Source organism: Staurois parvus, unplaced genomic scaffold, assembly GCF_062004578.1.
Source record: "Staurois parvus isolate SC_StPar_1 unplaced genomic scaffold, SC_StPar_1.0 ptg000879l, whole genome shotgun sequence".
In the NCBI taxonomy this organism is placed as follows: domain Eukaryota; kingdom Metazoa; phylum Chordata; class Amphibia; order Anura; family Ranidae; genus Staurois; species Staurois parvus.
This window is the reverse complement of record NW_028318675.1, coordinates 2341338-2409124: the sequence shown is the minus strand read 5'-3', so window position 1 is coordinate 2409124 and position 67787 is coordinate 2341338. Positions and strand designations below refer to the sequence as shown.

The 67787-nt window shown below is 43.2% G+C and overlaps 2 protein-coding genes across 2 annotated transcripts in view; one reads left to right on the top strand and one right to left on the bottom strand.

Moving 5' to 3' along the window:
* Positions 1-9364: 9364 nt before the first annotated feature.
* Positions 9365-27530, top strand: LOC149443050 (uncharacterized). The gene is made up of 2 exons (XM_089655977.1): positions 9365-9802; positions 26426-27530. The coding sequence occupies exons 1-2, from the start codon at positions 9365-9367 to the stop codon at positions 27488-27490; spliced, it is 1503 nt and encodes a 500-aa protein (XP_089512103.1). The 3' UTR covers positions 27491-27530.
* Positions 27531-65556: 38026 nt separating this feature from the next.
* The window catches only part of LOC149443049 (uncharacterized), a 4387-nt gene continuing 2156 nt past the window's right edge, over positions 65557-67787 (bottom strand). Inside the window, exon 3 of the mRNA XM_089655991.1 lies at positions 65557-67787. This exon is cut by the window's right edge and continues 1219 nt beyond it. The gene's annotated coding sequence lies outside the window, so the exon portion shown is untranslated.

The following is a 67787-nucleotide window of genomic DNA, read 5'->3' as shown; positions in this document are numbered from 1 at the left end:
AGAATGTCACCGATACAAAGAGACTACAGGAAAGAATGTCACCGATACAAAGAGACTACAGGAAAGAATGTCACCGATACAGAGAGACTACAGGAAAGAATGTCAACGATACAGAGAGACTACAGGAAAGAATGTCACCGATACAGAGAGACTACAGGAAAGAATGTCACCGATACAAAGAGACTACAGGAAGGAATGTCACCGATACAAAGAGACTACAGGAAAGAATGTCACTGATACAAAGAGACTACAGGAAAGAATGTCACCGATACAAAGAGACTACAGGAAAGAGTGTCACCGATACAAAGAGAGACTACAGGAAAGAATGTCACCGATACAGAGAGACTACAGGAAAGAATGTCACCGATACAAAGAGACTACAGGAAAGAATGTCACCGATACAAAGAGACTACAGGAAGGAATGTCACCGATACAAAGAGACTACAGGAAGGAATGTCACCGATACAAAGAGACTACAGAAAAGAGTGTCACCGATACAAAGAGACTACAGGAAAGAATGTCACCGATACAAAGAGAGACTACAGGAAAGAGTGTCACCGTTACAAAGAGACTACAGGAAAGAATGTCACCGATACAAAGAGAATACAGGAAAGAATGTCACCGATACAAAGAGACTACAGGAAAGAATGTCACCGATACAGAGAGACTACAGGAAAGAATGTCACCGATACAAAGAGATGACTACAGGAAAGAATGTCACCGATACAAAGAGACTACAGGAAGGAATGTCACCGATACAAAGAGACTACAGGAAAGAATGTCACCGATACAGAGAGACTAGAGGAAGGAATGTCACCGATACAGAGAGACTACAGGAAAGAATGTCACCGATACAGAGAGACTACAGGAAAGAATGTCACCGATACAAAGAGAGACTAAAGGAAAGAGTGTCACCGATACAAAGAGACTACAGGAAAGAATGTCACCGATACAGAGAGACGACAGGAAAGAATGTCACCGATACAAAGAGACTACAGGAAAGAATGTCACCGATACCAAGAGACTACAGGAAAGAATGTCACAGATACAAAGAGACTACAGGAAAGAATGTCACCGATACAAATAGACTACAGGAAAGAATGTCACAGATACAAAGAGACTACAGGAAGGAATGCCACCGATACAAAGAGACTACAGGAAAGAATGTCACCGATACAAAGAGACTACAGGAAAGAATGTGACCGATACAAAGAGACTACAGGAAAGAATGTCACCGATACAAAGAGACTACAGGAAAGAATGTCACCGATACAAAGAGAGACTACAGGAAGGAATGTCACCGATACAAAGAGACTACAGGAAGGAATGTCACCGATACAAAGAGACTACAGGAAGGAATGTCACCGATACAAAGAGACTACAGGAAAGAATGTCACCGATACAAAGAGACTACAGGAAAGAATGTCACCGATACAAAGAGAGACTACAGGAAGGAATGTCACCGATACAGAGAGACTACAGGAAGGAATGTCACCGATACAAAGAGACTACAGGAAAGAATGTCACCGATACAGAGAGACTACAGGAAAGAATGTCACCGATACAAAGAGACTACAGGAAAGAATGTCACCGATACAGAGAGACTACAGGAAAGAATGTCACAGATACAAAGAGACTACAGGAAAGAATGTCACCGATACAAAGAGACTACAGGAAAGAATGTCACAGATACAGAGAGACTACAGGACGGAATGTCACCGATACAAAGAGACTACAGGAAAGAATGTCACCGATACAAAGAGACTACAGGAAAGAATGTCACCGATACAAAGAGACTACAGGAAAGAATGTCACCGATACAGAGAGACTACAGGAAGGAATGTCACCGATACAAAGAGACTACAGGAAGGAATGTCACCGATACAGAGAGACTACAGGAAAGAATGTCACCGATACAAAGAGACTACAGGAAAGAATGTCACCGATACAAGAGACTACAGGAAGGAATGTCACCGATACAAAGAGACTACAGGAAAGAGTGTCACCGATACAAAGAGACTACAGGAAGGAATGTCACCGATACAAAGAGACTACAGGAAGGAATGTCACCGATACAAAGAGACTACAGAAAAGAGTGTCACCGATACAAAGAGACTACAGGAAAGAGTGTCACCGATACAAACAGACTACAGGAAATAATGTTACCGTTACAAAGAGAGACTACAGGAAAGAGTGTCACCGATACAAAGAGACTACAGGAAAGAATGTCACCGATACAAAGAGACTACAGGAAAGAATGTCACCGATACAGAGAGACTACAGGAAAGAATGTCACCGATACAAAGAGACTACAGGAAAGAATGTCACCGATACAGAGAGACTACAGGAAAGAATGTCATCGATACAGAGAAACTACACGGGGCACGACGAAGAAGAAGAAGAAGAAGAAGAATGAGAAGAAGAAGAAGAAGAATGAAAAGAAGAAGAAGAAGAATGAAAAGAAGAAGAAGAATGAAAAGAAGAATGAAAAGAAGAAGAAGAAGAATGAAAAGAAGAAGAATGAAAAGAAGAATGAAAAGAAGAAGAAGAATGAAAAGAAGAAGAAGAAGAATGAAAAGAAGAAGAAGAATGAAAAGAAGAAGAAGAAGAATGAAAAGAAGAATGAAAAGAAGAATGAGAAGAATGAAAAGAAGAAGAAGAAGAATGAAAAGAAGAATGAAAAGAAGAAGAATGAAAAGAAGAATGAAAAGAAGAAGAAGAAGAATGAAAAGAAGAATGAGAAGAAGAATGAAAAGAAGAATGAAAAGAAGAAGAAGAAGAATGAAAAGAAGAATGAGAAGAAGAATGAAAAGAAGAATGAGAAGAATGAAAAGAAGAATGAAAAGAAGAAGAATGAAAAGAAGAATGAAAAGAAGAAGAAGAATGAAAAGAAGAAGAAAAAGAATGAAAAGAAGAAGAAAAAGAAGAAGAAGAAGAATGAAAAGAAGAAGAAGAATGAAAAGAAGAATGAGAAGAAGAATGAAAAGAAGAATGAAAAGAAGAAGAATGAAAAGAAGAAGAAGAAGAATGAAAAGAAGAATGAAAAGAAGAAGAAGAAGAATGAACAGAAGAAGAAGAAGAATGAAAAGAAGAATGAGAAGAAGAATGAAAAGAAGAATGACAAGAAGAATGAGAAGAATGAAAAGAAGAAGAAAAAGAATGAAAAGAAGAATGAAAAGAAGAAGAAGAAGAAGAAGAAGAATGAAAAGAAGAATGAGAAGAAGAATGAAAAGAAGAATGAAAAGAAGAATGAGAAGAATGAAAAGAAGAATGAAAAGAAGAATGACAAGAAGAATGAAAAGAAGAAGAATGAAAAGAAGAAGAAGAATGAAAAGAAGAATGAAAAGAAGAAGAAGAATGAAAAGAAGAAGAAGAAGAATGAAAAGAAGAAGAATGAAAAGAAGAATGAGAAGAAGAATGAAAAGAAGAATGAAAAGAAGAAGAAGAAGAATGAAATGAAGAAGAAGAAGAATGAAAAGAAGAATGAAAAGAAGAAGAAGAATGAAAAGAAGAAGAATGAAAAGAAGAAGAAGAATGAAAAGAAGAATGAAAAGAATGAAAAGAAGAAGAAGAATGAAAAGAAGAAGAAGAAGAAGAAGAATGAAAAGAAGAAGAAGAATGAAAAGAAGAAGTATTCCAGTACAGCAAAAAGTGTATCTGCGGAGAGCTCCGCTATTTCTGACAGTTCTCTGACAGTTCCTTCACATGTACAGCGGTTGAAACATTGTATCTATTTGTTTCCGAATAAAAACATCTGTATCCTAAATGGAAACAAATAGATACAATGTTTCAACCGCTGTACATGTGAAGGAACTGTCAGAGAACTGTCAGAAATAGCGGAGCTCTCTGCAGGGACACTTTTTGCCGGCTGATCGGGGAAAATTCAATTTGCGCATCCGAAGTATGCTAATATTCGGATTCGCCACGAATCAAATTTTTCCTGATATTCGAAACGAATTCCACTTCGCCAAGTTCGATTCGCTCATCTCTAACTGTCACCGATACAAATAGACTACAGGAAAGAATGTCACCGATACAAAGAGACTACAAGAAAGAATGTCAACGATACAAAGAGACTACAGGAAAGAATGTCACCGATACAAAGACTACAGGAAAGACTGTCACCGATACAGAGAGACTACAGGAAGGAATGTCACCGATGCAAAGAGACTACAGGAAAGAATGTCACCGATAAAAAGAGACTACAGGAAAGAATGTCTCCGATACAAAGAGACAACAGGAAAGAATGTCACCGATACAAAGAGAGACTACAGGAAAGAATGTCACCGATACAAAGAGAGACTACAGGAAAGAGTGTCACCGATACAAAGAGACTACAGGAAAGAATGTCACCGATACAAAGAGACTACAGGAAAGAATGTCAACGATACAGAGAGACGACAGGAAAGACTGTCACGGATACAAAGAGACTACAGGAAAGAATATCACCGATACAAAGAGACTACAGGAAAGAGTGTCACCGATACAAAGAGACTACAGGAAAGACTGTCACCGATACAGAGAGACTACAGGAAGGAATGTCACCGATGCAAAGAGACTACAGGAAAGAATGTCACCGATAAAAAGAGACTACAGGAAAGCATGTCTCCAATACAAAGAGACTACAGGAAAGAATGTCACCGATACAAAGAGAGACTACAGGAAAGAATGTCACCGATACAAAGAGAGACTACAGGAAAGAGTGTCACCGATACAAAGAGACTACAGGAAAGAATGTCACCGATACAAAGAGACTACAGGAAAGAATGTCACCGATACAGAGAGACGACAGGAAAGAATGTCACCGATACAAAGAGACTACAGGAAAGAATGTCACCGATACAAAGAGACTACAGGAAAGACTGTCACCGATACAAAGAGACTACAGGAAAGAATGTCACCGATACAAAGAGACTACAGGAAAGACTGTCACCGATACAGAGAGACTACAGGAAGGAATGTCACCGATACAAAGAGACTACAGGAAAGAATGTCACCGATAAAAAGAGACTACAGGAAAGCATGTCTCCAATACAAAGAGACTACAGGAAAGAATGTCACCGATACAAAGAGAGACTACAGGAAAGAATGTCACCGATACAAAGAGAGACTACAGGAAAGAGTGTCACCGATACAAAGAGACTACAGGAAAGAATGTCACCGATACAAAGAGACTACAGGAAAGAATGTCACCGATACAGAGAGACGACAGGAAAGAATGTCACCGATACAAAGAGACTACAGGAAAGAATGTCACCGATACAAAGAGACTACAGGAAAGACTGTCACCGATACAAAGAGACTACAGGAAAGAATGTCACCGATACAAAGAGACTACAGGAAAGACTGTCACCGATACAGAGAGACTACAGGAAGGAATGTCACCGATACAAAGAGACTACAGGAAAGAATGTCACCGATACAAAGAGACTACAGGAAAGAATGTCACCGATACAAAGAGACTACAGGAAAGAATGTCACCGATACAAAGAGACTACAGGAAGGAATGTCACCGATACAGAGAGACTACAGGAAAGAATGTCACAGATACAAAGAGAGACTACAGGAAAGAATGTCACCGATACAAAGAGAGACTACAGGAAAGAGTGTCACCGATACAAAGAGACTACAGGAAAGAATGTCACCGATACAAAGAGAACTGGAAAAAAAGGCGCTGTGGAAAATGCTCTCAGACAAGCACCTTAGTGAAGGTGCATCTTTATTGGGTGAGATAAAGTAGCAAGTATAATAAAATTAACCAGCCTGAAGTGGACAGTGTGATTCCAATGGACGGCCCGTCCGCTCTGAGGGGAGCTGAGATCAAAGAATGCTCCTGTCGACTTCAAATCACGTGGTGTCAGCGTACCAGCGTCCTGGGTGGTGTCACCATGGCAAACGAAGGCAGTGTCCGGCGTTGGCTTCAGCTGGGAGCATATGTGGGGTTACCAAGACGACATGTTTCGCGCAGTTGCGCTTTGTCAAGTCACTGGTAACCATGGCCGGCGGCCATTATATAGAAGACCATTAAAGGGAAGGCTGGCTGAGTGTAATTAGCAGGGGATGGGGTGTCAATCAGAGCGGACGGCTCGTCCTGAAGCAATGCTGAATACAAATTTAAAGGTACAGATTGAAAGTTATAAAAAATGATATGTATAAAAACAATAGCATTGGAAAGCATGATATACTTTCATCTTTAGTGAAATAAAGGTAATACAATAACAAAAAAAAAAAAAAAAAACAAAAAAAAAAAAAAAAAAAAAAACAAAAAAAAAAACACACACAAGTTAAAAATGACATCGCTGGTTCATGGAAGCTATGTCAAAAATTGCGTTTACAGTGAGGTAATTATGGGTATATGGGCAAAGAAGGGAGTAGGGAGAAGTGAATGCTAGGCATATGAAAATGACTGTATCAAAGGTATATGAAAATGACTGTATAAAAAGGTATGACTAAAAGGAATATAATAAAATCAATCCTGGTATCAAATTAGGTAGCTCATATGTTCATAATTAAATAAATATAATAGATGCGTAATAACATGTATTCGTAATTGAGTGCACAGAATATATACATGGTGACAGTGCAGATTAAAAAACAAGGATTAAAAGAAGACAATACTGTATGTAATAAAAAAAAAAAAAAAAAAAAAAAAAAAAAAAAAAACACACTGGAGGATCCTAGTTCCGGGGACTAGAAGTCAAACTTGTTAAATAATGCTATGGATTTCAAGATCCTCATTGAGACCATTGGGGGTCATAGAACCTAATTTGTAGATCCAGAACGTCTCTCTCTTACACAAACGGGCTAGTCTTTCATTGTCAGTAAATGTACCCTTTGGAATATGTTCGATTGCTAAGACCTCAAGAAGACTGAAATTATTTTGATGGGATTGCAAAAAGTGCCTAGGGACACTATGCTTATCGCATCCATCTCTTATAAGTCTTCTGTGCTCCCCTATGCGTTTGCGTAGAGGGCGTGTGGTTCGGCCTACATATAGGAGCTTACACGGGCATGTGAGAACGTATATGACGTGGTCAGTTGCACACGTTATAAACTGACGAATGTGGTAGCTGTTGCCCTGGGAGTCCAAAAACTGTGATCTACCATGGGTGATGGACTGACAGGTGAGACAACCTCTTTTGTTGCATCTGTAGATACCAATTCTGTCGTCAAATGTAGGAAGGGGGCCGTTGTCTATGTAGGTGGACAGTGACATTTTGCTTGGGGCTAGAATGTTTTTCAAACAACGGGCTCTCTTGAAAGTTACTTGTGGGGCGCGTGGGAGATTAGGCGCTAATCTAGGATCTAATTGTAAAATGTGCCAGTGTTTGCGAATGATGTTTGTAATATCACGATGTGATGTGTTGAAACCAGTGATGAACCTAACCGAGTTAGACTGGTCACGGGCCTGAGTGTATGTTCGGTCTATCAATACGCTATGTTTGGTATATGCGTTTTTTATAAGGGAAGGGGGATAGCCTTTCTCAGAAAACTTTTTTGAAAGGAGAGAACCTTGTTCTTGGTAATCACATAATTTTGAACAGTTCTTCCTTAGTCTTTGGAATTGGCCACTGGGAATATTATTTTTCCAGGCTGGATGGTGACAGCTAGAATAGTGTAGATATGGGTTCCCACTAGTGGGTTTGGTGTAATTTGTACTACAAATTTCATTATCTGTGACTGACAAAACCAAGTCTAAAAAGATTATATCTTGAGAGTTAAAAACATGAGTAAAAGAAAGTCCAAGGTAGTTTGAATTGCAATATGCGACGAAAGATAAAAATTCGTTCAAATCACCATCCCAGATTAATAAAATGTCATCAATATAGCGCCCAAAAAAAATGATATATTTGGCAAAGGGGTTGTTTATTTGTATATATTGTTTCTCCCAAAAGCCCATTGTGAGATTGGCGTAACAAGGGGCGAAATTCGCTCCCATCGCAGTCCCTTTAGTTTGCAAGTAAAATTGGTCAAGGAATGTAAAATAATTATGGGTAAGGCAAAATTCTGTACATTCAATAATAAATTTGGCTTGGGTGGAGTTGATAGAACTTTCAGAAGATAAGAAATATTGAAGAGCCTGTAGGCCTATGTGGTGGGGGATTGATGTGTATAAGGAAGTTACATCAAGTGATGCCCAATGATACCCATGTTTCCACTGATAATGGCTGAGGATTTCTATCACATGACTGGAGTCTCTGATGTATGACGGCAATTGTACAACTAATGGTTGGAGAAAATGGTCGATGTATTTAGAAAGGCCATTAGTGAAACTATTGGTGCTTGCAATAATAGGACGGCCAGGGGGATGTGTAGTAGATTTGTGTATTTTTGGCAAATGATAAAAATATGGGGTACTACAAATAGGGGGAAGGAGAAAAGACTTTTCTCTCTTATTAATTACGCTATCATTATAGGCTTTGTCAATGAGTAATTTGAGGGCTATTTGATATTCTGGTAAGGGATCTGCCTTTAGTAACTGATATGTATCGATATCGGAAAGGAGACGAATGGACTCATTGATGTAATCACTGGTGTGTTGTACAACAAGACTTCCTCCTTTATCAGCTTGCTTGATGACAATGTTTTTATTGTTCTCTAAGTCTTTTAGGGCTTGTGCTTCGGAATTGCTCATGTTATAACTGATAGGTGGCTTATTGCACAAGCTGAGAAGATCTTTATAAGCTGCCTGGTAGAAGGTCTCAATGTATGGTCCCTTGGACTGTACTGGAAAGAAACTGGATTTGGATTTAAAACTGGTGTGAATGATATCTGGGTCTAAGGAAATCTTAGGTGTTTGCATGTTAGAAGGATGGCTTTCCATCCATAGATCCTCTAGCATCTGGACTAATATTCTATCATCTTCTTGAAGAGAAGTGTCTGTATTGATAGTATGAGAATCAATACTAATAGTTTGGGGATCAGTGTCAGATGGGGAGATATTAGAAAAATGTCTTTTGATAGTTAAAGACCGAACAAAACGATTTAGGTCTTGAAATAGGTAAAATTTGTTAGGGCCAGATGCAGGGGAGAAACTGAGCCCTTTCCGGAGTAAAGATAGCTCATCATTAGATAGTATGTGTGAGGAGAGATTAAAAATCTTTACTGTACTATTGTGCTCGGTGAGTCTAGTTTCTCTTTCTTTTTTAGCCTGGAATCTCTTTCCACCACGTCTGCCTCTTCTAGTTTTCTTTTTTCTTTTACTGTCCCCATTGGGAGGGTCTCTATAATATAATTTTTTTGCACCACAACGCACTTTTCTAATATCTCCCCATCTGACACTGATCCCCAAACTATTAGTATTGATTCTCATACTATCAATACAGACACTTCTCTTCAAGAAGATGATAGAATATTAGTCCAGATGCTAGAGGATCTATGGATGGAAAGCCATCCTTCTAACATGCAAACACCTAAGATTTCCTTAGACCCAGATATCATTCACACCAGTTTTAAATCCAAATCCAGTTTCTTTCCAGTACAGTCCAAGGGACCATACATTGAGACCTTCTACCAGGCAGCTTATAAAGATCTTCTCAGCTTGTGCAATAAGCCACCTATCAGTTATAACATGAGCAATTCCGAAGCACAAGCCCTAAAAGACTTAGAGAACAATAAAAACATTGTCATCAAGCAAGCTGATAAAGGAGGAAGTCTTGTTGTACAACACACCAGTGATTACATCAATGAGTCCATTCGTCTCCTTTCCGATATCGATACATATCAGTTACTAAAGGCAGATCCCTTACCAGAATATCAAATAGCCCTCAAATTACTCATTGACAAAGCCTATAATGATAGCGTAATTAATAAGAGAGAAAAGTCTTTTCTCCTTCCCCCTATTTGTAGTACCCCATATTTTTATCATTTGCCAAAAATACACAAATCTACTACACATCCCCCTGGCCGTCCTATTATTGCAAGCACCAATAGTTTCACTAATGGCCTTTCTAAATACATCGACCATTTTCTCCAACCATTAGTTGTACAATTGCCGTCATACATCAGAGACTCCAGTCATGTGATAGAAATCCTCAGCCATTATCAGTGGAAACATGGGTATCATTGGGCATCACTTGATGTAACTTCCTTATACACATCAATCCCCCACCACATAGGCCTACAGGCTCTTCAATATTTCTTATCTTCTGAAAGTTCTATCAACTCCACCCAAGCCAAATTTATTATTGAATGTACAGAATTTTGCCTTACCCATAATTATTTTACATTCCTTGACCAATTTTACTTGCAAACTAAAGGGACTGCGATGGGAGCGAATTTCGCCCCTTGTTACGCCAATCTCACAATGGGCTTTTGGGAGAAACAATATATACAAATAAACAACCCCTTTGCCAAATATATCATTTTTTTTGGGCGCTATATTGATGACATTTTATTAATCTGGGATGGTGATTTGAACGAATTTTTATCTTTCGTCGCATATTGCAATTCAAACTACCTTGGACTTTCTTTTACTCATGTTTTTAACTCTCAAGATATAATCTTTTTAGACTTGGTTTTGTCAGTCACAGATAATGAAATTTGTAGTACAAATTACACCAAACCCACTAGTGGGAACCCATATCTACACTATTCTAGCTGTCACCATCCAGCCTGGAAAAATAATATTCCCAGTGGCCAATTCCAAAGACTAAGGAAGAACTGTTCAAAATTATGTGATTACCAAGAACAAGGTTCTCTCCTTTCAAAAAAGTTTTCTGAGAAAGGCTATCCCCCTTCCCTTATAAAAAACGCATATACCAAACATAGCGTATTGATAGACCGAACATACACTCAGGCCCGTGACCAGTCTAACTCGGTTAGGTTCATCACTGGTTTCAACACATCACATCGTGATATTACAAACATCATTCGCAAACACTGGCACATTTTACAATTAGATCCTAGATTAGCGCCTAATCTCCCACGCGCCCCACAAGTAACTTTCAAGAGAGCCCGTTGTTTGAAAAACATTCTAGCCCCAAGCAAAATGTCACTGTCCACCTACATAGACAACGGCCCCCTTCCTACATTTGACGACAGAATTGGTATCTACAGATGCAACAAAAGAGGTTGTCTCACCTGTCAGTCCATCACCCATGGTAGATCACAGTTTTTGGACTCCCAGGGCAACAGCTACCACATTCGTCAGTTTATAACGTGTGCAACTGACCACGTCATATACGTTCTCACATGCCCGTGTAAGCTCCTATATGTAGGCCGAACCACACGCCCTCTACGCAAACGCATAGGGGAGCACAGAAGACTTATAAGAGATGGATGCGATAAGCATAGTGTCCCTAGGCACTTTTTGCAATCCCATCAAAATAATTTCAGTCTTCTTGAGGTCTTAGCAATCGAACATATTCCAAAGGGTACATTTACTGACAATGAAAGACTAGCCCGTTTGTGTAAGAGAGAGACGTTCTGGATCTACAAATTAGGTTCTATGACCCCCAATGGTCTCAATGAGGATCTTGAAATCCATAGCATTATTTAACAAGTTTGACTTCTAGTCCCCGGAACTAGGATCCTCCAGTGTGTTTTTTTTTTTTTTTTTTTTTTTTTTTTTTTTTTTTTTTTTTTTTTTTATTACATACAGTATTGTCTTCTTTTAATCCTTGTTTTTTAATCTGCACTGTCACCATGTATATATTCTGTGCACTCAATTACGAATACATGTTATTACGCATCTATTATATTTATTTAATTATGAACATATGAGCTACCTAATTTGATACCAGGATTGATTTTATTATATTCCTTTTAGTCATACCTTTTTATACAGTCATTTTCATATACCTTTGATACAGTCATTTTCATATGCCTAGCATTCACTTCTCCCTACTCCCTTCTTTGCCCATATACCCATAATTACCTCACTGTAAACGCAATTTTTGACATAGCTTCCATGAACCAGCGATGTCATTTTTAACTTGTGTGTGTTTTTTTTTTTTTTTTTTTTTTTTTTTTGTTTTTTTTTTTTTGTTTTTTTTTTTTTTTTTTTTTTTTGTTATTGTATTACCTTTATTTCACTAAAGATGAAAGTATATCATGCTTTCCAATGCTATTGTTTTTATACATATCATTTTTTATAACTTTCAATCTGTACCTTTAAATTTGTATTCAGCATTGCTTCAGGACGAGCCGTCCGCTCTGATTGACACCCCATCCCCTGCTAATTACACTCAGCCAGCCTTCCCTTTAATGGTCTTCTATATAATGGCCGCCGGCCATGGTTACCAGTGACTTGACAAAGCGCAACTGCGCGAAACATGTCGTCTTGGTAACCCCACATATGCTCCCAGCTGAAGCCAACGCCGGACACTGCCTTCGTTTGCCATGGTGACACCACCCAGGACGCTGGTACGCTGACACCACGTGATTTGAAGTCGACAGGAGCATTCTTTGATCTCAGCTCCCCTCAGAGCGGACGGGCCGTCCATTGGAATCACACTGTCCACTTCAGGCTGGTTAATTTTATTATACTTGCTACTTTATCTCACCCAATAAAGATGCACCTTCACTAAGGTGCTTGTCTGAGAGCATTTTCCACAGCGCCTTTTTTTCCAGTTCTCTTTATCATGCATATGATTAACAAGGCAGCAGTGGTGAGCTCATGATTAACTGTTCACATGTTTCCACCTGGAGTGGCCTCTCTGCGCTCATTTGTATGAGTTTTCCACCGATACAAAGAGAGACTACAGGAAAGAATGTCACCGATACAAAGAGAGACTACAGGAAAGAGTGTCACCGATACAAAGAGACTACAGGAAAGAATGTCACCGATACAAAGAGACTACAGGAAAGAATGTCAACGATACAGAGAGACGACAGGAAAGACTGTCACCGATACAAAGAGACTACAGGAAAGAATGTCACCGATAAAAAGAGACTACAGGAAAGAATGTCTCCGATACAAAGAGACTACAGGAAAGAATGTCACCGATACAAAGAGAGACTACAGGAAAGAATGTCACCGATACAAAGAGAGACTACAGGAAAGAGTGTCACCGATACAAAGAGACTACAGGAAAGAATGTCACCGATACAAAGAGACTACAGGAAAGAATGTCACTGATACAGAGAGACGACAGGAAAGAATGTCACCGATACAAAGAGACTACAGGAAAGAATGTCACCGATACAAAGAGACTACAGGAATGACTGTCACCGATACAAAGAGACTACAGGAAAGAATGTCACCGATACAAAGAGACTACAGGAAAGACTGTCACCGATACAGAGAGACTACAGGAAGGAATGTCACCGATACAAAGAGACTACAGGAAAGAATGTCACCGATACAAAGAGACTACAGGAAAGAATGTCACCGATACAAAGAGACTACAGGAAGGAATGTCACCGATACAGAGAGACTACAGGAAAGAATGTCACCGATACAGAGAGACTACAGGAAAGAATGTCACCGATACAGAGAGACTACAGGAAAGAATGTCACCGATACAAAGAGACTACAGGAAAGAATGTCACCAATACAAAGAGACGACAGGAAGGAATGTCACCGATACAAAGAGACTACAGGAAAGAGTGTCACCGATACAAAGAGACTACAGGAAATAATGTCACCGATACAAAGAGACTACAGGAAAGAGTGTCACCGATACAGAGAGACTACAGGAAAGAGTGTCACCGATACAAAGAGAGACTACAGGAAAGAATGTCACCGATACAAAGAGACTACAGGAAAGAATGTCACCGATGCAAAGAGACTACAGGAAAGAATGTCACCGATACAAAGAGACTACAAGAAAGAATGTCACCGATACAGAGAGACTACAGGAAAGAGTGTCACCGATACAAAGAGATGAACACAGGAAAGAATGTCACCGATACAAAGAGACTACAGGAAAGAATGTCACTGATACAAAGAGACTACAGGAAGGAATGTCACCGATACAGAGAGACTACAGGAAAGAGTGTCACCGATACAGAGAGACTACAGGAAAGAATGTCACCGATACAGAGAGACTACAGGAAGGAATGTCACCGATACAAAGAGACTACAGGAAGGAATGTCACCGATACAAAGAGACTACAGGAAAGAATGTCACTGATACAAAGAGACTACAGGAAAGAATGTCACCGATACAGAGAGACTACAGGAAAGAATGTCACTGATACAAAGAGACTACAGGAAAGAATGTCACCGATACAGAGAGACTACAGGAAAGAGTGTCACCGTTACAAAGAGACTACAGAAAAGAATGTCACTGATACAAAGAGACTACAGGAAAGAATGTCACCGATACAAAGAGACTACAGGAAAGAACGTCACTGATACAGAGAGACTACAGGAAAGAATGTCACCGATACAAAGAGACTACAGGAAAGAATGTCACCGATACAAAGAGACTACAGGAAAGACTGTCACCGATACAAAGAGAATACAGGAAAGAATGTCACCGATAAAGAGAGACTACAGGAAAGAATGTCACCGATACAAAGAGAGACTACAGGAAAGAGTGTCACCGATACAAAGAGACTACAGGAAAGAATGTGACCGATACAAAGAGACGACAGGAAAGAATGTCACCGATACAGAGAGACTACAGGAAAGAATGTCACCGATACAGAGAGACTACAGGAAATAATGTCACCGATACAGAGAGAGACTACAGGAAAGAGTGTCACCGATACAAAGAGACCACAGGAAAGAATGTCACCGATATAAAGACTACAGGAAAGAATGTCACCGATACAAAGAGACTACAGGAAAGAATGTCACCGATACAAAGAGACTACAGGAAAGTATGTCACCGACACAAAGAGACTACAGGAAAGAATGTCACCGATACAAAGAGACTACAGGAAAGAATGTCACCGATACAGAGAGACTACAGGAAAGAATGTCACCGACACAAAGAGACTACAGGAAAGAATGTCACCGATACAAAGAGACTACAGGAAAGAATGTCACCGATACAAAGAGAGACTACAGGAAAGAATGTCACCGATACAAAGAGACTACAGGAAAGAATGTCACCGATACAGAGAGACTACATGAAAGAATATCACCGATACAAAGAGATTACAGGAAAGATTGTCACCGATACAAAGAGACTACAGGAAAGAATGTCACCAATACAAAGAGACTACAGGAAAGAATGTCACCGATACAGAGAGACAACAGGAAAGAATGTCACCGATACAAAGAGACTACAGGAAAGAATGTCACCGAAATAAAGACTACAGGAAAGAATGTCAACGATACAGAGAGACTACAGGAAAGAATGTCACCGATACAAAGAGACTACAGGAAAGAATGTCACCGATACAGAGAGACTACAGGAAAGAGTGTCACCGATACAAAGAGACTACAGGAAAGAATGTCACCGATACAAAGAGACTACAGGATAGAATGTCACCGATACAAAGAGAGACTACAGGAAAGAATGTCACCGATACAAAGAGACTACAGGAAAGAATGTTACCGATGCAAAGAGACTACAGGAAAGAATGTCACCGATACAAAGAGACTACAGGAAAGAATGTCACCGATACAGAGAGACTACAGGAAAGAGTGTCACCGATACAAAGAGATGACTACAGAAAAGAATGTCACCGATACAAAGAGACTACAGGAAAGAATGTCACCGATACAAAGAGACTACAGGAAAGAATGTCACCGATACAGAGAGACTACAGGAAGGAATGTCACCGATACAGAGAGACTGCAGGAAAGAGTGTCACCGATACAGAGAGACTACAGGAAGGAATGTCACCGATACAGAGAGACTACAGGAAAGAATGTCACCGATACAGAGAGACTACAGGAAAGAGTGTCACTGATACAAAGAGACCACAGGAAAGAATGTCACCGATATAAAGACTACAAGAAAGAATGTCACCGATACAGAGAGACTACAGGAAAGAATGTCACCGATACAAAGAGACTTCAGGAAAGAATGTCACCGACACAAAGAGACTACAGGAAAGAATGTCACCGATACAGAGAGACTACAGGAAAGAATGTCACCGACACAAAGAGACTACAGGAAAGAATGTCACCGACACAAAGAGACTACAGGAAAGAATGTCACCGATACAAAGAGACTACAGGAAAGAATGTCACCAATACAAAGAGACTACAGGAAGGAATGTCACCGATACAAAGAGAGACTACAGGAAAGAATGTCACCGATACAAAGAGACTACAGGAAGGAATGTCACCGATACAAAGAGACTACAGGAAGGAATGTCACCGATACAAAGAGACTACAGGAAAGAATGTCACCGATACAAAGAGACTACAGGAAAGAATGTCACCGATACAGAGAGACTACAGGAAAGAATGTCACCGACACAAAGAGACTACAGGAAAGAATGTCACCGATACAAAGAGACTACAGGAAAGAATGTCACCAATACAAAGAGACTACAGGAAAGAATGTCACCGATACAAAGAGAGACTACAGGAAAGAATGTCACCGATACAAAGAGACTACAGGAAGGAATGTCACCGATACAGAGAGACTACAGGAAAGAATGTCACCGATACAAAGAGACTACAGGAAAGAATGTCACCGATACAAAGAGACTACAGGAAAGACTGTCACCGATACAAAGAGACCACAGGAAAGAATGTCACAAAAATAAAGACTACAGGAAAGAATGTCAACGATACAGAGAGACTACAGGAAAGAATGTCACCGATACAAAGAGACTACAGGAAAGAATGTCACCAATACAAAGAGACTACAGGAAAGAATGTCACCGATACAAAGAGAGACTACAAGAAAGAATGTCACCGATACAAAGAGACCACAGGAAAGAATGTCACAAAAATAAAGACTACAGGAAAGAATGTCAACGATACAGAGAGACTACAGGAAAGAATGTCACCGATACAAAGAGACTACAGGAAAGAATGTCACCAATACAAAGAGACTACAGGAAAGAATGTCACCGATACAAAGAGAGACTACAGGAAAGAATATCACCGATACAAAGAGACTACAGGAAGGAATGTCACCGATACAGAGAGACTACAGGAAAGAATGTCACCGATACAAAGAGACTACAGGAAAGAATGTCACCGATACAAAGAGACTACAGGAAAGAATGTCACCGATACAAAGAGACTACAGGAAAGAATGTCACCGATACAAAGAGACTACAGGAAAGAATGTCACCGATACAAAGAGACTACAGGAAGGAATGTCACCGATACAAAGAGACTACAGGAAAGAGTGTCACCGATACAAAGAGACTACAGGAAGGAATGTCACCGATACAAAGAGACTACAGGAAAGAGTGTCACCGATACAAAGAGACTACAACAGAATGTTACAGGAAAGACAGAGCAATGCTGATACATTACACACACCCTGATGTTCTGAGTTCTGGGCTCCAGGAGGCACACAAGGACAAAGAGGACCTGTCTCTCTTGTTTTTGCTGTTTTATACATTTTCCTAAAACCCATCCCTAGACCCCCCACCCAAGTACATTCACACCTAGACCCCCCACCCAAGGACATTCAAACCTAGACCCCCCACCCAAGGACATTCACACCTAGACCCCCCACCCAACGACATTCACACCTAGACCCCCCACCCAAGTACATTCACACCTAGACCCCCCCACCCAAGGACATTCACACCTAGACCCCCCACCCAAGGACATTCATCCTAGACCCCCCACCCAAGGACATTCACACCTAGACCCCCCACCCAAGTACATTCACACCTAGACCCCCCACCCAAGTACATTCACACCTAGACCCCCCCACCCAAGGACATTCACACCTAGACCCTCCACCCAAGGACATTCATCCTAGACCCCCCACCCAAGGACATTCACACCTAGACCCTCCCACCCAAGGACATTCAAACCTAGACCCCCCCACCCAAGGACATTCACACCTAGACCCTCCCACCCAAGTACATTCACACCTAGACCCCCCCACCCAAGTACATTCACACCTAGACCCCCCCACCCAAGTACATTCACACCTAGACCCCACCCAAGTACATTCACACCTATACCCCCCACCCAAGTACATTCACACCTAGACCCCCCACCCAAGGACATTCAAGCCTAGACCCCCCCACCCAAGGACATTCACACCTAGACCCTCCACCCAAGGACATTCACACCTAAACCCCCCACCCAAGGACATTCACACCTAGACCCCCCACCCAAGTACATTCACACCTAGACCCCCCACTCAAGTACATTCACACCTAGACCCCCCCACCCAAGTACATTCACACTTAGAACCCCCCACCAAAGTACATTCACACCTAGACCCCCCCACCCAAGTACATTCACACCTAGATCTCCCACCCAAGTACATTCACACCTAGACCCCCCACCCCAGTACATTCACACCTAGACTCACCCCACCCAAGTACATTCACACCTAGACCCCCCACCGAAGTACATTCACACATAGACCCCTCACCGAAGTACATTCACACGTAGACCCCCCCACCCAAGGACATTCACACCTAGACCCCCCACCCAAGTACATTCATACCTAGACCCCCCACCCAAGTACATTCACACCTAGACCCTCCCCTCCCAAGTACATTCACACCTAGACCCTCCACCCAAGTACATTCACACCTAGACCTCCCACCCAAGTACATTCACACCTAGACCCCCCCACCCAAGTACATTCACACCTAAACCCCCCACCCAAGTACATTCACACCTAGACCCCCCCCACCCAAGTACATTCACACCTAGACCCTCCCACCCAAGTACATTCATACCTAGACCCCCCCACCCAAGTACATTCACACCTAGACCCCCCACCCAAGTACATTCACACCTAGACCCCCCTCCCAAGTACATTCACACCTAGACCCCCCACCCAAGGACATTTAAACCAAGACCCCCCCAACCACGGACATTCACACCTAGACCCTCCACCCAAGGACATTCACACCTAGACCCCCCACCCAAGGACATTCAAACCTAGACCCCCCACCCAAGGACATTCACACCTAGACCCTCCACCCAAGTACATTCACACCTAGACCCCCCACCCAAGTACATTCACACCTAGACCCCCCCACTCAAGGACTTTCACACCTAGACTCCCCCACCCAAGTACATTCACACTTAGAACCCCCCACCAAAGTACATTCACACCTAGACCCCCCCACCCAAGTACATTCACACCTAGATCCCCCACCCAAGTACATTCACACGTAGACCCCCCACTCAAGTACATTCACACCTAGACTCCCCCCACCCAAGTACATTCACACCTAGACCCCCCACCCAAGTACATTCACACCTAGACCCCCCACCCAAGTACATTCACACGTAGACCCCTCACCCAAGTACATTCACACGTAGACCCCCCAACCAAGTACATTCACACCTAGACCCTCCACCCAAGTACATTTACACCTAGACCCCCCACCCAAGTACATTCACACCTAGACCCCCCCACCCAAGGACATTCACATCTAGACCCCCCCACCCAAGTACATTCATACCTAGACCCCCCACCCAAGTACATTCACACCTAGACCCCCCTTCCCAAGTACTTTCACACCTAGACCCTCCACCCAAGTACATTCACACCTAGACCTTCCACCCAAGTACATTCACACCTAGACCCCCCCACCTAAGTACATTCACACCTAGACCCCCCACCCAAGTACATTCACACCTAGACCCCCCCACCCAAGTACATTCACACCTAGACCCCCACCCAAGTACATTCACACCTAGACCCCCCCACCCAAGTACATTCACACCTAGACCCTCCACCCAAGTACATTCACTCCTAGACCCCCCACCCAAGTACATTCACACCTAGACCCCCCACCCAAGTACATTCACACCTAGACCCCCCCACCCAAAGACATTCACACCTTTATCTTTCCCTCCAATGGGTGGGCAATGGTCAGTTTAGATAAAAGAAAGAACAGGAGATTCCAGTGCCCCCCCATCCCCCTCACCTCCATTGAATCTGTTGCATTGTGACCCCCCCGCAGTCACAATAACCTCCATGAAGGTGAAGATTACTATAGGCCCAACATTGCCATTACAGAGGGAATTGTCACCTTCTCCTCAGCTGGACTGACATCGGGGAAGATGGACCTTCTGGGGGAAGGTTGGGGCTTCAGCCCTAAAGGTATCATGAAGACGTTGTTGTTGGCTCAGGACTTGTATAGATGTCTCAGGAATATTAGATTGAAGGGACATTATTCCTGGAGAGGTGATATTGAGGGATCATCTGTAGTCAAACCACTGCTGAGACATAGAGGGAAATGGGTGCTAATAGGATGCAGGAGATCCTCTGAGACATAGAGAGGGAAATGGGAGCTAATAGGCTGCAGGAGATCCGCTGAGACATAGAGATGGAAATGGGAGCTAATAGGCTGCAGGAGATCTGCTGAGACATAGGGAAATGGGAGCTAATAGGCTGCAGGAGATCCGCTGAGACATAGAAAGGGAAATGGGTGCTAATAGGCTGCGGGAGATCCACTGAGACATAGAGAGGGAAATGGGAGCTAATAGGCTGCGGGAGATCCGCTGAGACATAGAGAGGGAAATGGGAGCTAATAGGCTGCAGGAGATCCGCTGAGACATAGAGAGGGAAATGGGTGCTAATAGGCTGCGGGAGATCTGCTGAGACATAGAGAGGGAAATGGGTGCTAATAGGCTGCGGGAGATCTGCTGAGACATAGAGAGGGAAATGAGTGCTAATAGGCTGCAGGAGATCTGCTGAGACAATGAAATGTGTATGAAATGGATGGATGTGCAGACACTCCCAGAAGATGATGTCATTATGAGTGGATTGATATATATTTTTGCATTGTCCCCCCCAGAAGGATCAGGTTTGGCGGGATCGCTCTCATTAGCTATACATTTGTATTTTGTGTTCTGTGTTTGTAAGACTTTTCTATATGTAATAAGAGATGTTTGTTGAACAGTTGGTTACATAAGAGTTACATTTATTTCTTCTTCCTTTATTCAGTAATGTTTCATCTCCCGTAGTATCCCTGTAAGGTACATATTATACAGGAAGGGGGATTATGGGATGGATCTCGGGGCTGCAGTTCCTCTGAGCTCCACAAGGTGGGGATCTCACCTATACTCACACAGGAAGTCTCTATGGAATGCAGACAGGAAGTGATGTCAGGTGCAGACAGGAAGTGATGTCAGGGACAGACAGGAAGTGATGTCAGATACAGACAGGAAGTTCCAGATGAGAAGTGAGGCGGGAAGAAGTATAGAGGAGACGTTGCTGGAAGTGGCAGCAGAGGAGGTAATAAGATGTAATTTCCTATTTACAACAAATGTATATAAATCTGAGGCTCTTTTAGGAATATCCGGGGCTTTAAACAATGAAAGGGGCTTTATAGCAACTCAAATGTGTAACATTGTTCTGTTTATCTCCTCCTCCCCTCCCCCGCCTGTCTCCAGCACTGCATTCCAGGACTAGCAGGGAGGGGAGAGACCTGACAGTGTAATGAGAACTGATTGGCTGCTCCTCAGGAAAGGGGAGTGTCTGGCTTATCCTTTCTCCCTTTCACTCCCAGAGCCGTTTTTGCATTTTTTGCACATTTAAAAAAATCACTTTATCCTGAAGATGACACAAAACCCCCAAAATATCGATTTTCTGAAAGTAGAGACTTTAGAGAATAAAATAGCGGCAGTTCTATTTTTTTATGTCACAAAATATTATCACAAAGTCTAGGAAATGCCAAATTTCAGTAAAAAATACACTTAAGCTGATTTCAGGGCACAAAAAGCAATAAATGACCCATTTATGTGTAAAAATATAAAAGCCGAGGTTGCAGCGAGTAAATAGATATCCAACATGTCAAACCTTAAGTTGTGTGTGCTGAAATGGTGACAACCTTTAGTCCCCGGTATTATCTATAGGGGACACATTTATAGCCCCTTCTAGGTCATCAGTATGGAGTACGGAGGAGGTCTGCTCCTAGAATTATCCTCTCATTCTGGAGTGACCGGCGATATGTAACGTGTATCACAATCAATGTTATCACGTGTAGGCGCTCCAGCGTGTGCTCTTATGTTTGGGTGTGCATATATGTGGGGGAGGGGGAGCCTCAAAATGTTTTAAAGGGAGGAGTTATGTACTTGGGTGTAACTTTAATTGTTTACAATTAAAAAAAACATTTTTACTTAAGGGGACAAAGTCCTCTATGAGATGACTTTTGATGAGAGGTTCTCTTTATTGAGACATCCAGGGTCTAAAAGACCCCCAATGTCTCCCCTGTACTCCATTGGATGTAATGTAGTGCACATCGCACCGCATTACATTCTTTGCCGGCCTCGATGGTCGGGAAATCTGTCATAACGTCACTTCTGGGTCAGGACAAGAAGGGAGTGAACATGTCCGCTCTCCTCCGTCCCCTCTACCCTCCGACACCCGCTGACCCGGGCCCACAGATGGGCAAGCAGAGCCGGGGAAGCATAGTAGGTACAGGAGAGGTTCACACACACGGGGTGGCAGAGGCTGGCACCTGAAAGGAGAGCCCCGCGGCTTGCCCTCAGCAGGGATAAAGATTAAAAACAATACTTGCCCGGCCCCCAGAACTACATGTCCCGGGCGTCGGGTGATGTAAAGTGACCATCCCTGCATGATGAGCCGACATTGACCTCACAGCACTGCCTCAGAGCAAACTAGTCATAGGAAGGATCAGATTTATCATTCCTTGTCTGCAGATCTAATACTCATCAAAACCAGTTCAGAGACCAAACAAACCCAACAGAGAAAAGGGGCCCCGGACCTCAAAATTGTAGTAAACACTAAACAGTCCAAACAAAATGTCTTCCCATGGGGGGAGTAGTCCTTACATGTCCAGCAACCCTCCTATTCCCCCCTCACATCCACATCCTATTATTGTGTGACCAATACCATCCAAATCATTCTTACTTTCATTTCCCAAAGTTATCCGTCTACAAGGAGACCTGTATAGATCACATGATGGCACCAATGAGGATGGAGGAGGACCGGAGTCACATGACTGAGAAGATACTAAACCTCACCCTGGAGATCATCTACCTGCTGACCGGAGAGGTGAGGAGGATTCTGGGAGGTCACATGACATCACTCATCTCTATTAATAACTCACAGACCTGACCGGAGAGGTGAGGAGGATTCTGGGAGGTCACATGACATCACTCTCATCTCTATTAATAAAACACAGACCTGACCGGAGAGGTGAGGAGGATTCTGGGAGTCTAACATGATATTCTTATTGGTTCCTCAATACAGAGATTTCCTCTTCTGAAGTCAGGTGATCATATGACCATCACAGTGCCTCCATGTGACTCCCTAAACCCTGAGAGACACAACATGCAGAAGATTCTAGAAGTCACCAGAGAGATCACTGAGCTGCTGACAGGAGAGGTGAGCGGTGCCGGGAATTCTGGGACATTCTCCAGTAACAGACAAGGGATGTGTCTGGATGGTGACTGTATCATTGTGTGTGTCAGGTTCCTATAAGGTGTCAGGGTGTCACTGTCTATTTCTCCATGGAGGAGTGGGAGTATTTAGAAGGACACAAGGATCTCTACAAGGACGTCATGATGGACAATCAGCCGCCCCTCACATCACCGGGTAAGAGGAGACTTTATTGTAAAGGAGAGAGCAGTACGGAGGATCCACCTAGATCCCCCATCATCTGATAAACACATAGAAACAATGGATTCAGTCAGTGTGTGTGTTTCCTACAGATGGATCCAGTCATGGGAACCCACCAGAGAGATGTCCCCGTCCTCTGTATTCCCGGGATTCCACACAGGAAGGTCACACCATCCCTCACCATCATCAGGTAGATGATGACAATTATTGGTAGTTGTGATTTATACACAGCATGTTTGTTACAATGAATGTTTTATTATATCTTTCAGAGTGGAATCCTCGGGGATGATAATATTGATGTTAAAGAAGAGTATAAAGAGGAGGATGAGGAGTATGGAGTGATGGAGGAGTTTTCAGAAGGACACAAGGATATGATGGAGCCACCTAATACCAGGAACCCACCAGAGAGATGTCCCCGTCCTCTGTATTCCTGGGATTCCACACAGGAAGGTCACACCATACCTCACTATTACAAGGTTGGTGGGATGGAGCATCTAGAACATGGATTCATAGAGACGATGTGTGGATATTTTATGTGACCTTACATTTTACAGATGATATTTTCTCTCATTTCCTTGATTTAGAGTGGAGATCCAATCGATATAGAATTTGAGGTGAAAGCAGAAGAAGAAGAGGCGTATGTGAGGGATGATCAGCAGTCTATGGAGGAGGATGGAATAACGGGGACATTTATAGAGGAGGACACTCCTACAGAGATCAGCACAGGTGGGTCATGAACACTAAATCCATTCCTCCACCCATACTGCTCACTGATTGGTCCAGAGTAGGGCGGGGACTGGGTGATATCAGCCTGTAATCCCCTGGTCACTTTCCTGAGCTGTGTTCCCCGTCCTGTATTCCTGGATTTCTCTCGGATAATCTTCCTTCTCTGTGCTGCAGACACAATTTATGTATCTAGACTGGATTTATGGAGGTTCTGGGGTTCAGCTGGCAGAAAAATGTTCATTTCTCCTATAAGCATTGCATAATGTAGGCACCCAGGACATGTGACTGGGGTCTCCTGCCTTGTGCCTGACTCTTCCAGGGGACCTTCTCTGTTATCTGCTGGCTGTGCCGGGTGGAGGGATATGTCTGTAGTGTCTCAGACCCAAGTCACTGAGTGCAGTCTCAGGAGATAAGAGACAAGCAACCCTTTAAGGACCTTTGATTAATGAATAACAATATTATGAGTCCTGACCCCTGCACTATATACTCTATGGTGTACAATATATACTCCTGACCCCTGCACTATATACTCTGTTGCAAATTACATACTCCTGACCCCTGCACTATATACTCTGTTGCACATTACATACTCCTGACCCCTGCACTATATACTCTATGTTGTACATTACATACTCCTGACCCCTGCACTATATACTCTATGTTGTGCATTACATCCTCCTGACCCCTGCACTATATACTCTATGTTGTACATTACATCCTCCTGACCCCTGCACTATATACTCTGTTGTACATTACATACTCCTGACCCCTGCACTATATACGCTATGTTGTACATTACATACTCCTGACCCCTGCACTATATACTCTATGTTGTACATTACATACTCCTGACCCCTGCACTATATACTCTATGTTGTACATTACATACTCCTGACCCCTGCACTATATACTCTGTTGTACATTACATCCTCCTGTCCCCTGCACTATATACTCTATGTTGTACATTACATCCTCCTGACCCCTGCACTATATACTCTGTTGTACATTACATACTCCTGTCCCCTGCACTATATACTCTATGTTGTACATTACATACTCCTGACCCCCGCACTATATACTCTATGTTGTACATTACATACTCCTGACTCCTGCACTATATTCTCTATGTTGTACATTACATACTCCTGACCCCTGCACTATATACTCTATGATGTACATTACATACTCCTGACCCCTGCATTATATACTCTATGTTGTACATTACATACTCCTGACCCCTGCACTATATACTCTATGTTGTACATTCCATAGTCCTGACTTCTGCTCCCCCCCTCCCCCACTGCTATATATATACATAATATGGATTCTCTTTTGTTACACCCATTTCCTCCCAGCTGGACATTTTATATCGGATGATGTGATTGGAGCACAGACTTTTACATGGTGATAATAATGTGATAACATCCTCCAACTTTGGACCCTTAAACAGAAAGTGATAATGAGGGAGGAGTCAATACCCCAATGATGGTGGTCTTCAGGATCAGTCCAGTCTTCATCTTGGTTGTTCTCCCCCATCCTCACTCTCTGACCTCTGGTGGGGCTCAGCCCCGCTGTTTTTCATGACTAAATCATGGAGTAAATAAGGAAGTGCAGTACTTCTTGTGTTGGGAAGATGGCGATGAGTGATAGAGGGGGTGGCGACCCTCGTCCTATAATCCCCTCATCACTGTCCCTCCTATAAAAGACAGTTCTGGTTGTTTCCTCACTCTCTGACTAAGGTCCATGAATAAAGAAATGACCTGGTAGGAGATCAGAGGAGCCATTTCCTAGTTCCCTTGAGGGTGGAATTGTAAGCTCCTCAGAGACCAAGCTGCCTGATGTGGGCGGAGTCCTGGTTTGGGGGAACCAATCAGCTCCTGTCTAGTAATCCTCTTTGTCTTTGTATTTTAGTCCATGGCCGGGAGATGAGGAAAACCTCCGAGGATTGTCTCACTTTGTCTCCAGACTGGAAAGTAGAAGATGAGGACATCACACAGTATAGTCCAGGAGAAAACCCGGCTCCCTCCAATGTCCATCCGGCACCACCCAGTGTAGATGGACCATCGGATTCCTCGTATCCTGAGGAACCTCAGACTGTGCGGGACCGGGCCGGCCTTCCAACAGAGGAGAGATTCTCCTGTGCTGAGTGCGGGAAATGTTTCTGTTCTAAATCCAAACTTAATAGGCATAAAAGATCTCACACAGGGGAAAAGCCATATTCCTGTCCTGAGTGCGGGAAATGTTTTTCAGTGAAGTCCAAACTTCATCAACATCAGAGATCTCACATGGGGGAGAAGCCATATTCTTGTCCTGAGTGTGGGAAATGTTTTTCCCTGAAGTCCAATCTTCATAAACATCAGAGATCTCACACGGGGGACAAGCCGTATTCCTGTCCTGAGTGTGGGAAATGTTTTTCACAGAAGTCCAAACTTCATCAACATCAGAGATCTCACACGGGGGAGAAGCCATATTCTTGTCCTGAGTGTGGGAAATGTTTTTCACAGAAGTCCAATCTTCATAAACATCAGAGATCTCACACGAGGGACAAGCCGTATTCCTGTCCTGAGTGTGGGAAATGTTTTTCACAGAAGTCCAAACTTCATCAACATCAGAGATCTCACACGGGGGAGAAGCCATATTCCTGTCCTGAGTGTGGGAAATGTTTTTCACAGCAGTTCAGTCTTCATCGACATCAGAGATCTCACACAGGGGAGAAGCCATATTCTTGTCCTGAGTGTGGGAAATGTTTTTCCCTGAAGTCCAATTTTCATGATCATCAGAGATCTCACACGGGGGAGAAGCCATATTCTTGTCCTGAGTGTGGGAAATGTTTTTCACGGAAATCCTATCTTCACACACATCAAAGATCTCACACGGGGGAGAAGCCGTATTCTTGTCTTGAGTGTGGGAAATGTTTTTCACAGAAGTCCAATCTTCACACACATCAGAGATCTCACACAGGAGAAAAGCCATATTCCTGTCCTGAGTGTGGGAAATGTTTTTCACGGAAATCCTATCTTCACACACATCAAAGATCTCACACGGGGGAGAAGCCGTATTCTTGTTCTGAGTGTGGAAAAGGTTTTTTAGAGATGTCCTGTCTTCATACACATCAGAGATCTCATGCAGGGGAGAAATCACTTTCCTGTCCTGAGTGAGGGAAATGTTCCTCACTGAAGTCCTGTCTTCCTGTACATCAGGGGTCCCACACAACCCTGGAGGTATATTAGTGCCTTGAGTGCGGGAAATGTCTTCTAGATGAATGTTGCTGGACATCCCAACTCTCATGTGGGGAAGAAGCACACCCTGATATACACCTCAGATATACTCCATGGCTGATCTTCATCATGGAAGAAACAGTTCATAAGGAGATCAGAGGCCCCCAAAGACATGGATGAAGTGTGGGACCGGGTTGGCCATTGATGGCAGGAGAAGAATAAAAATGGAGTCCTGACCTAGAGCACTGGGCTGACTTTTCATTGGGGTGCAGCCTACAGTGAAGGAAATGCGTAATTGCTCCCCTGCTGATGTTGAATGTTCGCCCTTCACACAGAAATGATCGGTCTAACAATGGAATGTTCGCCCCTCACACAGAAATGATCGGTCTAACAATGGAATGTTCGGTGTAACACTGAGAGGCAGAATACAACAACAAATTCAGCAGAAATGCGTCTAACAAATGATGACTGATCTGCATGTTCATGAGGGAAAGAAGGATTTGATCCCCTATCATTCAGCAGGATTTCTGGCTACCAGGTGTCTTTCATACAGGTAACAAGCTGAGATTAGAAGCAGTCTCTTAAAGGGAGTGCTTCTAATCTCATTGTGTTACCTGTATAAAAGACTCCTGTCCACAGGAGCCATCAAACCATCAGATTCCAAACTCTCCACCATGGCAAAGACCAAAGAGCTGTCCAAGGATGTCAGGGACAAGATGGTAGACCTACACAAGGCTGGACTGGGCTACCAAACTATGGCCAAGCAGCTTGGTGAGAAGGTGACAACAGTTGGTGCAATCATTCACAAATGGAAGAAACACAAAACAAGTGTCAGTCTCCCTAGGTCTGGTGCACCATGCAAGATCTCACCTCGTGGAGTGTCAATGATCATGAGAACAGTGAGGAATCATCCCAGAACTACACGTGAGGATCTTGTCAATGATCTCCAGGCAGCTGGGACCACAGTCACCAAGAAAACAATTGGTAACACACTACGCCGACAAGGACTGAAATCCTGCAGTTCTCGCAAGGTCCCTCTGCTCAAGAAAGCACATGTCCAGGCCTGTCTGAAGTCTGCCACTGAACATCTGAATGATGCAGAGGAGGACTGGTGGAAAGTGTTGTGGTCAGAGGAGACCAAAATCCAGCTCTTTGGCATCAACTCAACTCGCCATGTTTGGAGGAGGAGGAATGCTGCCTATGACCCCAAGAACACCATCCCAACTGTGAAACATGGTGGTGGAAACATTTGGGGGTGTTTTTCTGCTAAGGGGACAGGGCAATGTGCTGTCTAATCTTGGGTGAGAACCATCTTCCTTCAGCCAGGGTATTGAAAATGGGAGTTCCAGCATGACAATGACCCGAAACACACGGCCAAGGCAACAAAGGAGCGGCTCAAGAAGAAGCACATTAAGGTTCTGGAGTGGCCTAGCCAGTCTCCACACCTTCATCTGATTGAAAATCTGTGGAGGGAGCTGAAAGTTTGAATTGCCAAACGTCAGCCACTAAACCTTAATGACTTGGAGAGGATCTGTCAAGAGGAGTGGGCCAAAATCCCTCCTGAGATGTGTGTGAACTTGGGGGCCAACTCCAGGAAACGTCTTACCTCTGTGATTGCCAACAAGGGATTTGACACTAAATACTAAGTCATGTTTTGTGAAGGGGATCAAATCCTTATTTCCCTCATGAACATGCAGATCAGTCATTTGTTAGACATGCGTTTCTGCTGAATTTGTTGTTGCTATTCAGTCTCTCCGTGTTACAATACACCAAACATTTGATTTTTAGACCGATCATTTCTGTGTGAGGGGCAAACATTCAACATCAGCCGGGGAGCAAATACGCATTTCCTTCACTGTATGTCTACATATGGGGTCTGGGTAGAGGGGGATCACCGGAAAATATTTTTACTTTTTGATTTTGTGCAAATTGTTTCTGTTTTCACTTTGAAGGGCGATATTATGTGTGGTTTGTAAAAGGGATTGGCCCAATAGATACCACCCCACTTAGAGAATAGATGAACTAATATGTCCAGCATTCATTCAGCCATGTCACATTTTTGTCTTTTCATACAGGGATTTCCTATGATCATTGGCTCCATCTAGTGGCCATAATGTATTGAACTGTTTTTGCTGATTGAGGCATTTTGGAGCCTCACTATGGCCACTAGATGGAGCTGACGATTATAGGAAATCAGTGTTTATTAAAATATGGCCAGAATTTGTCACGGCTGGACACATGCTTGTCTCTCTCCCCCAACGTATTTTTAGTTTACTATGTTAGGGGTGGTGTCATACAAATGCTGGAGATCACACTCATACTTTTATGAGCACAGTAGTTATTAATGAACATACATTGAATAAAACCTCAGGATTAAACCAACCATTGATTTTAAACAAAAAACCCCTATTTGTCCTTTAGATGACGCTAAGAATCAGTAATTAGCTCCACCTACTATATGAAAGGGTTAATAGTTCACTCACTTTTGCTTTGTGCCTACTAACTGGTTTGTTGTACATACAAGATGTTCCTGTGGGATGTGAATGCTGGTATCTATGCACACATTTCTTGTTTATAGAAATCACAGAAGTCACTATCCTGTTGTATTTTTGTTATGACGCGCCGTGGAGTAGTTTACTGAAATCTCTATTCTGTATTCTGATTGGTGCTTTATGGAAACTGCCTGAAATATGCCGCATTCTCATTTATTATTAAAGCTTGATGAATAATAAAGAAGTCACATTTTGCATCACACATCTAGATGTCTGACTTGCATTATTCCCAAAGTACTTTGAACTGGATGTTTGTATGGAGGAGGAGGCCGGCATAAATTGATGTTCCTGACAGAAGTGGTGTCAGAAGTGGGATAGGATCGGCCATCGGAGGTAAGTGAGCATTTGTTGTCTTCCTTTGCCCTGATTGCCCCCTATCTCCACCAAGCCTCTGTACTGCGGTAGCATGAGCAATTGTCCGCTGGAGCTTTGGGAGCTCGCGGGGTTAAACAGAACCTAGGTTGATGTATAAGAAATGTGTGTATGTCCTCCATACAATCATACAGAGTAGTGTGTTCAGTGATTATGTACGCTTGTAACTAGAGAAACTGTTCAGTAGATGGATTCTAAGTCTCTGTAGGACTGTGAGACGTCCCATCTACTCAGCGAGGAGATTTCTCCATTGGCCTGGGATAGGTGAAAGCATGGTGACAGTCTGAAGGAGTCACAATAGGGGTGTACCTGTCCAGGGGATTTTCAGCCTTGAAGCACTTGTGCAGTTGAGGAGAATTTTGTCGGAGCTCTATGTGAGTTCAGTCCAGCCTCACCCGGCACAAAGAGTCATCACTGGGAGAGAAACACATAGGCCAGCTCACATAATATTGCTTCTTTGCTTTGCAGTGATGATGGGAAACTCCCAAGGTAAGGGGAAGTACCCAGACCCTCCGGAGCCACCGTGTAAAGTATTCAGAGGAAGAAAACTGTTAAAGAAATGTACTAAGGAAGACGGATCAGCTCTAGAAAAATCCCAACTACCAGCTAATGAGACATGTAAAGAATATGTTGCCAGAGTGTCACCTTGGGATTGTTGTCTTGTCCCATGAGTGGACAGCCTGGCGGGGTGGAGTTCAACCATGGGGAGTGCCAGTCCTTTTCCCAGAGATGGGGACAATGATGATTTTCACATGGATATGATAAAGGGGATATGTTTAGGGGACAAAACTTCCTTTCCCTATTTTGGTCCAGATCCTGAGTGGGATATGAAATATATGAGAGGGGGAGCATTGAATTGGTTGAAGTATGCCCCAGGATATAAGTACCTGACACCAATCCCTTCTGCCCCAGTAGCTAAACAGACTCATAATCCTTTTTTTGCCACTGCGCTACCTGATAATATTCAGCTGTATACTCAGCTCCCTAAGGATGAGGATTATTTCTTGTCTCGGAGGAGAAACTTATTACATTCTGCCCCAGCCCAAGAGCCCCCACCGTCTCACACCGATGAAAGAGGCCATTTGGCAGTGATCAGTGGTGATGTGGAAGACTCTTAGGCCCTGATTTACTATTGTGCCTGGGCGCATATTCGTGGGCGAACGCCCAATTTTTATGAGCGACCGTCTACTTTTACCCCGCAATGTGATTTACTATTGAGCAGCGTCCATAAGTAGACGCCAAATCGAATTTACTAACGAGACACACGCCCGGAATCAGACTCACAAAGCAGATTTGCTAAGAAGCACGTCTAACACCATGAAAAATCACTGCAGAGACGTTCACTTTGAAATTTGCTTTGCCAAATATCAGGACTTCACTTTAAACAATATCTGCCATTTCAAAAAAAAATTAAAATGTGTTAAAAGTAGTTTTTTTCAAGCAAATCAACACAGTAAAAAACTAGACGCCTGTGCAGTGTCTTTGGCTAATATAAATGCACATGTGCAGAACACATTTTAGACGTCCTCTGTGTGGAGTAAATCTCTGTGTGGAGTCCTCTGACAGTCGGCACTCGGTGGCGTCTCCTGTGTGTGGATTCCTCTGACAGCCGGCACTCGGTCACGTCTCCTGTGTGTGGAGTCCTCTGACAGCCGGAACTCGGTGGCGTCTCCTGTGTGTGGAGTCCTCTGACAGTCGGCACTCGGTGGCGTCTCCTGTGTGTGGAGTCCTCTGACAGCCGACACTCGGTCACGTCTCCTGTGTGTGGAGTCCTCTGACAGCCGGCACTCGGTCGCGTCTCCTGTGTGTGGAGTCCTCTGACAGCCGGCACTCGGTCGCGTCTCCTGTGTGTGGAGTCCTCTGACAGCCGGCACTCGGTCGCGTCTCCTGTGTGTGGAGTCCTCTGACAGCCGGCACTCGGTCGCGTCTCCTGTGTGTGGAGTCCTCTGACAGCCGGCACTCGGTCGCGTCTCCTGTGTGTGGAGTCTTCTGACAGCCGGCACTCGGTCGCGTCTCCTGTGTGTGGAGTCCTCTGACAGCCGGCACTCGGTCACGTCTGGTATGGATATTAAGGGGGAACTCCATGCTGAAATTTAAAAAAAAAAAAACAGAGTGGGTCCCCCTCAATATCCATACCAGACCCTTATCCGAGCATGCAGCCCGGCAGGTCTGGAAAGGGGGGGGATGAGCGAGCGCCCCCCCCTCCTGAACCATACCAGGCCACATGCCCTCAACATAGGGGGGTTGCTTTGGGGCAGGGGGGCTCCCCCCCAAAGCACCTTGTCCCCATGTCGATGAGGAAAAGGGCCTCTTCCCCACAACCCTGGCCGGTGGTTGTGGGGGTCTGCGGGTGGGGGGCTTATCAGAATCTGGAAGCCCCCTTTAACAAGGGGGCCCCCAGATCCCGGCCCCCCCTATGTGAATGAGTCTGCGGTATATGGTCCCCCGACTCATTCACAAAAAAACTAAGTGTGGTGTAAAAAAACACAGTACAGGGTCTTTGACAAGTCCTTTATTTAAACAATGTCCCCCGAAGTAGATCCAACGTCAATCGCGGCGGCGGTGGCAGGGACCCGAATAAAGAAAGAAAAAAGTTCCGCTCCCGTTGGAGGCTTCCAGCCTTGTGAAGAAGAGGCTAGCTGACAGTTCTTAAATAGGTATGGGGCGGGGCCAGCCGGGGACATCATCCCCGCCCCTTACCTTTTTGAGAACTGTCACCCTGTCTCTCCACTGAGGCTAACTAGCTGAATGCAGGAGACAGTCTGACATTTCTTATATATAGGTATGGGGCGGGGCCAGCCGGGGACATCATCCGAGTGACCCGCCCCATGTCACATGCTTGCTGTTCCCGGCTGGCCCCGCCCCAAACCTATATAAGAACTGTCAGACTGTCTCCTGCATTCAGCTAGTTAGCCTCAGTGGAGAGACAGGGTGACAGTTCCCAAATAGGTGAGGGGCGGGGATGATGTCCATGGCTGGCCCCGCCCCTAACCTGTTTAAGAACTGTCAGCCTTTTTTTCACAAGGCTGGAAGCTTCCGACGGGAGCAGAACTTTTTTTCTTTTTTGGGTAGCCGCCATGATTGACGTTGGATCTACTTCGGGGGACATTGTTTTAATAAAGGACTTGTCAAAGACCCTGTACTGTGTTTTTTTTACACCACACTTTGTTTTTTTGTGAATGAGTCGCGGGACCATGTACCGCAGACTCATTCACGTAGGGGGGGGCGGGATCTGGGGGCCCCCCTGTTAAAGGGGGCTTCCAGATTCTGATAAGCCCCCCGCCCGCAGACCCCCACAACCACCGGCCAGGGTTGTGGGGAAGAGGCCCTTGTCCTCATCGACATGGGGACAAGGTGCTTCGGGAGGCCCCCCCTGCCCCAAAGCACCCCCATGTTGAGGGCATGTGGCCTGGTATTGGTTCAAGAGGGGGGGGCGCTCGCTCGACCCCCCCCCCCTTTCCTGACCTGCTGGGCTGCATGCTCGGATAAGGGTCTGGTATGGATATTGAGGGGGTCCCCACGCTGTTTTTTTTTTACAATTTTGGCATTGAGTTCCCCCTTAATATCCATACCAGACCTGAAGGGCTTGGTATGGATGGGAGGGGGGACCCCACGCTGTTTTTTTTATTATTTATTTAATTCACAGAAACAATTTAAAATTCAGCTGTCAGTGGGAAACCCCGATGACAGCTGAAACATTCCTTCTGTCCCTGCAGAGAGCTCCGCTATTATATTTGACATTAAAAAGTATAGAGACTGCAACATTGTATCCATTTGTATCCATTCCGGATATAGATGTTTTTATTCGGATACATATAGATTCAATGATGCAACCTTTATACTTTTTAATGTCAAATATAATAGCGCAGCTCTCTGCCGGCCATAGACGGGGCGAAAATCGAACAATTTTTTTTACCATTGGTGGTAACGTCGGCCCATTGAACAACCGATTTTTATTCTTTTTTTTAAAAAACGGTCAGTTTTCGCCCCATCTATGGCCTGCATTTTTCTTTTTCTTCTTTTTTTTTTTTTATTCTTTTTCATTTTCTTCTTTTTTCTTGCAGGTCATGGCTCATGTGCAGATTTTTTATCTGTTAAAAGATCAGCCAATTTGCCAATCATTGCAGCTAAAAATCGGCAGATCTGTAAAATTGGCAGATTTTTATCCAAATTTACCAATTAAAAAAGTGGCAAAATCCCCAAAAATGGCTGACCAATTTACCCCAGTAACGGCCCGAAAATCACCCGATTTTTTTTTTGGACGATTTTAGACCCATCTAAAGCAGGCCATAGATGGGTCTAAAATTGGCAGATTTTTCTGCCGAAAAAAAAAACTAACGATTTTTGGGCTGTTAGTGGGATAATTGGTCAGCCATTTTTTGGGATTTTGGCACATTTTTTTTATCAGTAAATTTGGAAAAATTTTTTCCAACTTTACTGATAAACAAAATATGCTAAAATCCCGAAAAATGGCTGACCAATTATCCCACTAACGGAAGAGGCCCTTGTCACCATTAACATGGGGACAAGGTGTTATGGATTTGGTAAAATGCCTATTTTGTTTCCTATTGAATATATATATATACGCTATTTCTATAAGTTTTATAAATATTTACTTTTATACTTTAATACTATTTCTTTCCACATATTTATAAATGTTTAGCATGAATACATATGTTGTGTGAATATTTTCTGCCTGCTGGGCTTTGTGGTACTTTAAGAAATCCTTGCTTAAGAAATATTTGCTCACAGGAACAGACCCCCTCCCATCGTGTGATTTGGAAGACAAAAGAATGTTTTTCTCTTTTTAAGATAAGACTGAAGAAGATCACACCTATACCATGACGGAGATTGTTTTCGTGTAAAGTGACCAATCAAAGACTAATATAATGCTTATGCTGTTATCACGTGATGTTCGCATCATTTTTCATATATAAACTCACGGTTTTATTTCAATAAATTAGAGAAAAGTTTTCACAGACCAAACGTGTCAGTGTGAGTTTCTTCATGTGCGCACATTCCAAAAGCTGGCCAGCATCATAAATTAGGACAGGAACAGATAAGCACTGGACAATTTAAGTCCAATACTAAATCATCTGGTGCCGAGAAACCCGGGAATTCTGGGTAATGAACCTGCAGCCAGCCGACATCAAAAGGCATTAAGTGTCAGTCAAACTGGACAGGCCGGAGATTGATCACCTCTCGGAGCATGGTAAGATATATTTTGCTATCTTACCATTGCTTATCCTGTCTTTGTTGTTGATTCATACCTGTGCCTAGTACGTTAGCTAAAGGTCACTAAAGGCAGGTAACCTTGTATGCCCGGAGTTTATTTAAATATACCTGCATGTGCTTATCTGTTACCTGGGTCTCTGTTGTGTGTTTTTATGTATCAGTCTTGAGGTGGGAGAGGAGTGGACCTACTGAGGGTTTTGACACATAATTTCTCTGGGTGTGTGGTAACCTTGTGTGTTGACCACAAGAGAGGAGGTGTCGGGTACGCGTCACGGTAGTGTGGCAGTGGGTGCCGTAACCGTGTGTGTGTGGGTTACAAAGAGTTACTCAGTGATCTGTACTCTAGCCCACCAAGATAGACTGATATGTCATGTCCTAAATGTGTGTCTGGTTTAATGTTTGCCATTCATGAAGACGGTTGGGGTTTGTTAAGGGTTAAAGAGAAAGGATATAGTCAGGAATTGTTAGGACGTCATCCTCTGTTTTCTGATTTGCCTGAAGTGTTAGTTTTCCGCCTTAATGTGCATTACCCTGTAAGGGGGGGTATTGGGAAATCAATTCAGCAGATAGAAGCAGAGGCGAGAGAGGGGGGGCACATTACAGAAAGGTGCCCCTGCCAATTAGAACAGCTGGAAGATTGTGAACAGAGTGAGCAGCAGCGCGTGAAGAGTCCTGGGTTTCTGTTAGGAAGGACCAGAGACAGGAGGAGATGGGTCAGAAGCTAATAAGACCCCTAGAAAGGAATGTTAGCACATGACCTGGTTGCACAGAGGGAGGGGGAGCAGTATGTTAAGGGACTAGTTAAGTTAGAAAGTATGTGGAATCAAAGATAAAGAATGGCGAAGAAAAAAAAAAAGAAAAGAAAAGAGGAGAAAGATGTCTTAATTGACAAATATTTGCTGAAAACAGCAAGAAGCTTGTTATAATGTAGCCAAAGTTATCCACAAAGAGTAGTGGACAGAACAGGTATTGCTACAGGAAAAAAAACAAAAAAAAAACAAAAACTGTTTATGTGTACCATTAATGTGTTAAATATTGAAAAGGATTACTGGCATGTCATATTGTAAAGAAGGGAGAAGGAAGTGAAGCAGTTAAAAAGTTATCTAAAGTAGCAAAAGTTTGTAAGCTGAAGGTCAGGACTGGCATACATCATTGTAGGAACAGAGAGGAATGTTATGTGAAAAAGGTTTGCTGAACGTGACAGAAGCTTGGTAAAAAAAAAAAAAAAACTGTAAAAGCGTTGAATAAAGGATAGTTGGAAGAAATTCAATAAAATGTATAATGTATCATAAAAGTGAAAATGGAAGCCCTATGATGATAGAATTCAGGACAAAGGAGGGCAGGGACAGCCCTGCCCTTTTGTCTAACGCCTACTTTATTCCCATAACCCCAGCCCTGCCCAGTACACTTCCTGCTAGCAGCCATCTTGCTACACCTGTGTTGTCATTTCCTGCCCTGCCCAGTACACTTCCTGATGGCAGCCATCTTGCTACACCTGCTTTGTCCCTTCCTGCCCAGCCCAGTACACTTCCTGAAGGCAGCCATCTTGCTGCTCCTGCTTTGTCCCTTCCTGCCCAGCCCAGTACACTTCCTGGAGGCGGCCATATTGGTACACCAAATTAGACAAATGGAAGGCCAACGCCTTGAGTGAGCCGCCTCTACCCAATGTGTCCGGTCTTACAAGTCAATGGTACATTCTACGTAGCACCGGATGTGCTGAGCAGAATCCCAAGTTGTCTATGGTCCACAGGACCCGAAGATATTGGACATTTAAAAAGGTACCCCAAATTATGGTGGAACTGAAGCCTGGAGCTCCCCTACCCAGGAAACCACAGTACCCACTGAAACCAGCGCAATCCAAGGCCATTTCGAAGTAGGTCAAGTCCCTTGTGGCAAATGGTGCACTCATACCTTGTACCTCTCCATGTAATACACTTTTGTTCCCGATAAAAAAAGAAGACACCCAAAGGAGAACCAGGGAAATACAGGATGGTACAGGACCTCCGAGCAGTGAATGAAGCCACTGTCTTAGAGACACCTATCGTTCCAAATCCCCACACTTTACTTACAGGGGTATCTCCAACAGCAAAGTATTTCACCGTGGTGGACCTGGCAAATGCATCCTCCAGCGTTCCCTTGTATCCTCCCTGCAGATACTTCTTCGCTTTTATCCATGAGGGGCAGCAATACACCTGGGCAGTTATGCCACAAGGGGGTGAAAAATTCCCTGAGCCAGTTTGCCAAGGCCATGACCACCATACTGGACACGTGGCAAAAGGAACATTTGGCAGTGGTCCTTCTTCAATATGTGGATGACTTTTCCTCTGTGCTGATGACCTGCCCACGGCTGAAGAAGCCTCAGAGAGTTTACTATGTTACTTGGCACACCAAGGCTGTAAGGCCTCTAAACCGAAGTTGCAACGGTGCTCTACAACAGTCGTATTCTTGGGCCACTGCCTCTCACATGGAACCAGGCATCTTACGGAGGAAAGAGTTAAGGCCATCCAGAACTTGCCACTCCCTTTAGGCCAGAAGCCACTCCATGCCTTTCTTGGCCTCATATCCTACTGTAGGTCATGGATTCCTGATGTTTCTTGGTTTATGCAACCACTCTACGATGCTCTCAAGTCTGAGCCCTTCCATCTGTCCGAAGAGGCCGACTCCAACTTTTTTTGGCTCTACAACGCTTACTTTCTTCAGCCCCAGCCCTGGTTCTACCAGACTACGAGAAACCTTTCAAACTGTTCATGTCTGAACGCCAAGGCCATGGCACAGGAGTATTGGCCCAGTCCCACGGAGACTGCCTACGATCCGTAGGCTACTACTCATACCGTTTAGACCCAGTGGCTAGAGGAGCACCCTCGTGTCTGCGTGCAGTTTTTGCTGCTCCAGCTCTGCTGGATAAGACCTCTGATATCGTACTGGGACATGAACTTGTTCTTCTGGCACCGTATGCCATTGCTGCCATTTTAAACTAAGTTCAACCTAAACATTTGTCCACAGCGAGGCATCTTAGACTACAGTGTTCCCTCCAATTTCCTGATAACGTCACTCTCCTACGTTGCCAAACCCTGAATCCGGCCACTCTCCTCCCAATTGCTGAGGGGGGTAATGAAGGTAATGAAGAAAGTGGAGAGGATCATGGAGCCACTGAGCCTCATAATTGTTTTGAAGTGAGGAAAATGGAAACCTTCCATCTCCCCCACAGTGAGTGAAACACCACTGCAGGATCCAGACTTCACTTTCTTTGTTGATGGTTCCAGATATGCAGAAGATGGAGGCAAATATTATACAGGATTTGCGGTCACTACTGCAGACACAGTCCTACAGGCAAGAGCCCTATCGCCAGCAATATCTGCACAGGGAGCTGAACTTCAAGCATTTACAACAGCATTCCAGATGGCGGAAGGAAAAAAGGCCAATATCTACACAGACTCCAGATACGCCTTTGGGATGGCCCATGACTTTGGACCCACATGGAAGGCAAGAGGATTTATGACTGCGGAAGGTACGTCCATAAGATATGGAGCAGCCATTGGACGACTGCTGGAAGCACTCCTTCTACCCATTCAAGTGGCTATTCTGAAGGTAAAAGCTCATGGGAAATTAAACTCTTCAAAAGCCAAAGGCAATAAGCTGGCAGATTTGGCGGCAAAACGAGCGGCCATGGGACCACCAGAAATGGAAGGAGAGGTGACCGGAGAGTGGGAACCAATATTCACCTTACAGACCTTACCTGTGGACAGAAGCTACCTCAAGGAACTCCAAGAAGCAGCAAGTCCAGAAGAAAAAGAAAGCTGGAGACGGAGAGAAGCTATTTTCAAAGACGGTCTGTTTGAGTCCAACAAGAGGCTTTGTTTACCCAGGAACATGTTCCCAGCTGTAGTCCAGTGGGCACACGGAGCAGCCCATTTGTCAAAGAGCCTCATGAACTCTTTTATCAACAAGTACTATATAGCGCCTGGAATCACCACATTGACAAATAATTTTTGCAAAACATGTGCCATGTGTGCAAAATGCAATCCGGGACGCACAGAGAAGACACCACAGAAACACTTGGCCAAACCCCTATACCCCTTTCAAAGGAAACAAATTGACCATATCCAGATGCCAAAGAGTGGGCGGTTCAAGTAGACCCTAGTGGTGGTGGACATGTTTTCCAGTTGGCCAGAGGCCTTTTCTGTAACTAACATGACTGCTAAAACAACTGCAAAGAAACTCCTCACTGAGGTTGTATGCAAATATGGGTTTTCCAGAGGTGATAGAGAGTGACCAAGGCCCCACTTTCACAGCTTCAGTAACCAAAGAAATATGGGCGGCATTAGGAGTCACTCTGGTGTTCCATTCCAAAGTAGTGGAAAGTAGAAAGAATAAATGGCACTCTGAAAGCCAGAATGCTACAAATGGCCCAAGAGACTGGCATGAGTTGGCCAGACAGTCTGCCTATTGCCCTATTTAGTGTCAGATACACACTAAGGGGAGAACACTCCCTATCCCCTTATGAGATTTTGTTTGGCTCAGCCCCCAGACTCGGTTGTTATTTTCCACAAAAGTTGCAATTACAATCTGATGTGTTAACTGATTATGTGACTGCATTATCACGTGAATTAACCTGTATCTATGTCCAAGTGTTTTCTCCATTCCAGATCCTGAGTCAGATATTACCTGGAGATTGGGTATTATTAAAGAAATTTATGAGGAAACATTCCATTGAGCCAAGATATGATGGTCCATTACAAGTTCTGCTGTGCACAGCCACTTCTGTCAAGGTGGCCGGGAAGAACACTTGGATACATGCCTCCCACTGCAAGAAAGTCCCAACCCCTGAGGAAAAGGCGTCATCTACACCATGATGATTGTGTTGTATATCCTTTTTCTAATAAGTTTGATAAAAGCTCAGCAGGTGGATATCACCAAAACAGGTGCTCAACAGGTGGCCATCACTAAGGTAAATTGCACCACCACATTTTGGTACAACTCATCCAACGCTCATGTATCCACCTTCACCTTCGATTTTTGTAGTGTACTACCTGCTTGGTGCTGAGGCATTCCAGATCCTAACTGGGCACAGCAGGTATGTGAAAAAGGTGGTGACCAGATTTACAAATGTGTCACGGATGATTATTGGGGACAGAATTGTGACTATTGAGGATTGGTAGGATGGAATACGGGAACAGCCTGGGGATATAGACCACAGAGTGCTCTAAACAAGAAAGATGGAAAGGGGAAGTCCCTCATTGACCGTATGAAGTTTCTGAGGTCGGGGTGTAATATCAAGGGGGAAAGACTCACCATAAATATAGAGAATCCCAGCCCTGGTGATGCAGGTATTTATTGGTTAGGCAGGACCAGCTTTTCTGGAACTGGTTCTCTGGAAAGGCTTCAACTAAAAGACATGTATCGCTCATCAGAACCAGTGGTCAATCCCCTCAGACCCTCCATTCGTACCATAGGTGACATGGTGGCAATAGCAAATCCCACCTTTGAGGACACTATGGCCGCAGAAACTGTTTTTTCTGATACCAACTTGTGGCTTGAGTGGATGAGGTTCACTGCCAGCCAGCATAACAAAAGTAATTGTTATGTCTGTGGTAGTGCCAGGCCACATTTAGGTACAGTCCCTCTCTCAATCCCATGGGACAATGAGGAATGTTTCCTCAGCCTGTTCACCAACACATCCACCAACCATTCCACATGTGAGAAATGGAAGAAGGAATATCCGATGTGTGGTGGTTTATGTAATAATTTATTCTAAATATGTAGGGCGGTGTCCTCTCCCTTAAACAAAATCTCAGCAGTGCCTCCAAATTTATCCTGTGGTGGTTTATGTAAGAACTTATTCTAAATATGTAGGGCCGTGTCCTCTCCCTTAAACAAAATATCGCAGTGCCTCCAGCCGTTAAAATACGGCAAATATTTAATGAACCAATAATTTGGACACCTTAATAATTTGATCACCACTTATTATTATACCTTGAGTTCTTTTAGCCAGTATGATTTCGTACCATACACACAAAAATTGCCTTATAATAAATAAATAATGTACAAAATTTATATATATATTAATACAAACGCAAAATACTGGTGATAAATGTATACTTGTACATACAATAAAAATATGACAGGCTAATTCTATATGATCCAACAATAGATGATTATAGATAATAGTAAATAGAGGAAAAATCAAATTTAGGTATAAGTTGTAACCTTATAGTGCTTCAGAAATTATTTCTAATTTCTCTTGGCCATAGAGAAAAAAGAAAGATATCTCTGATAAATTGCACTACAACAAAACTACTGATCAGTTAAATATGCAATATCTAATTTCAATACCAAATCAAATAATTTTTAGTGATAATTATGTAAATAATCTTAATATTCCTAAACACACAATACAAATGCTATAAGTCTATGGAAAATTGGAAATATCAAATAAAATACAATCCTAGCAGTCTCACCACTCCTAGAACCTTGATTTTGAGGCCTCCCCAGTGGGATGCAGTTGGGCCTTCAAATGGTCCTCAAGACAAAATGGCAGCTGGAACTCCTTCAGCAAAATGGCCGCAGGTAGCAGGTGAGATATAATGCAGTAGGTGTTAGCAATAGGATAGATGATATATATTGGAAGTTATAGCAGCCTAGATTGTAGTGTTATAGTAGAGGTTCAGAAGTTTCAGATTGTAGATTTTCAGATTGTAGATTGCCTTAGATCTTTTCAGCTTCTTCAGATTCTTAGCTCTCTTTAGATTTTTTCCAGATCTTCTAGATTTTTTCAAGAAGATCCTAAGTGTGAGGTGTATGGTCTTTTTATACCATACAATCCTTTGTTTCAAGAGACCCTCCCAACAGGCTTGTTGATTGGCCGGTCAAGAAATGTGTGTACATAAAGATATATCTCACCTGTCCACTGGGGGCAGCTAGGGATCACAAAACAATTTTGTGTTGTAATGATGACTCATCCTTTGATTGAAATAACATGTCTTTAGGTATCAAATATATATGTATCCTATTCAAGTATAGTTGATTCTACTACTACTCTTGGATGAGGACCATAGAAAGATATACATACATTTGGTTTCTCATTTCCCTGATATTTAAACTGTTTTGAAACATTTGATTTCTTTTGGAAATGTATAATTGACACCAATTGAGGAATCATCTTATTCTTCATCATTTCACACTTAGTTGAGTGGGATGCAATACCTAACCTTCTCAAAGATATTTTCCCTTGATAAAAACTGTTAGTAATATGCCTTTGATAATGTCTCTGTGGGTAGATATATCAAGTTTTTAGCTTTAGATGACCTAAGTTTCACCTTCTTGTTTAAGGAATGAAGTTCCCATGAGTACGAAAAACTCTGTTTACCTGTTTATTGTGTGGAAATTAGGGTAAACAGCCAGTTATATTTTGACCTCAGTATCCAATAGCTATTGTGACAGTTCAAGAATTTTGTTTGTTCATCACACTTTCCAAGGTTTTGTGTGAGCTCTCAGACAATCAGGTTTCCATCTCATCATTGTCCTTTTTGGTGAGGTGTGTTGGCTCACCTGTAGAAGTCCAAATAGTGGTGTTTGACTTTATAATTAAGTTTTCTGCAGATGAAATCTCCTAGCTTCCCATAAACCATGGCACTTGTTTAGGAAACATATATCTGCCAGGTCTTAGACTAATCAACATCAGATCCCACATTGTCTTTTCTGGGACTTTGATCACCTGTAGGAATTTCAATAGTAGTGTGTGTCTCATTGTCTTTCAAACATGTTTCTTCCACTCACTGGTTTTTGTAACATCCTAGAAGGTCATTTGAATTTCAACCAAGAATGTTAACCCCTGACAGTCAGCTGGGATTCCCAATTTTGGAATAAAATCATTTCTTAATAAATAGTCCCCCAAAAGTCACTACAGATGGTTACTAAAAGCTCAAAACCTGGAGTGGGTATTACTATCTATCCAGGGAATTTCACCTGTTACTCTAATTACAAAGGCAAAGGGAGGTTTCTGGGTAATTTTACAGGTTATTGTTCCACCTACAGCAGCATTCCGGGGGTTAAGGTGCAGAATCAGACTCAGTCTCTCAGTGACATATACTGGATCTGTGGGGACCAAAGATTAGAACCAGATTGGAAGGGATTTGGACTGGTGAGTATGCTCTTGCAAAGGCCATTATGCCTCTCCACATCCTAGGAGAGAATACTCCTGACCCAACGCCTGGCCGTAGGAGGAATCGGAAAGCTCCTTCTGGTAGTTTTGACCCACATGTGTATATAGATGCCATTGGAGTCCCAAGGGGGGTGCCTAATAAATTTAAAGCCAGAGACCAAGTAAAGCAGGCTTTGAATCCCTGATTCCCATGATAACTGTTAATAAAAATGTAGATAGGGGTAACTGTACTAATAATTCTGATTCTCCTGGCCCTGGTTATATGCTGTGTTATACCATGTGTGAGGAAATTGATGAGCAAAGCTGTAGACAACAGAACACCTACCTTCCTGAACCAGGAGCAAGAGGATCTCCATATGATAGATGAAGGAAAACCTTACACCCCATTACGGTCCCTCCCCGCCAATAGTAATCTCACAATTTTGTAGGGATAGCATCTGACTTCCTTATGTACAAAGTCTGTGGCAAGGGGGGAGATGAAATAGTCATCACTTGTCTAACGTGCAGCATAAAAGAGTTCCAAGGTACATAAGGACAGATGAGCGAGGTCTTATAGGGACAGAGGAAAATAGTCATTTTAAGGAGGGACTGTGATGGATTTGGTAAAATGCCTATTTCATTTCCTATTGAATATATATATATATATATTTCTATACATTTTATACATATTTACTTTTATACTTTAATACTATTTCTTTCATCATATTTATAAATGTTTAGTATGAATACATATGTTGTGTGAATATTATCTGCCTGCTGGGCTTTGTGGTACTTATTATTACATGGAGTTTATATAGCGCCAAAGGGTTTGCTCAGCGCTGTACAATAGGGGGGGACAATACATGGCACAGTACAACAAAAACAGACAGCGTATGAGGGGTAAGAGGGCCCTACTCTTTCAAGCTTACAATCTAGGAGACTTTAAGAAATCCTTGCTTAAGAAATGTCTGCTCACACGCACCGACCCCCTCCCATCCCGCCAACTTGAGAAAAAGGAATGTTTTTCTTTCTATAGATAAGACTTGGAAGAAGATCACACCTATACCATGACGGAGATTGTTTTCCTGTGGAAATGACCAAAGACTGATATAATACTTATGCTGTTGTCACATGACTCTGATGCTGTTGTCACATGACTCTGATGCTGTCCTCACATGACTCTGATGCTGTCCTCACATGACTCTGATGCTGTCCTCACATGACTCTTGCATCATTCTGCATATATAAGTTCACTTTCTCATTATAATAAACTAGAAGTATTCATAGACTGAACTTATGTGTCAGCGCGAGTCTCTTCCAGTGTGCGCACATTCCAAAGCTAGCTAGCAAAGATTAATTAGGAAAGGAGCAGATAATCAACAGACATTTTTAGTCCTCTTCTAAATCAATATCATTATCAGGAAACGCAACTCCAACACCCAAGAAGGGCTGAAGTTGTGTCCTTCATTTCCAGAATCTACTGACCACTCTGCACCCCAAAATTTACTGCACTTCATCCATGTCTTTGGGGGCCTCTCATCTCCTTATGAACTGTTTCTTCCATGATGAAGATCAGCCATGGAGTATATCTGAGGTGTATATCAGGGTGTGCTTCTTCCCCACATGAGAGCTGGGATGTCCAGCAACATTCATCTAGAAGACATTTCCCGCACTCAAGGCACTAATACACCTCCAGGGTTATGTGGGACTCCTGATGTACAGGAAGACAGGACTTCAGTGAGGAACATTTACCTCACTCAGGACAGAAAAGTGGCTTCTCCCCTGTGTGAGATCTCTGATGTCTGGAAAGATGGGACTTCTGTGAAAAACATTTACCGCACTCAGGACAGGAATACGACTTCTCCCCCGTGTGAGATCTCTGATGTCTGTATAGATCGGACTTCACTGAAAAACCTTTCCCGCACTCAGGACAGGAATAAGGCTTCTCTCCCGTGTGAGATCTCTGATGTCTGTATAGATCGGACTTCACTGAAAAACATTTCCCACACTCAGAACAGGAATACGGCTTCTCCCCTGTGTGAGATCTCTGATGTCTGTAAAGATCAGACTTCACTGAAAAACATTTCCCGCACTCAGGACAGGAATAAGGCTTCTCTTCTGTGTGGAATCTCTGATGTCTGTAAAGATTAAACTTCACTGAAAAAAATTTCCCACACTCAGAACATGAATACGGCTTCTCCCTTGTGTGACAATTCTGATGTCTGGAAAGATGGGACTTCTGTGAATAACATTTCCCACACTCAGGACAGGAATACGGCTTCACCCCTGTATGAGAGCTCTGATGTTTATTAAGACTGGACTTCTCTGAAAAACATTTCCCGCACTCAGGACAGCAATACGGCTTCTCCCCTGTGTGAGACCTCTGATGTATGACAAGTGTTGATTTTCCAACAAAACATTTCCCGCACTCAGGACAGGAATACGGCTTCTCTTCTGTGTGAGATCTTTTATGCAAATTAAGTCTGGATTTAGAATGGAAACATTTCCCACACTCAGTACAGGAGAACCTCTTCCCTGTTGGAAGGCCGGCCCGGTCCCTCACAGTCTGAGGATCCTCAGGATACGAGGAATCCGATGGTCCATCTACACTGGGTGGAGCCGGATGGACATTGGAGGGAGCCGGGTTTTCTCCTGGACTATACTGTGTGATGTCCTCATCTTCTACTTTCCAGTCTGGAGACAAAGTGAGACAATCCTCGGAGGTTTTCCTCATCTCCCGGCCATGGACTAAAATACAAAGACAAAGAGGATTACTAGACAGGAGCTGATTGGTTACCCCAAACCAGGACTCCACCTACATCAGGCAGCTTGGTCTCTGAGGAGCTTACAATTCTACCCTCAAGGGAACTAGGAAATGGCTCCTCTGATCTCCTACCAGGTCATTTCTTTATTCATGGACCTTAGTCAGAGAGTGAGGAAACAACCAGAACTGTCTTTTATAGGAGGGACAGTGATGAGGGGATTATAGGACGAGGGTCCCCACCCCCTCTATCACTCATCGCCATCTTCCCAACACAAGAAGTACTGCACTTCCTTATTTAGTCCATGATTTAGTCATGAAGAACAGCGGGGCTGAGCCCCACCAGAGGTCAGAGAGTGAGGATGGGGGGAGAACAACCAAGATGAAGACTGGACTGATCCTGAAGACCACCATCATTGGGGTATTGACTCCACCCTCATTATCACTTTCTGTTTAAGGGTCCAAAGTTGGAGGATGTTATCACATTATTATCACCATGTAAAAGTCTGTGCTCCAATCACATCATCCGATATAAAATGTCCAGCTGGGAGGAAATGGGGGGAACAAAAGAGAATCCATATTATGTGTATATATAGCAGTGGGGGGAGGGGGGAGAGCAGAAGTCAGGATTATGGAATGTACAACATAGAGTATATAGTGCAGGGGTCAGGATTATGTAATGTACAAAAGAGTATATAGTGCAGGGGTCAGAAGCATGTAATGCAAAACTGAGTATATAGTGCAGGGGTCAGGAGTATGTAATGTACAACATAGAGTATATAGTGCAGGGGTCAGGAGTATGTAATGTACAACATAGAGTATATAGTGCAGGGATCAGGAGGATATAATGAACAATATAGAGTAAATAGTGAAGGGTTCAGAGTATGAATTGTAATTCATAGAGTATATATTGCAGCGATCAGGAGTATGTAATATAAAATACAGAGTAAATAGTGCAGAAGTCAGAAGTATGTAATGTACAACAGAGTATATAGTGCAGGGGTCAGGAATATGTAATATACAACAAAGAACATATAATGCAGGGGTCAGGAGTATGTAATGTACAACACGGAGTAAATAATGCAGGGATCAGGAGTATGTAATGTGCAACATAGAGTATAAAGTGCAGGGGTCAGGAGTATGTAATGTACAACATAGAGTATATAGTGCAGGGGTCAGGAATATGTAATATACAACAAAGAACATATAATGCAGGGGTCAGGAGTATGTAATGTACAACACAGAGTAAATAGTGCAGGGATCAGGAGTATGTAATGTGCAACATAGAGTATAAAGTGCATGGGTCAGGAATATGTAATGTACAAAATAGAGTATAAAGTGCAGGGATCAGGAGTATGTAATGTACAACATAGAGTATATAGTGCAGGGGTCAGGAGTATGTAATGTACAATATAGAGTATATAGTGAAGGGGTAAGGATTATGTAATGCACAACAGAGTATATAGTGCAGGGGTCAGGAGTATGTAATGTACAATATAGAGTATATAGTGCAGGGGTCAGGAGTATGTAATGTACAACATAGAGTATATAGTGCAGGGGTCAGGAGTATGTAATGTACAATATAGAGTATATAGTGAAGGGGTAAGGATTATGTAATGCACAACAGAGTATATAGTGCAGGGGTCAGGAGTATGTAATGTACAACATAGAGCATATAGTGCAGGGGTCAGGAGTATGTAATGTACAACATAGAGTATATAGTGCAGGGGTCAGGAGTATGTAATGTACAAAAGAGTATAAAGTGCAAGGATCAGGAATATGTAATGTACAATATCTAGTATAGAATGCAGGGGTCAGGGGTATGAAATGAACAATAAATTATATAATGCAGGGGTCGGGAGTTTGTAATGTTCAACATAGAGTACATAATGCAGGGATCATTAGTATGTAATGTACAACATAGAGTATAAAGTTCAGGGGTCAGGAGTATGTAATGTACAGCACAGATTATATAGTGCAGGGGTTAGGAGTATGTAATGTACAACAAAGAGTATATAGTGCAGGGGTCAGGAGTATGTAATGTACAAAACATAGTATATTGTGAAAGGGTCACGAGTATGTAATGCACAACATAGAGTGCATTAAGTGCCGGGGTAAGGAGTTTGTAATGTACAACACAGACTAAAAAGTGCAGGTGTCCGGAGTATGTAATGTACATCATAGAGTAGTGCAGGGGTCAGGAGTATGTAATGTCAACATAAAGGCTATAGTTCAGGGGTCAGGAGAATGTAATGTACAATATAAATTATACATTGTAGGGGTCAGGACTCATAATATTGGTATTCAGTAATCAGTGGAAGATTAAATGTTTACTGTAGACAAATTGCAGAGATCCCACACCGCTGCCTCCCATCTCCTGAGACTGCACTCAGTGACTTGGGTCTGAGACTATACAGACATATCCCTCCACCCGGCACAGCCAGCAGACAACAGAGCAAGGAACCCTGGGAGAATTGTTCTGTCAGAGATCTTGCTGGACTCATAGACATCTATGGTGAAAATGAACATTTTGCTGCCAGCTGAACCCCAGAACCTCCATAAATCCAGTCTAGATACATAAATTGTGTCTGCAGCACAGAGAAGGAAGATTATCCGAGAGAAATCCAGGAATACAGGACGGGGAACACAGCTCAGGAAAGTGACCAGGGGATTACAGGCTGATATCACCCAGTCCCCGCCCTACTCTGGACCAATCAGTGAGCAGTATGGGTGGAGGAATGGATTTAGTGTTCATGACCCACCTGTGCTGATCTCTGTAGGAGTGTCCTCCTCTATAAATGTCCCCGTTATTCCATCCTCCTCCATAGACTGCTGATCATCCCTCACATACGCCTCTTCTTCTTCTGCTTTCACCTCAAATTCTATATCGATTGGATCTCCACTCTAAATCAAGGAAATGAGAGAAAATATCATCTGTAAGATATAAGCTTACATAAACATCCACACATCATCTCCACAAGTTCATGTTCTAGATGCTCCGTCCCACCAACCTTGCAATGGTGAGGGATGGTGTGACCTTCCTGTGTGGAATCCCGGGAATACAGAGGATGGGGACATCTCTCTGGTGGGTTCCTGTAGCTGGATGACTCCACCATGGTGTCCTGGTACAGATCTTTGTGTTCTCTTAGAAGCTCTGACTGCTCTATCCCCCCATCCTCATCCTCCTCCTCTTTTATCTCTTCTTTAACCTCAACTTTAGGATCTCTCAGGTTTCCACTCTGAATATATAATAAAAATGACATCAATGGTAACAATGCAGATAATGTACAGATCCTAATGATACTATCAGTGATTGTTCCTCATCTACCTGATGATGGTGAGGGATGGTGTGACCTTCCTGTGTGGAATCCCGGGAATACAGAGGACGGGGACATCTCTCTGGTGGGTTCCCATGACTGGATCCATCTGTAGGAAACACACACACTGACTGAATCCATTGTTTCTATGTGTTTATCAGATGATGGGGGATCTAGGTGGATCCTCCGTACTGCTCTCTCCTTTACAATAAAGTCTCCTCTTACCCGGTGATGTGAGGGGCGGCTGATTGTCCATCATGACGTCCTTGTAGAGGTCCTTGTGTCCTTCTAAATACTCCCACTCCTCCATGGAGAAATAGACAGTGACACCCTGACACCTTATAGGAACCTGACACACACAATGATACAGTCACCATCCAGACACATCCCTTGTCTGTTACTGGAGAATGTCCCAGAATTCCCGGCACCGCTCACCTCTCCTGTCAGCAGCTCCATCATCTTCTTGGTGACTTCTAGAATCTTCTGCATGTTGTGTCTCTCAGGGTTTAGGGAGTCACATGGAGGCACTGTGATGGTCATATGATCACCTGACTTCAGAAGAGGAAATCTCTGTATTGAGGAACCAATAGGAATATCATGTTAGAATCCCAGAATCCTCCTCACCTCTCCGGTCAGGTCTGTGTTTTATTAATAGAGATGAGAGTGATGTCATGTGACCTCCCAGAATCCTCCTCACCTCTCCGGTCAGGTCTGTGTTTTATTAATAGAGATGAGAGTGATGTCATGTGACCTCCCAGAATCCTCCTCACCTCTCCAGTCAGGTCTGTGTATTATTAATAGAGATAAGAGTGATGTCATGTGACCTCCCAGAATCCCCCTCACCTCTCCGGTCAGCAGGTAGATGATCTCCAGGGTGAGGTTTAGTATCTTCTCAGTCATGTGACTCCGGTCCTCCTCCATCCTCATTGGTGCCATCATAACTTTGGGAAATGAAAGTAAGAATGATTTGGATGGTATTGGTCACACAATAATAGGATGTGGATGTGAGGGGGGAATAGGAGGGTTGCTGGACATTTAGAAACTACTACAATCATGGGAAGATATTTAGTTTGGACTGTTTAATATTTCTTACATTTAGGAGGTCCCGAGAACTCTTGACCTGCTGGATCAGAAATCCCCTTTTCTCTGTTGGGTTTGTTTGGTCTCTGAACTGGTTTTGATGAGTTTTAGATCTGCAGACAAGGAATGATAAATACGATCCTTCCTATGACTTGTTTGCTCTGAGGCAGTGCTGTGAGGTCAATGTCGGCTCATCATGATGTCCAGGAAGGGGAACTTGATGACTTTTCCTGGCTAATCAGGATAATTCTGTCTCTTCCCTCCAATGACAGCCTAGTGTGGATAGAAGGAGGACAGCAGGGGGAGGGGTTTGGTTACCAAGTATACTGTAGTATCCAGGACATTGTACAGAGTGGTGGTGGGTTCCTGGGGCTCTGAATTCCAGCACCGGGCACTGCCAGAGCCTGTGTCATGGGAAGGTATTGGAGTGTCTCCTGAAGATGTTCAGCACTGACCCCTGACTACCTTTTAGTCGATAATACACCAACAGACCTCCTCTAAGAATAAGTGCCCACCAAGGGGGGAAAGATTGCCCTCCTTCATTCCACTTGGTATCTTGGAAAATAATATATGACCAGTGAGATGGTAAGAAGGTGAAGGTTGCCTTCCTTTCCTGGTAGGAGTTCTGTAAGGAGGACTAAAAGTAAGTGCAGGTAAGAGGACAATCAGAGACCAAGAGCCCCCCTCCCTACCTCAGTGTCCCCCTGAGCCTGACAAACTTTTCTTTCCTCAGAGCCCTGCTCCCCGCCAACCCTATCCACCTAGATTCCTTCAGCTACTCTACCCCCTAAAAGCCTTTGAACTCCACTACTCTCTCAGGGGCCCCAATGTTTCCCATCCTCAGTAACCCCTGAGAGACCCCTCAGCTCCTCTACTTCTATCAGTATTTCCCTCCCTCTGACACCAATGATGGAACATATTCTTCATGGCCGGCTGGGGAATGTTTCCTTCCTCCTGAGCAGCAATGTAAGGGGCTCTATGCTCCATACTCCTGACCCCGGCACTCCATCATTGTGTTAGCTGCATAGTGCAATGATTGCCCATTGGCTGCCTGTGTAGTGTACCGACCATTCACTGTCTGCTACCCCTCTCTGCCAATCCCTCCACTGGCTTCCACTCACCCAACGAATTATACCCAAAATACTAACAACTTACAAAACCATCCACAACTCTGCCCTCCGCTGCATCACCAACCTGGTCTCAAAATATCAACCAAACCGCTCTCTTCGATCCTCCCAAGACCTTCTACTCTCTAGTTCCTGTGTCACCTCCTCCCATGCTCGCCTCCAGGACTTCTCCTGAGCTTCTCCACTCCTATGCAACTCCCTACCCCAATCTGTCCGGCTGTCTCCCAATCTATCCACCTTTAGATGATCCCTGAAAACCTCTTTAAAGAAACCTATCCTGCTTCTACTTAGTAAACTGCAATTTATTTCCTCCATCAGCTCCTCCCCCCACAGCTATTACCTTTTGTATCACTCAACCCTCCCTCCTAGATTGTAAGCTCTCAGGATCAGGGCCCTCTGCTTCCTCTTGTACCAAATTGTATTGTAACTGTAATGTCTTCCTTCATTTTGTACAGCACTGCACAAACTGTTGGTGCCATATAAATCCTGTATAAAAATAATGATTGCCCATTGGCTGCCTGTGTAGTGTCATCATTGCCCTTTGTAGGCCATGTATGGTCAGGATGGTCCTTGTCTTGTCTATTTATTGTCAGTGCTGTTTGTTTAGAGGACCATATTACTAGAATTTATCTCCACAATGAGGAGAATGTTCCGGCCCCGGAAGTGGGGGAATGTTCTGCCCCTGAAGGGGTTCATCTGGGTTCCCACACTATATATGTGTGTATCATCATCTGCTGGAGATAAAAGACGTCACAGTGACTATGGAGGAAGAGGACGGACATGACTATGGAGGAAGAGGACAGACGTGACTATGGAGGAAGAGGACGGACGTGACTATGGAGGAAGAGGACGGACGTGACTATGGAGGAAGAGGACGGACGTGACTATGGAGGAAGAGGACGGACGTGACTATGGAGGAAGAGGACGGACGTGACTATGGAGGAAGAGGACGGACATGATGGGGGGTTACTGGGTGTAAATAGAACATAACATCTTATTACCTCCTCTACTGCCACTTCCACCAAGGTCTCCTCACCACTTCATATGGTATGGAACTTCTTGTCTTTATTCCAGATGACTTCCTGTCTGTGCCTGACATCACTACCTGTCTCTGCCTGACATCACTTCCTGTCTCTGCCTGACATCACTTCCTGTCTGTGTTCTACAATAACTTCCTTTCTGGATAGAAGTGAGATCACCACCTTGTGGATCTCAGAGGAACTGCAGCCCCGAGAAACATTAAAATATCCGTTCCTGTGGTTTCCATGAAAGATCAAAAATAACTAAAAAAAAAATCTGAGAAAAAATAAATCTATCTCTTATGCAACCAACTATTTATTTTCCAATATTTTTATTGAAATGTTTGAAGTTACAGAAAATGTAACAGACAAGTGTCATGTTATGAAATAAGGTATGAAATATCCCCAACAAACAGGCGGATGAATAAACAACAGACATCCCGCAGGGAAGCAGGAAATGTGTGCAATAATGACTGGAGACGTCACATAGAACATTCCCAGCATTAAGTCCACCTTGTACAGGGGAAGCAATAATAGGAGACATATGGATCACACAGAGCATTCATCATACACACCACACATAGTGCACAACACATACAACATGGAACTACACTAGCACCAGAACATGGGAAAATAAAAGAGACAGCAGAAAGGAAGAAAAGAGGGTAACAGTAACGGGAGGAGAGGGGAGGGGAGGGGAGGAGGAGGAGAGGGGATGAGGAGGAGAGAGGAAGGGGGGGAGAAGGAGGAGGAGAGGGGAGGGGAGAGGAGAAGAGAGGAGAGGTGAAGAGAGAGGAGGAGGAGGAGGAGAGGGGAGGAGGAGGAGGAGAGGGGGAGGAGGAGGAGAGGAGAGGGGATGAGGAGGAGAGAGTAGGGGTGGAGGAGAGGGGAGGGGAGAGGAGAAGAGAAGAGAGGAGAGGAGAAGAGAGGAGAAGAGAGCCAAATCAGGAAGTACTAGGGCACGGAGATGTATGGAGTCCACGGATCCCACGTTTTATCACACATGTTGGTATTATGATGTAAAACACAGGTGAGTCTGTCGTTAGTCAGGATCCAATCTCATTTGTTGTGAACATATTGAAGCGGAATAATTGATCTCTTCTAATATTCAGCAATAGTGATTCTCGCTGCTAACAGCATAGAAGTAAGACACTTAACCCCTCGCCTACCGGGCACATATTCCCCCTTCCTGACCAGGCCAATTTTCAGCTTTCAGAGCTGTCGCACTTTGAATGACAATTGTGCGGTCATGCAATATTGTACCCATATGACATTTTTAGCATTTTTTTCACACAAATAGAACTTTCTTTTGGTCGTATTTACTCGCCGCTGGGGGGGGTTATTTTTTTTAGCTCTAAACAAAAAAAGAGCAAAATTGTGAAAAAAGTTTTCTTTGTTTCTATTATAATATTTTGCAAAGAGGTAATTTTTATCCTTCACTAATGTGCGTTGATGAGGCTGCACTGATAGGAAGCACTGATGGGCACTGATATGCGGCACTGATGATACTGCACTGATATGCAACAATGTTGGGCACTGATAGATGGCACTGATGGGTGGCACTGACTGGCAGCACTGCTGGGCACTGACTGATGACACTGCTGGGAGGCACTGGTGGGTGGCAATGGTGGGCACAGGTGGGTGGCACTGCTGGGCACTGAACATCAGTGCCCTTATGATCAGTGCCAATCCCTCCTCTGACAATTTACAGTTATCGGCAGTACCTTCCTCACACTGTGACAGCGCAAGGAAAGTGCAGCCAATAACTAACAACTGCATTTCCCGGTGATCTGCTGTGTCATTGGACATGGCTAATCACGTGCTAAAAGGTCGCTGTGATTGGCCTTTTACCACATCACGTGATCAGCTGTGTCCATAGAACACAGCAATCATGGAGATGGCAGAGTGCGTGCTCCGGGGGCGAGTGGGAGGGCATCATATGATGCCCTTCCAGAACCGGCCGACTGAAGTAAATCCGTCATTTGGCTATCTGCGGTCAGCAAGTGGTTAAGGGTCTTTTTTGGTACTGTAAGTGGAAATTTATGGAAGAGGGCAGATTCCGGGGCCCTACCAACATTAACCCCCATCACCGTATAGATAAGGTTAAACATGCAGATCCAAAATCTAGTAACTATCAGACATTGCCACCAAACGTGGAACATAGAACCCATCTGGCTGCAACACTGAAAGCACATTGGTGAGGCAGAAGGATGCCTCCTCGCCGTCCGAGTTGGGACCCGGTACCATCACAATAGTTTTACAGTTTGCTTCAATTCAGGTAGTAATGATGGAAACTTTAGACAATTCCAGGGCTATGTCTTGCCAATCAGATAGATCATAACTAACATTCAGGTCCCGTTCCCATTGATCCATATAGGGGAGTTACAGTTTGGATCAGCAAGAAGGGCGTACACCACACAAATACGGCCTCTAGAGAGATTCTTATGCTGACAGGAAAGTTCAAAACTGGTAAGAATGGGCGCTCCATCTAGTAAAACAATTTTCAAGTAGATAAAAGTGGCAATTTGATTATATCTGAACATTTATGTATAATATCTTCTATCGTTCCACACAAAACGAAGCACCTCTGCCTGTAGGAGCCGCAGCTCGCGTCTCAGAATTGGTACCGGTAAGGTCCAAAAGAAGTATAATATTTGAGTTAAAAAGGTCATTTTAATAGAGCTGATCCTGCCAAACCAAGATATAGAGTAAGCAGCCCAACGATGAAGATCTTCCCGAAGTCATTTGAAAAGAGGGGGATAGTTCGCTTGGTATAATAGGGTCTCAATTGAGGCCATCAAATTAACCCCCAAATAGGGTAAGGAGTTGCCGAAAGTCATATAGAGTTTGAAGCCGTTGCTCCATTGAAGAAGGTAACAAAACATTAAGGGCTATCGTTTTATGAGAATTTAGAGTCAGCCCAGAAAGTTCAGAGAAGTGACTCAAGAGTGATAATAGATTAGGTAAAGTGGCCAGAGGGGATGTAACATACATGAGGACATCATCAGCAAAAAAAGAGCATTTATGTTTCTGATGACCACAGAGGACCCCATGGATTCTGGCATGAAAGCAGATCGCCATAGCTAAGGGTTCTATTGCCAAAGCAAAAAGCAGTGGGGAGAGTGGGCAACCCTGTCTAGTGCCACGTCAAATTTGGAACACAGGAGATCTGTAACTTCTAATGGACACTTGACCTGAGGGGGTGTTATATAATGACTTCAAAAGCACAAGAAATGCAGCACAAAATCCAAAAGCTCCCAAAACAGTAAACAAATATTCTCAAGTTAAGCTATCAAAAGCTTTATGGAGGTCCAAAGAAAGAATCAGCAATTCCCAAGAAAGAGGGGCATCCCAATTAGAGCGAACAGCAGAAATCAAAGCTACGGACCTTCAAATCTGATCTAACGTTTGGCAATCAGACCTGATTGGTCTTTGTGAACATACTGCGCCAAAAAGGAATTAAGATGCAGGGCCAAAAGTGTTGTCAATATTTTCAGGTCGCAATTTATTAGCAAAATAGGCTGATAATTATATCAGTCGCATCTTTATTAGGTTTAGGAATAACACTAATATCTGCTTTATTTTCATCTAAAGGAATCACTCGTCTTCTCTCAAGGAACTGAAGTAAAGAGCCATATGGGGGAGAAGATGGTCAGAGAAGGTTTTACAGTAAACATTTGGTAAACCGTCGGGGCCCGGGGACTTATGTGATGTTAGCATTTTAATAACTTTACTAAGTTCCTCACTAGTTATAGGTTGTTCCATAAGTTCCCTGTGGGCGTGTCAGGATTCTAGGTATGACCAGAGGTGTGTGGACTGACACAGGGAAACGCAGGCTTCAGATATGGTATAAACAATATAATTTATTAAGACTAACAATACAAAACGCAGTGCAAAACTAAACATAAACACAGTGCAAACAAACCAAACCAAACCACCTACAGATAACAATACATACAATGCAAGAGTCGTCAGGCAGGCCGGGTCAGTAGCAAATAGGCAAAATGGAGTACCAGGAACAGGCGGGAGAGTGGTCGGGGTCACAAGCTGGGTTCAGTAACTCACGGGCAGCGCGGTGCAGAGGGTCAGGCAGAGAATGGTCAGGGTTACAAGCCAGGGATCAAGCAGAAGTCAGCAGAGGTCAGGATCAGGCAGGGTCGGCAAGAAGTCAGACAGAAACAGGAACAGGAATACAGGATACAAGATACAGGGGCCCATATAAGCACACACCAAGGCCTTGACTGTGAGTCTGGTCATTCCTTAAATACAACCCCTGCAATCAGCTTCAGGTGTTTGACTGACTGCAGGGGTGAGTCTCTGATTGCTGAGAGCACCCGCTGGCCAGCCCTGGTACTGCAGCCCACAAGGCAGGTGAGTCCCACCATTATTGGCAAGTCCATTCCTGACAGGGCGTCCACAAGGGAAGAGAGATGCAAGAGTCCTAAAAAATCTTGAAGCATGGAAGGCTCAACAAACTGGGGTGGACTATATAAGGTAGAATAAAACGTATTAAATTCCTGAAGGATTTCTGAGGATCCTGTGAGATGTGACCTCCAGGAAGCCTAAGCTTAGGAAGCGCCGAGTAAGTATGTTTAGGGTAAAGTTTAGAATCCGGTTTGTCTCGCCATGTGAAGAAGTTATGATTCCTCCATCATTTTCCAGTTTTGTGGTGAGACAAAGATTAAGCTCCAAACGAGCCTGTTCTACCTTAAGTAACAAGTCCGGGGTTGGAGAAATTTTATGTTGGGCCAGTAAAGCCTCGTATTCCTTAGTTTTGGCAGAAATCTACTCTTCATGAGATCACTTTAGTCTAGAGACTTGTTGGATAAAAAAACCTCTGATAGAAGCTTTATGAGCTGCCCAGTTAATAGCCGGGGTCGTGTCTTCCGCTGTACTAATGGGAAAGTAAGATTTCAAATGCTCCACCACTTCAAGGTGACCTGACTCATTGCTAAGAAGGGACTCATTCAATCACCAGTGTGACTTGGCCAGATTGGCAGTTAAATTGGAGATTGTTAGCATCAACGGGTCATGATCTGACCAGGGTGTCCATACAATTTTAGCCGAACACAACTTAGGCAGCAACTCCATAGGGAGAAAGATGTGGTCTATACGTGAATACCGGTTGTGAGCTCTAGAGAAATGAGAGTAGTCTCTAGAAGTAGGATTGGCCTCTCTCCATGCATCCACCAAATTATAGCGATATAAAAGTTGAGCAAATTTGTGACTTTGTTTCGGGGGGACACAAGTTTGGTCGCATGCGATTTATCAAGCCTTTGATCTAAAGCCAAATTCAAATCCCCCACTAAAATGACATCGCCTTCCAGTTCCGGAGCTAAAGATTGAAACAGGGATCGAAAAAAGGCTAATTGATTCACATTAGGGGCGTAGTAAATCAGGAAAGTCACTAAGTCTCCCCCCAAGTGGCCTTTAACCAATAGATATCGCCCTTCCTTGTCTCGTATCACTTTAGATTCAGTAAATGATAACCGCCGGGCCAAACAGAGCGCTACCCCTCGTTTTTTAACAAATGCATTAGCAAAAAAGCACACAGGGAAATCTCTATGAATACACCGTGGTGTGAAAGAGGAGACAAAATGGGTTTCCTGCAGAGCACCTACTGTATATCAGCTCCGAGGAACTTATAACGAGAAAAAACCTTGAGATGCTTAGAGGGGATCCCAAACCTGCACATTATGGGAGAGTAAGGGAACAACAACACTATTAGGTCTTAAGGTGGACATAGAAAAATGCAAGACAGCGATGGGGAGACCCACACATCCCCCCGTAGGGGAGATCAAGAATCCAGGACCAAATAAAAATTCTCAAGATGACCCTCAATAAAAAACAATAAAAAAATAAGGAAGAAATAGGGGAGAGACAAAAGACACCCAGAAAATGGCTATCGTCAGTTCAAGTGGTAAAACAACGATATGCAGCATAAAACAGTAAAACACCAAATAACCCAGACACAAGGTCAAGGAATGGAAGAGTCTCCACCAAAGCATAGCAGTGGGGGGAGTCTTCCAATTAGGAAGAGCACATAGACACTTCCCGGCACCATGGGGTCTGTAACAGACATGTATAAGAAAGGTTCCTAACCCCAGAGAAATAGAATACCTGACATATATCCAATCTAGTCAGTAAACAGGTAAAAAGCAATACAATTAAAAAACAAAATATTCCTTTACCTGTGAAGAAAGAAAACTCACTTTTCTTAGGGGGATTCAACACATTTTTAGCTATGCGGTCACACAACCTTGGGGCTCTCTATATACAAACTTTGGTTGGGTTGGTAAATATTTCGATAAATATAGTTAAAAATGTGGTGAATCCCCCTAAGAAAAGTGAGTTTTCTTTCTTCACGGGTAAAGGATTTTTCCCATGCAAAAAATGCTACTATGGATGTACAAGAACTAAAGGGATTAATCAGAAAATAACTAATTTTAAAGCAACAAGTACAAATAAAGGTGATTTAATGAGAGATTGTATTACATACAAGACAGAAGGGGGAGTTTATGTGCTGGAATGTAGCTGTGGGATGTTTCAGGCTCTACAGAATGAAGCAGGAATAGTAGTCATGGTTACCTAGATGCATATACGGGCTTTTCCCTGACGAAGCCACGTGGTTGGTGGTGTAACGCGTGGCGGCGGAGCCTAGTGACATAATTACCAGCTTTTTACAGAGCGGAAGTTTTGAAATGCAAATCGCTATGTTACTGCTTCTATCATCTGAGAAGAATTCCGTTTTACCTTGTTATGGAAGGTGGTGCCTGTCATCTGCTGACATCTAGAGCATCGGAATTACCAGGCTTGGTTGACCTGTATTCATTCATAGGTCCATGGTAGGAGGAGAGTGGCCATCCATACGATTTTTGAGGTGGAGGAACATTGAGTTAAGGTGGATCACCGTGTTTTTCAAATAGAATTTATATATTCCGATCACATCGTAGTGATTCTTCACCATTCAAGCACTTTATTAGATTTTCACCTTTTAAGCACTTTATATGTATATTTATATTTCATATTTTGATTGAACTATCATGTTTGAATCTGTTCCCGTCTTTATATAATTTAACATAACATAATATAATACAATATAATAGAATACAGTATATCTCCTGACATTTAGGGGTCTATTGATAAAAACATTTGTCTAGCAATCCACTCAGTGACAAAGCATGTACATTCCTTCTGTGTGATGGGAAACAATTTAAAATGATTTTTGACCTAAAATGGAAAATGTTGCATTTTGTTAGAATTTCTATGAGGAAGATCATATTTTCATCGTTTTCCATGGGAGTTTTTAAACCAAATAATAGACAAGGGTCATTTTCAGGTCTCAAGTCCCACAAGGGACAAACTTCTCCCCAACTGAAGTATTTAGTTCTGTGTATAGAGAAGGAATGGAAGCCGGGACCCCTCAGTGCAGGAACAAGGGGGGAGGTGATTACAAACACCAAATAATCCCGTGGTGGTCCCCACATCCTCTAGTCTAGCTGAGATGTCATTGTTCTGCCAACAAGAAGGATGAACAAGATGAAGAGACGCGGTATATGGAAGTATTCTCTACGTTTCTGCAGACACAGGGACCATTATTCCATTATTCCAAGCTGAGGGATTCTGTGAGAGCTTGGGAATAAACATCACAATGGAAGAAACATATATTCATTGACTTAAACCCAAAAACCCACAATTATAGTGAAAAAATCAAGACCCAAAGAGATTACCCAAAAATAAAAAATATAAAATATATATAAAAGAACAAAAATAAAATAAAGTTCCAATATGCAAAGAGTCCAAATAATGTGTCCAAACAAAGATCAATTTCTTGATAGGAAGACGCTTCCTACTCCACAGAAGAAGATGCAAATCAATCACAGGTGCTCTTCAAATACCTCAAAAAACAAAATCTCAACATAGTATATTACCTTTTAAATCCCAGAACTAAAGTGCCACACGTGTATCATGCAAAAAAACACTCCAGTGTCACAGCACTCATGTGAAAAGAAAATTAATAAATATCACTGCAAACTATATATAAAGTGCATAATTACCCTAAAACCAACAGATTCCAGCTTGTAATCAACCACATATGTACAGAGTGTCCTTAGATTGGTATCCTCTTGTTCCTCAGGACCTCACAAACAGACCAGGAATCAGTATGTGAATTATAATCATATATAAAATGTATTGTAGCCACTTACATATAAAAACGATAAGATCAGCAAGACAGCATCCAACTCCTCATGCCCAGTATACGATCCCCTTTCCGTGTGTAGAGGGTCTCCCGATCACCAGATAATTCCCCCTTGCTACTCCTATCCAGCACTATCACTTTGTAGCTCTGGGGGATACCTGAAGTGCACCGTTACTCTCCAGCCTCCAACACACAGGGATTCCAGAATCCAAAATGGCTGCCGCAGCACTTCTGGGAACGTCACGTGCCCTGGACGCGTTTCGTCTCTTCCGGACTTTGTCAACAAGGATCTGTGGGTTTTTGGGTTTAAGTCAATGAATATATGTTTTATTAGTACTTCAGGGGAAGGATATTGATATGACTTTAAGGGATTTCTGAGGATTTTATATATATACGTGTGCTGATTTATATTTATTCTATCACAATGGAAGAGTTTCTGTCCTCCAATGTAATGAGGACAAGAGAAGTCCCACATCATGGATTATACACTGTGTCACAGATAAAGCACACACCCACAATGACTAGCTAACCAAGGCATGGTCAGCCCGTGACTTGGGGTAAAGAGGGAATGAGGACTTTGAGCATATAAGACTGGTGAGGATACCCTTTCACAGCCCGCACTACCTCTGGCCAACACTAGAGGGAGACTCTACGCCAGCTGGCTGACCACACACAGGCAGATACAAATCTTATATACAATCTGGTGCACACGAAGGGTTGAGGAGCAGTCTAGCAATTGGCACACCCTTCTAGGAATCCTCCAGCTATCCAACAAGCTAGAACCCCAGTGTTAATCACTCTTCCACTGTCCACACCAGACACACAACAAACGATAGCTTCCCACCAACCAACAGTTTGTCCACAGACTCGTCTGCTGGTCCACTACACACACAGAGCTCTCCGTCTGGCAGATCTGCTATGTTACAATCTGCAGACAATCTGCCAACACACAGTGCAATTGCATACAGATTGGCAATGAACTTAGACCGAGCACATAGACTCTACAATACAACAATCTCTCTGGAGATATGAGCCCGAGCTTAGTACACAGAAGTCACTTATTCATTTTATGATGTAATATCCCGAAAGTGGGTAATGCATTAAATATGTACAAAGAAAAAAAAAGTTGCAGAAAATACAAAAATGCACACAATTGGCTATTCACAATAAAATAAAAGGGAATAAAACCAGAAATAGAACTTTTACCAAGATTTATCCTGTGACTGGAGCAAGTCAGAGAAAATCTGTGATTCACCAGTCACATGGAACCGGCTCCGTACGAATCACCCCGTCCATTTCTCAGGGTCCTCAATTTATTAAAATATGGATGTGGGCTGCACATTAGCCCTTGGCCAATCAACCCTGGGGGGTGTTCCTGTAGCAGCCCATAGGATGTTCTGGGTTCTGAAGTGCCCAGAGCTGAATGGTCCAGGAATGGTTTGGATCACTTGGTCAGGGATAGAATTTCCAACACCAGTGTGTTAGTCTGAACAGAACAGTACCAATCGCTGTTCAGCTGTCTCAATTAGGCACCATAGAACCGTTTTGTGTTTCTCTGGGATTCCACAGGGGCTACAAATACAGTTTTACATGCAGATGTAGCCTACAGTGTGTCCAAACAGAAAGAAGTATTTTCATCCCTCTGCAACAAATATTTTAGCTTTTATGAGAGATGAAATAAATTCCTTTGATTTGTGGATATAAATCAAAGCTGACAAACACTTCAGAGCCTTCTCACGGTCTCCTGCTGACTCTTGTAGCCAAAATGACTAGGATTCTTCTTCTAGGTTCAAGAAAGTGGCAAACTCTGGCTACATAGGTGACAATATTTTATTGACATCTAGGTGTCACCTCCAGCCTAGAAGATGCTCTGTCCTTTCAGATGCTAATTGAGAACATATGTGTCTGACTGATTACTGAATACTGATCTGAAATAACATGGAATTAATCTAGATCTACAATTACATATTTCTACTGATCACATCTCAGCTACCCAACTCTTAAATTTATGTTATGCACTGCTCCAAAAAATGAAAGGAAGACTTTGAAAACCCATCATATCTCAATGGGGACAAATCTGCTGCTGGATCTCTATACTGATATGGACTGGATAATGTGTTAGGAATGTAAGGATGCCCCATCATTTGATGGAAATGAAAATTATTGACCTACAGAGGACTAAAAACAAAAACACCCCAAAAATCAAGAAAAAAATGATACAGCAGGCGAATCCATTTTACCGAAATGTAATTGCAGCAACTCAGAATGGTCCTCAGTAGTTTGTATGGCCCCCAAGTGCTTGTATGCATGCCTGACAATGTTGGGCCATGCTCCTAATGAGATGGAAGATGGTGTCCTGGGGGATTTTCTCCCAGATCTGGACCAGGGCATCACAGTGCTCCTGGACAGTCTGAGGTGCAACAGGGTGGCATCGGATGGACTGAAACATCACATCCCAGAGGTGTTCTATTGGATTTAGGTCAGGCCAGCATGGGGGCCATTCAGTGGTATTAATTCCTTCATCCTACAGAAACTTCCTGTACACTTTTGCCACATGAGGCTGGGCATTGTCATGCACCAGGAGGAACCCAGGACCCACTGCACCAGGAGGAACCCAGGACCCACTGCACCAGTGTAGGGTCTGACAATGGGTCCAATGATTTCATCCCGTTACCTAATGGCAGTCAGGGTGCCATTGTCTAGCCTGTAGAGGTCTGTGCATCCCTCCATGGATATGCCTCCTCAGACCATCACTGACCCACCACCAAAACGGTCATGCTAAATGATGTTACAGGCAGCAGAATGTTCTCCAGAACCTTTCATGTCTGTCACATGTGCTCAGGGGGAACCTGCTCTCATCTGTGAAAAGCACAGGGTGCCAGTGGTGGACCTGCCAATTCTAATGTTCAATGGCAAATTCCAATGGAGCTCTATGGTGCCGGGCAGTGAGCACAGGGCCCACTAGAGGATGTCAGGCCCTCAGGCCACTATCATAAAGTCTGTTTCTGATTGTTTGATCAGAGACATACACACCAGTGGCCTGCTGGAGGTCATTTTGTCAGGCTCTGGCAGTGCTCATCCTGTTCCTCCTTGCACAAAGGAGCAGATACAGTTCTGCTGGTGGGTTAAGAAACTTCTTTGGCCATGTCCAGCTCTCTTAGAGTAACTGCCTGTCTCCTGGAATCTCCTCCGTGCTCTCTTCTCCTAGAATCTCCTCCGTGCTCTCTTCTCCTGGAATCACCTCCGTGCTCTCGTCTCCTGGAATCTCCTCTGTGCTCTCGTCTCCTGGAATCTCCTCCGTGCTCTCGTCTCCTGGAATCTCCTCCATGCTCTTGAGACTGTGCTGGGAGACACAGCAAACCTTCTGGCAATGGCACGTATTGATGTGCCATCCTGGAGGAGTTGGACTGCCTGTGCAACCTCTGTAGGGTCCAGGTATGACCTCATGCTACCAGTAGTGACACTGACCCTAGCCAAATGCAAAACTAGTGAAGAACAGTCAGAAAAGATGAGTAGGGAAAAAAATGTCAGTGGCCTCCACCTGTAAATTCCTGTTTTGAAGGTTGTCTCATTGTTGCCCATCTAGAGCACCTGTTGTTAATTTCATTAACACCAAAGCAGCTGAAACTGATGAACAACCCCCTCTGCGACTTACCTGACCAGATCCATATCCCAGGAGTTTAATTGACTTGATGCTAGACTCGGATTAAGTCTCCCTTTCATTTTTTGAGCCGTGTATTATGAATGCTAACTCTACAAAGCTGCAGATCTGTGAGAGTTCTTTTCTGGATTCTTCTGTTTATAGATTACTGAGACCTTTACAGTAAGATGTGCATTTCCTCATGTAATGTTCTATTTGTGTGTTTTGTTTTTTCTGTTGGTTGGACTGGATGGATTGGTGTCTTTTTTCCATCCAGATGAACTCTGTAACTATGTAACAAGGTGACTCCAGTAACACTGCTGAGACTCATTTCGTTTTGGTGAAAAGGTACAAAAAGAAACCTCCCTGTTTCCATATAATTCATGCTATATGAAAAGACGTGATGGGGATAAAATACCAGATTGTCTCATAAGAATGTAGGACGTATATTATGGTATGTTTGCTGATTTGTAATCCCATGATATATATTTAGTGTGTTGGAGTTTATCGGTATTGTTAGGAATATTGTATGCATGCTACCAAAGCCGTAATCAATCAGTAGATCAGTATACAAATTATTCTTTTATTATCTCTCCTCTGTGTGTACAACTATTATTCTAATTGCTTTATGTAATCCAACCTCCTGATAGTTACAATTCTCCATTTAATCACTGTTACACCAAAACGTAATCATTGTAAATGAGGAATAATATCTACTCTCCAAGGCATTCTATAGATTTCACAAGGGACAACTTGTTATAGTGAAATATTCATTTTTCCCGATCACAGATTAGTTACTTCCATCCCCAAATAAACTCAGACCAGACAATTCTTATCCAAGGATGACACCCAGTGGCCATGGGAGGTAATGCTTGAGTAAACGTGGGTTAGAGAATCAGATTTCCCAATCACAGAGAAGGTTCCACCTTCTGGGCCAGGTTTATTCAGATTTTGAGAGTGTATTAGTCATAACTACATAAAACCGGCAGGAACACTCACAGAGGAAGGACCATCTACACAGCCATCTGGAAGGTAGACATCATCTCAGACTCAGATCATCTAAAGACACTCATCAACTGAAGAAGAAACACCATTTTGTGGAAGCTCAACCCCAACCATTAATCAGCAGCCATCTTTGAGTCTGATCATCAGTTCTGTAAAAGATGACCTGATACTTGGAAGGTAATTACATATTTTCTGTTGATTTTGCTTGCTTAGACTAGTAAGTCCTTTGCCACATTCCTTTGTAACCTAATAACTCTCCCCATGATAACATCACTTCAAGTTAAGTCATTTATAAAAATGTTCCTGTTCTTAGGCCATACTGGTGGACTATTCTGCATAGTTTATTCCTTCTGCAGGAGACAGATTATTGTCTGTTTTTATTGGTTATGATGTTTACAGGGAGACTAATTATTGAATTTAATTCACTCTATTTTAGAGCTTTTACAGAAACATCTTAGTGTCAGTGTAAATCACAATCTGACTATTATTTATGGTGTTTGTAAGTGACTTATGTAAATAAATATTGATTTTCATACTCTGCAGTCTATACCTACACAGATCTTTGAGTTCTTAAAGAATTTTTCAGAATAATTAAGTCAGTTAAATTATTTTTATAAATAATTTTTTTGTATTGGAGATACTGTGATTTGATTGATTTGGCTGACTAAATCAATTGTTCGGGTGTTCCCTGACAATTTGGACACTAGAAGGTGCTAATTGCTAGGATACTAGCGTCATCTAAAGGCCAATTGAGGTATTTTTGGTTTAAAATCAATGGATAGTTTAATTCTGTGGTTTTATGTAATTTATGTCTTCAATGTCTACTGTACTGAAACCACCCCTGGCACAGTAAACTAAGGGGTCTATGCAAAAAATATGTTGGGGAGTGTGACAAGCATGTGTCCAGCCTTGACAAATTCTGGCCATATTTTAATAAACTCAGCTATTTCCTATAATCGTCAGCTCCCTCTAGGGGCCATAATGATGTATTACTTCCAAAATACCTCAGTCAGGAAAAACAGTTCAATACCGCATTATGGCCACTAGATGGAGCCAATGATCATAGGAAATCACTGTATGAAAAGACCAACATGTGACATGGCTGAATGAATGCTGGTCATATTACTTCATCTATTCTCTAAGTGGGGTGGTATCTATTGGGCCAATCCCTTTTACAAACCACACATAATATCCCCCTTCAAAGTGAAAACAGAAACGATTTGCACAAAATCAAAGAGTAGAAATATTTTCCGGTGGATCCCCTCTACCCAGACCCCATATGTAGACATAGAACAACAAGCTGTGTTCCCTCTCGTGCCGCACTCCTCCAACCACCCAAACCCACACAGAAGCCAAGGGAAATAATGAGAGGAAAGTTCCCCCCTAGTTTGGGGCGGAGTTCTCCTTCCCTCCTGTTGGGGGATGGGAGAAGGATGGACTGAAGACAGAGAGACACTTCGGGGTCAACACTGTTCTGTAGAGCCTTGAAATGAAGGACATCAACTTCAGAAGTTCTTGTTGTCTGTGTAAAGTTCCCCGATAACGAGATCTGGGCTCTCCCGGCTTCTAGCTCTGTAACCCGCTATATCATTATCAGGAAACGCAACTCCGACACCCAAGAAGGGCTGAAGTTGTGTCCTTCATTTCCAGGATCTACTGACCACTCTGCACCCCGACATTTACTGCACTTCATCCATGTCTTTGGGGGCCTCTCATCTCCTTATCAACTGTTTCTTCCATGATGAAGATCAGCCATGGAGTATATCTGAGGTGTATATCAGGGGGTGCT

Bases quoted from the DNA above. Each gene is read 5' to 3' on its own strand.
- LOC149443050 (XM_089655977.1), top strand. From the start codon at position 9,365: ATGCTAGAGGATCTATGGATGGAAAGCCATCCTTCTAACATGCAAACA. The intron at 9,803-26,425 runs GTAATTAATAAG...GAGGAACCTCAG, and splicing joins ACAAAGCCTATAATGATAGC to ACTGTGCGGGACCGGGCCGG.